This window comes from Camellia sinensis, chromosome 13 (genome assembly GCF_055761805.1).
Source record: "Camellia sinensis isolate YWXY chromosome 13, ASM5576180v1, whole genome shotgun sequence".
Lineage (NCBI taxonomy): Eukaryota > Viridiplantae > Streptophyta > Magnoliopsida > Ericales > Theaceae > Camellia > Camellia sinensis.
This window is the reverse complement of record NC_138973.1, coordinates 50,261,926-50,334,014: the sequence shown is the minus strand read 5'-3', so window position 1 is coordinate 50,334,014 and position 72,089 is coordinate 50,261,926. Positions and strand designations below refer to the sequence as shown.

At 35.4% G+C, this 72,089-nt stretch overlaps 3 protein-coding genes and 1 non-coding gene across 9 annotated transcripts; 1 reads left to right on the top strand and 3 right to left on the bottom strand.

Moving 5' to 3' along the window:
• Positions 1–7,626: 7,626 nt before the first annotated feature.
• Positions 7,627–9,515, bottom strand: LOC145805377 (uncharacterized). Its single transcript, XM_082900499.1, has 3 exons — positions 9,290–9,515; positions 8,240–8,456; positions 7,627–7,831 (listed from the first exon to the last, which is right to left on the bottom strand). Exons 1-3 carry the CDS (start codon positions 9,513–9,515, stop codon positions 7,627–7,629), a joined length of 648 nt encoding a protein of 215 aa, XP_082756625.1.
• Positions 9,516–36,954: 27,439 nt separating this feature from the next.
• On the top strand, positions 36,955–50,394 carry LOC114313871 (ubiquitin-conjugating enzyme E2 27). 6 transcript variants are annotated; one of them, XR_014348837.1, is made up of 6 exons: positions 36,956–37,317; positions 38,521–38,569; positions 41,191–41,502; positions 45,052–47,289; positions 47,393–48,329; positions 48,410–50,394. XR_014348837.1 is itself a non-coding variant. In XM_082902194.1 (5 exons), the coding sequence occupies exons 4-5, from the start codon at positions 46,747–46,749 to the stop codon at positions 47,618–47,620; spliced, it is 771 nt and encodes a 256-aa protein (XP_082758320.1). In that variant the 5' UTR covers positions 36,956–37,317; positions 38,521–38,569; positions 41,191–41,502; positions 45,052–46,746; the 3' UTR covers positions 47,621–50,394. The 6 variants fall into 6 exon arrangements, 2 of the variants coding, with proteins under 2 accessions (XP_082758320.1, XP_082758321.1); XR_014348836.1 differs by having other exon boundaries at positions 48,407–50,394; XR_014348838.1 differs by lacking the exon at positions 41,191–41,502 and having other exon boundaries at positions 36,955–37,317; positions 48,407–50,394.
• Positions 50,395–60,969: 10,575 nt separating this feature from the next.
• On the bottom strand, positions 60,970–63,358 carry LOC114313872 (uncharacterized). The gene has a single exon (XM_028260301.2). It carries the CDS (start codon positions 62,641–62,643, stop codon positions 61,288–61,290), a length of 1,356 nt encoding a protein of 451 aa, XP_028116102.2. The 5' UTR covers positions 62,644–63,358; the 3' UTR covers positions 60,970–61,287.
• A 7,462-nt stretch (positions 63,359–70,820) lies between these two features.
• On the bottom strand, positions 70,821–70,892 carry TRNAW-CCA (transfer RNA tryptophan (anticodon CCA)). The gene has a single exon. It is a non-coding gene; the product is annotated as a tRNA-Trp (tRNA).
• Between the last annotated feature and the right edge of the window lie 1,197 nt (positions 70,893–72,089).

The window sequence follows — 72,089 nt, the reverse complement described above, 5'->3', positions numbered from 1 at the left end:
AGTCTAACTGTGTGACTTGCGTCTGCTTCATGACCCCAGTACGTTCACAGAGTCGAAATTCATAACACAATGGACGGTTTAACCCCAACTGTTATACACGCGGCGATGGTGAAAATGTTCTTGAACAACCTCAACAGAGGATTACGTATGAGGACACTGTGATATGTTTGTTAGCCAATAGTACCCCCGCCCAAGAATTTGATAAAAAAAAAATTTTTGTAAACTATGTCCTCATTTTTGATGTGTTTGAACGTTATGCATGTATTGATTTGAGATAGTATTAGAACATAGCATGGCACGAACAATGTGTGTAATGCCAAATTTTTTGATGGTTTGATTAGGTGCATAGAGTTTTTGACATATCAAATATTTACGTTACGTTCCGACTAATAAAAATATTACTATTGGTATATGTTCGTGTACAAATCTGTGTGTTTCGAATAGGCAACGACTGATGATGTTGATGTTGATGTTGATGTTGATGTTGTTGTTGTATGTTAAATAAACATTGTCATTGTTATGAATGTACTTGATAGGTATTTAGTCCCAGGTAAGAGCTATGCAATTGGTAAATTACGTTGTGCGTCACAAGAACATTGACATTTTAAATCTGAGAATAAAACATTGTCAATCTCTCTGGTTAGTTATTTCATCATGTTAGAATTGGATTATGGGAATAGTAGGGGAATGTTGCCATGAATGGATTTAACCCAAAACGATGTAATAGACAATTCAATTCTAAGATTTTGTTTGATCACTCATTCAATTCAATTCTAACATTGAATGTTGCCATGAATGGATTTGACGAAAATGGTGTAATAAACAATTCAATTCCGGGATCAACTGGTATCTTAATCAATTCAATTCTCACATTGAATGTTGCCATGAAAAGATTTGACAAAAATGGTGTAATAAATAGTTCAATTCCTAGATCGACTGGTATCTCAATGTTCGCAACACATACTTGTAGTTGCTTTTTTTCTCTCCTCGAAGGGGTTTAGTCTCCTCGGATGCAATTCCCTATAGTTCGAACTCCTGTGGTTCTGAATCTAGTTTCACAAGTGCAATGTGAAATAAAAAAAACAAATGAGAGTCTAGATCTGACAAATCGTAGAAATCCATTAATCACAAAAGATGCAAAAAATGGACTGCATTGTCAAATTTCAGAATCGCCCCCTAATATTTTTGAAAAAATTAAGAAACCTGTGACTCGTGCCAAAGGCCACTTACCCATCATAACCAAAATGTCTTGGTTCGGGAATTTAGGTATAAAAGGGGAAGGCCATGAATTGAGCACCCCACTCACCCAATCAAAGATCGACCTCTACTAAATCATTATGTGAATTTTATGGATATTATATACTCATATTCTAATTATAAATATGCTAACATTACTGGACGTAGTAGTCAATCCATTTGAGTTTATCGCTTTACTTTCGTTCTTATAGTTTTCCATATGTATATTGGAACCTTGTGGTCATAGGATGGACATGAATTCTTCTAATAGAGTTTATCTAGCCCTCTTCTCTCCTCTATATAAGGATGGGTGACTCCCTTTTTATATCATAAGTATTTTTCCATCACTAAGTTCTATAGTCATCTTAATTAAGAGAGACGGAGAGAAAAAGGTGAGCCAAGAATCTAAGGTTCAACTATTAGGGGTATTTTCTCAACTTCTCTAATTCAATGGTTGACAAAGGTATGTTCGTTTTATTCTTGAGTTGTATTGAATTCAAGATCCTATAAAGTTCGATTCCGCATTATTATTATAGTTACATGTGCATTAATTACTTACATCTCTTTCTTGCAAACTATATATACCTTACATATACTTCCTAAACCAATATTTTAGCTCTCATTGCTGAGGTTCTTGAGTCTAAATTTTAGCTTTTGAGGGCGATTACTTGTGGGTTTGTAAATCAAAGAGGTACTCCTCTTCAAGAGGTATAACTTGTGCCATCATTACACTACTTCTTCCTACTCTTTTCTTGCTGATTTCATACTATTTTTATGGGTTGAAACTTGTGACTTAAAGCTATCAAAGGTAGAAGAGTTACCCACGCTTCCTTGAGCCTTGTTCTCCAAGTTTTTGTCCTTGTGTTTTCCATCTATTTTCCAACTTGTTACCACTGTTTTTCAGAGGCTAAATATGTGGTTTTGAGGTCCAAAAAGTGGAGGGGTTAGCCACCCCTCATTTGGTTTGTTTACTAGCTTTAATTCTCTCTAATTTTTCCTAACTTTTCTAGCCTTTTCAACTCAATTCTAGCACTGTTTTTGTGAGTTTTAGGATTGTTTTAGTGTATTTATTTCATTTATGCTTTGCATAGTATACGTGTAGTGTTGTAGTTTGTAGTCCTCATAGGTTTGGTGGTTTAGGCCTTAGACACCAACCTATTTGAGTTGATAGCTTTTATTTCATAGTTTTCATACATTTTCTCACACTTGCAATAATAATTTCTGCAACCTCCCTCATTTCTTGGTTTTCTTTATTTAAGAGTTGTTTCAAACAATAGTTGTTTAAGCATGAAAAAGAGACCTTCCATACTTAATGGTTTAATCTCTTCGGATGTTCATTACCATGGTATTACGGGTGTGTTTGGCTTGTGTTTATAGAGTAGCTTTTGAGATAAAAAGTATGAAAACTTGTTTGGTTTCCCTTTTTTAAGAAATGGTTTTGGAAAATTATTTTGGGGAGAGAGTTTTAAAAAAAGTGATTGATTTGATGTGTATGAGAGAGAGAGTGATTTTGGAAAGTAGGTAACCAAACAAAATTTTGAGATTTTTTTTGAAAAAACTTGTTTGGTTTGACTACTCTTGAAAATTTGTTTGTAGAGAATTTTTCCCAAAATTTTTTCTAAAAGACAAACCAAACAAGCCCTATATCTCTCTCATGTCAAAAACAATTTCTTATTTGACGCTTCTCTTTATTAGTGGACATATGTCACGACCCAAACCCACCCCTATAGGTTTAGCGTCATAACCGGCTAGTAACCCTTGGATTACCGAAGGCCTCTTAACAAAATAACATGAAATTAGGGGTTGCGGAAGCAATAAACAGAAATATACATAGTCCATTGAGTTGTGAAGACATACATGAGACATATATTCTTAATTTTAATAAAGATACGTGTGACGTCAAAAGATACAATTGATACACGTCACTCCAAGTACTGTACATATTAACAAAAATTTGTCCTTAATCAACATAAAGAACCAAAGTCTTAAATATTCACAAAACATGGCCATGAGATTTGACATGATCCGGAACCTCCTCGAGAGGCACAAAGGGTGGCTGACAAACACAAAACTCTTCAGGCGTCATCTTAAGCCTGGTCATGCGCTTGGTCAGCTACATATATAATATAAATAGTGAGTGGGAGCCCAGTGAATAATAACCAAGTAACGGGGTTTTAATAAATGATGTCCATCATAGAGTTAGAAATTAGAGTTTATATCAGAATCAGAGTTGTATGCATATTCAGATTTCAAATCAGAAACATATTCATATTCACATACTTGTTTATATTCATTTTCAAAATTCATACATTTCACATCATAGTACGTGGCATATCCATTAGCGTTAACAAATCCGATGACCCATAAAGGGACAGCCGTGAAGGCATTCTGATGACCCATAAAGGGACAGCCATAAGGCATTTCGATGACTCGGGTGCACAGAGACATTTCCGATGACCCATAAAGGGACGGTCGTAAAGGCATTCCGATGACCCATGAAGGGACCTGATGACCTATAAAGGGACACAAAATATCACATGATGCTATGGATGCCACGAGTACATTTCAAAAACTTGGACAATCATTCATTCACACAAAACATAACATTTCAGAAAACTAATCATGTCATATCATCAAAAAATAATCAAAGTCTAACATAACTTTACAAAGTTATTGCTCACAAATAACAGATAGCCTCAAACAGACGAATAGAGTAGGCAACTTAGATACCTTGCGGCGCGTGACCTATACAGGTACAAAATGAATACATACTCAATTGTACACTTTGAAACATTTCCTTTGTTCTTTCTTATCTTGGTGTGTCTCTACTTTAATCCTCATTATTGTGTCTTAATTATGACCTAAGAATGCCTAAGATGGAATGAGAATGCAAAAATGCTCTTGAAAACACTTAACAAAACTTATTGAAAACAAGGTCCTCGCTTAAGCGGACATGCAAAATGTGAGTGGTCGCTCGAGCGCAGGATCTGTCGCTCGACCGATTTGTAAATTTTTGCAAAAGTGTTGGTTACTTGATTTTTCCGCTCGATGCTCCCTCGACGCTCGCTCGAGCTTAAGACTTATGCCCTCGTTCGAGTGTAACTTTTGTCGATCAAGCGGTTTGTAAAACATGCAAACTTTTGGAAGAATGCATTTTACGCTCGAGCGGACTTTTGGTCACTCGAGCGGAAGTGCAGAAATAAAGGTGGTCGCTCAAGCATAGGACTTGTCACTCGAGCGTGGAAACAGAATTCTGGAATTTCCATAATTGCTTCCAAGCTTCAAACTTGATCCCAAAGTTGTAAATCATGCTTTCTTGGGCCAAAATCTTAAGGAAACTTATATAAACTTGGAACACATGGTGAATTAAAGATCATTTCACAAAATTAAGGCTCAAAAACTTGCCAATTGTACAAAACAACTCTTCATTTCATTGAAAACATAACATGTATAACATCCAAGCTTTATCTTGCCTTCAAAGCTTCCAAACCATGATCATTTGACATAAAATGGTGTCAAACAAGTTGAATTTTCCAAAATAATGGTAGATAAACACATGCATGAGGGAATCTCTTGAAATCAAACTCAAATTGTGCTCAAATGGGCATGCATGAATGATATGATCCAAATTCTCTTAATTCTAGCTCAATTCTCACATCAACCCATCTCTACCACTTGAATTCTTACATGAACTAACTCAATTACACAACTAAGAGTTTGGTTCCTTACCTCAAGTGTTCAGCTATACTCTATAGAGGAAATTGTTTGAAGTTCCAAGCCAATCTCTAAGTTCTCTAGCAATTCCCTTGCTTGAATTCAACTCTCTCTTAGTCTCTCTCTCTCTCTTTACACGTTTTGGAGCTTGAAGATGAGGAAATGTGGGTGCAACAATGAACTAGTGGTCTCAAATTAGCCTTATATAGGCTTAATTAAGAGTTGGTTAATTAATTGACATTAATTATTCTAATTTAATTGTTCCAAATCAAATTTTAATTAAACCTGCCACAAAATTCTATAAATCTCAAATAACACATAAATCAAGTCAATTGCTGAATCGGATGCCGATAAGGCTTTCAATTCGCAAACCGAAATGAAAAAATGAATAAATCTTCCTATGAGAGACAGATGAAAGTACAAATAATACATTACACGTGCAATTAATTCAGGATTTGATCTCAATAACTTATTAGACATATTAAATCATGGATTAACATTAATCATGGGTCGGGGTTGTCACAATCTTCCCCTATTAAAGAGTTTGGTCCTCTAAACTCGAATTACCTTTATTTTGGAAGAATACCGGGTCCAAAGGAAACAGTTCAGGGTATCTTCTCATCATATCTTCTTCTGTCTCCCAAGTTGCATAGGTTCCCTCGTGATTCTGCCAATCAACCTTCACTAACGGGATTTCCTTGTGTCTCAATCTTTTGATTCAGCGATTAAAAATTTGCATTGGCCTTTCTTCGTATATGTAATCATCTTTCAGAAGCACATGAGTCAGTTCAATCACATGTAGTGGATCTCGTAAGTAATCTTGAAGTATTGAAACATGAAAAATGTTGTGTATGTTTTCTATCACCGGGGGTAGGTATGTTACTGAATTGATCTTCTCAAGAATTTCATATGGCCTGATGTATCTTGGTGCCAACTTGCCTTTTACCCCAAATCGCAATGGCCCTTTCATAGGAGTTACTTTTATGAACACATGATCCCCAACTACATATTCTCTATCTCTCCTACGGGCATCTGTATAACTCTTTTGGCGACTTTGTGCGGTTCTTAATCTTTGTCGAATCAATTTCACGTTTTCAGTGGTATCCTGCACAAGTTCTGGGCCTAACAATGGTCTGTCACCTACTTTGGCCCAACAGATAGGAGAACGACATTTCCTTCCATACAGAGCTTTATAAGGAGCCATCCTAATACTTGAATGATAGTTGTTATTGTACACAAACTCGGCTAGAGGAAGATAAATCTCCCAACTCCCTTGGAAGTCTAACATACACATCCGCAACATATCTTCTAAAGTCTGATTTGTTCTTTAGGATTGACCGTTTATTAGTGGATGATAGGCATTACTCAATCGTAATTCGGTTCCCAAGGCCTATTGTAAACTCTGCCAGAATCTTGATGTAAATTTTGAATTTCTGTTAGATATAATAGATATTAGTACACCATATAATCTCACAATTTCTTTCACATGCATGTTATCTAACTTGTCTGTATTATAAATAGTTTTAACAGGCAGAAAATGGGTAGATTTAGTCAAACGATCAACTATAACCCAGATAGAATCCATACCTCGAGAAGAGCGAGGCAAACCGATAATAAAGTCCATCGTGATATGCTTTCATTTCCATTCCGGTATTGAGAGCGGCTGAAGTAATCCGGCGGGTGTTTGATGTTCAGTTTTAACTTGTTGGTAATGCAAGCATCTAGCCACAAAGTCTGCAATACATTTCTTTATTTCCGGCCACTAGAAGTTTTGTTTCAAGTCATGATACATCTTTGTGTTTCCCGGATGCATAGCAAACTTAGAATTGTGAGCTGTAGTCATAACACGTTTTCTCAAATGACAACAATCCGGTACATAAAGACGATTCTGAAATTTCAAAACATTATTGGTAAGAACAAATCTCGGTCTCGATTTTGAGTCAATTTCTTCCACAATCTTTTTAAAAAATGTATCTTGCAGTTGCCTGTCTCTTATCTCTTCAATAATTGCGGGTTGAGTAGAAATAGTAGCTAAAATTCCACCATGTTCACGCAAAACTACTTCAATTTTATTCTTCTCCAAGTCACATAGTAATTCTTTTTGACCAGTGAGCAAACATGACAAATTTCCCATTGACTTTCACTCAAGGCATCTGCCACAGTATTAGCTTTTCCCGGATGATACATAATCTGCAAATCATAGTTTTTAATCAACTCTAACTATCTTGTCTATCTCATGTTCAGCTCTTTTTGGGTGAAAAAATATTTTAAGCTTTTATGATCTATGTATACTTCACAAGTCACTCCATACAAATAATGGCGCCAAATTTTTAAAGCAAAAATTACAGCGGCTAATTCAAGGTCATAGGTTGGATAGTTATTTTCATGAGGGCAGAGTTACCGAGAAGCATAAGCAATCACTTTCCTATTTTGCATCAACACACACTCCAAACCTTTGTAGAAAGCATCACTGTAAATTTGAAACCCATCAGTACCATTAGGCAAAGTCAAAATTGGTGCAGTTACGAACCTGGTCTTCAACTCCTAGAAAGTAGTCTCTCTTTGATCAGTCCAATCAAATGATGTAGTTTTCTGTGTCAATTGAGTGAGCGGTAAAGCAAGTTTGAAAAAATGTTTTACAAATCTACGATAATAGCCTGCAAGTCCTAGAAAACTTCAAACTTCTGTTACATTTGTCGATCTGGGCCAGTCCACAATAGCTTCAATTTTCTGTGGGTCAACGGAGATACCGTTCTTGTTGGTTACATGTCCCAAGAATGCCACATTGCCAAGCCAAAATTCACATTTGGAGAATTTTGCATATAATTTATTTTCGCTTAGGGTCTGTAAAGCAATTCTTAGATGATTCTCATGTTCTTCCCTGTTTTTAGAATAAATCAATATATCATCGATAAATACAATAATAAACTCATCAAGAAATTGTTTGAACACTCTGTTCATTAAGTTCATGAATGCTGCAGGTGCATTAGTTACCCCAAATGGCATGACTAGGAATTCATAATACCCATATCTAGTTCTGAATGTAGTTTTCTCTACATCTTCTGCCTTGACTTTTAATTGATGATACCCGGATCTAAGGTCAATTTTAGAAAACACTTGGGCTCCTTGAAGTTGATCAAACAGGTCATCTATTCGGGGTAATGGATACGTGTTCTTGACAGTTACTTTATTTAACTCGCGATAATCAATACATAACCTTAAAGACCCGTCTTTCTTTTTGACAAATAACACTAGAGCACCCCAAGGTGAAGTGCTTGGATGAATAAACTTCTTGTCCAACAGTTCTTGGAGTTGAGTTTTTAATTCTTTCAGTTCAGAAGTTGACATTTTATAAGGAGTCGTAGAGATACGTTGTGTTCCAGGTACTACATCAATAGTAAACTCAATTTCTCTACCAATCAAGTCCTCAGGTAGGTCGGTAGGAAATACATCAGGAAATTCACGGACTATGGGTATTGTTTCCACTTTAGTACCATCCGAAGACTCTGCCAACACACAACATAAGTAGCCCCGACAACCCTTTCTTAATAATTTTTTGGCTTTCATAAATGAAATCAAGTATGGTGGAGAAACTATCCCATTTCTAGTAAAAATAGATTCAGGCATACCAAGTGGTCTAAACACAACTGATTTACTTGCACAGTCAGTGGTGGCACAATATTTAGTCAACCAATCTATACCCAGAATACGATCAAAATGATCAATGCTCAGGGGCAACAAGTCAACATACAATGTCATTTCACCAATTACAATATCACATACTGGATAAACATAAGCACATATCACAGAACCCCTATTCGGTGTAGACACAGATAGTAAACAGTTCATAGGTTCTAATGGTCTAGTTAATTTCCAAGAAAAAAACATGCGATACAAATGAATGCGTGGAACCAGAATCAATCAGCATATAAGCATTCTGAGCACATATAAAAATTATACCTGACACCACAGATTTCGATGTTTTGCACATCACCAGGCACAAGAGCAAATACTTGACCCTACTTTAAGGTTTCCTTCCCAGTGTTAGCTTTTGTGTTCATTCTTGATGCCGAGGCAGATCCGACTAAACTTTTTGCGGGGTGATTGGTATTTTGGAGTCTGACAAGACAATCTCTCATTATATGGCCGGTTTTACCACACCTGAAACAGGCACATGATGCTCGATAACAAACCCCCTTGTGTTTCCTACCACATTCTGAGCAAGTCGGTACATATCCACTACTTTGGCTTGAGCTACTGTAAGATCTGTAATTTTGCTTCTTTGAGAATGACCGACCTCTTTTGATATTAGACCCCGATCGTTTGCCCCTCCATTCACTTGTTGGAACAAGAGTTTGTTTCTTTGCAGCCAAAATGGCTTCCGCCATCAATGCTCTATCCAATACTTGTACATACGTAGGTAGGTTGAGGACTCCTCCCCGATCTAGTCTATCTAAATCCAATCCACCCTCAAATTTGCGGGCTTTCTTATAGTCTGTGTCCACCATATGAGGAGCAAATCTGGCAAACTCAGTAAACTTAGCCTCATACTCAACTACGGACATTCTACCTTGTTTGAGTTCTTGAAATTTTGAAACCTTTCAGTCTCGAAAGCACTACAGAAAGTACTTGTCATAGAAGATTATATTGAATTAAGCCCATGTCATGTCTCATTACTATTCCAGACTAGCAACCACCATCTACAGGCTTCATCCTTTAGAGTATAGGTGGCCAAAAGAACCTTTTGAGTCTCAGAGTAGGGAAAGACCTCGAATAATTTTTTCATCTCAAGTAGCCATGTTTCTGCCTTTAACGGCTCAATGCCACCTAGGAAAGTGGGTGGCATCATTTTCATGAACTTCTAAGTCAAGTTGATAATGTCATTATTGTCCGGTTCAACTTGTATCGACGGAGGCGAAGGAGGTAAAGGTTGTTGCCTTTGTTGCTATATTATTGCCTCGGTCAGAGCTGCAAGCATTTGTTCTATTCGGTTCATTCGGGCTTCGGATGATTCAATTGTTCCATCACTTCTTGTATTTTCCATTTGCTATAGGTAAACAGAACATTATAAACATAGGCAGATAGTCCTTTTACAATATTCAGATCATTTGTTTCCATATCTTGTGGTTATAATCAGATTTAGTTTTCACTTTCAATAAACACACACTTACACATGCGGATGGAATGACCCTACTTCTTACTAGGACATCCTAAGCTCATATGGACTCATGTGTGCTGTAGTACACATGCTCTGATATCACTCTTTACACACATAGATTTAAGATATAAGGCCACCACCATTGGAAAGTAGACTTCTGGGGCTTCAATTTAGACTCAAGAACCACCTAAAATCGAGTCTAGATGAGGGAGATATCCCCGTTTGAAGTCAGGCTTGGAAGCTGATTTTTGTGTGCGACCAGCCACTAATTGTATACTGTCGGCCAGTTGTGAAAAATTAGGCCATTTTGAGTGGATTGGCCAGCCAAGTGTCCCCACAAGTGTACAATCGGCCAGAAAAAGTGTACGGCCGTCCATTAATAGTGTGCGGCTGGCCACTTGTGTCAAAAATAGATTTTTGTAGATATTTGTTACCAGCTGTTCCCATAGGTGCATGCATTGCACCAGCTGTCTATATATAGAAATTTCCAACCTGAGAGGCTGTGTTTCTATATATAGATAACCTTCCCTCTTAGTTTTAAGGTTAGAAAAAATTCCAAAAACTTCAATACTTGCATAGCACTCTCTCTCTCTCTCTCTCTATCGTGCAACCTACACACTCTCTCTCTACACTTCCTTCTCCCAAAAATGAACCTTCGCCTATCTCCATATGAGCCTAACTTGTGCATTGAAGGTACTGATGGAGAAAGGGTTATCTCAAACCGCTCAATCGTCGACCTTTCCCTAATCCTCTCCCACCTAAACATGACTTTACCCAATATTGCACATTTCATCAGCAATACGGTCACCATACTAATCATTGTTGTTGCTTTCACCTTCGCCATGAAATTCAAGACTTGATTAACAATAAGGTCATCGCCCCACCTGAAACTCCCAAAGCTGTCAATAACCCTCTCCCTGACCGCAATAAATTGCCACTACATAACATGAAACCCACCCACAGCTTGCCAACAACCAAACATTACCCTAGCTAACACATCATACCCGCCAATGAGCCTAAACCCATTGTGTTCGTTCTTGAATCTTCTAATTCTGACCTTGGCAAAAGGAACAAAACCTTTGAAAAGATGAAAAGTTTACTCGATCTTGGTGAGTTCAAGCTTGATGAAATAGTGGGCTCTCTACAGATGCCAGCATTGGTGGTTGGAATAATGAACCTCAGTCTCAGCTAGGGAAATTGTCGAAAGCACTTGGAAAGGACCTTCTAAACTAGGGGCATGGTGTGAAAAAACAATTGTTTCGATTAAGAAGATGTGTGGAGACAACGTGATTATGAGGTTTAATCTGTGAGACCCGATTTGAAAGTCGGAAATCGATCCTTCTAGGTGTAGATGTTAGTATTGCTGAATTGAAGACATGTCTAGACTTTCTCGTGGGCTACTTGAAGTTGTTTTTGAAATTCTACAGATGGACTTAGAGAAGGGAAAACCCCTTTTGTCTCAAAAATGCTTATTTTGTTTTGAGTTGTGTCCTGTAAATAGTTGTGTTGTGGGTTTTATTTTCTTTGTCTTTTCATGCGTTGTTGCTTCAGTTGAGTCTTTTCCTTTGAGTCGCTCTCGTGTATCCTCAGGCCGTCATCTTTATGAAATAGTGAAAGTCAAGTTTTTGATCATTTTGTTGTGCCTACAAGAATGCATGTGTAACATTTTACAAATGGAAAAACTTCGAAATTGATTTTTGAATGAGATTTTGTTAATAAGCTCCAATGTTGAGAAGGATCCCCAAATGGTTTGAGTGAATTCTAACTTATTGGCACAAACTCCTTCATGATCTCAAAAATTTAAGATGCTTCTTCAGCTGTTTCTTCCACAAAACTGGCGAAGATATGTTCAGAATTATGCATGGTATTCTACATTGTCCTCAGGATTCTCTTCACCGTTAGGCGATCATGTTGGCAAGCACAAGGCAACTTTTAGACTTGCAAGTATAAGGTGGCTTTCAAACCTCACAATCATAGAATTTCTCCTCCTGATGTTTTCATTACTTCAAAAAAGAAATAGATAAAAGAAACCGAAAAGAAATGAATCAAAAAAAGAAAAAAGAAAAAGGAAAAAAAGAAAAGGAAAAAGGGGGGAAAAAAAAAGAAAAAAAGTGATAAAAGATACCAAAAAGAGAAAGAAGAAAAAAAGAAAAAAGAAAAGGGAAAAGAAGTCAACCATCAAGCCATGGGCATCCATTGAGATGAAATCCAATCAACTATAAGGAAAGGAACTTTTGTCTAAATTCAGGAAAGCCAATGTGAGGAAGTACCACATTGTAAGAAGAACCAACTCTGAAAATGGCGCAAAAGAAAGGACAAAGACATGCATGAGAAAATAGAGAACCAAACTCAAATCAAGATGAAGCCAATTCCAGTATTAGGGCAAGAATGATTATTGATCAAATTCACCACAAGTGTTGTAACATTATACTTGAGAGGATCACTAGGCCAAAAACTCGAAATGGTGACCTAAGCAAAAGTTAGAGCATAAAAAATGAGAAATCAATAATTAGAGCTCGCAAGGTTGAAAACCCCGAAAGTGCGACTTTGGCAAAAGTTAGAGCGCAAAAGGAGAATGTCAATACTTGAGTGAACCTCAGTCATGAACTACGTTGACTTGATTCCCATTCTTGGGATACATAGGCAACTTCATCCTGAGGTTCGGTCTCAACCATATACATCTCATCCATCTCGACCCAATCATCTTGCCCAATTCACATCATTAGCTTCACATCAATCCATGAGCTACACTGACTGTTGTGCATATCATATACTTGCATTAGGTCAGAAGGAACTAGCTTCAATCAACAAGTTGAGCAATTTTCAACACTTGAACTTATCAGTAGAATCTCTAACTTGAGCAAAAAAGGAATCGAAATTAAGTTCTAAAAAGAGCATAAGTAATACTAGGGGCACTATGAATGATTAGTCACCTTGAGTATTTTTTCTGCTTTTGAGTCAGTTGTGAGTTCTGTCATATCATACCAATATTTGTTTCAGTCTACGCTCTTCATCGAGTCACCATAGTGTGTCTGTCGCTCAAAAGCGCTTTTCATTGAGTCACCCTAACGTGTCTATCGCTCATGTTCAACAGAGTGACATGGTCAAATTCCATACACGAATGTTTGCTCCAAACTCGAAAACAAGTACATCTGTGGAATTCATAAACAAATTGAGAGTGCCCATACAAGAGGCATCGCATTCATGATCATTGCAAAGTGTATGTGAGAAATCTGTCACTACTTTGGATGAGACTAAAGTAAGTTCTCAACATGTTGTAGCAAAAGAGAAGCATAAGTTTGATTGGTTGGCAACTATTCTAGGATGTGAAGATCCCTATCACACATGCCTGCATAATGTTAAAAAAGGTGACCAGTGACTGGACACTAGGGACAATTTTCAATACATCTGATCAGGCCATCCATCGAACAAGGGGCATGAACCCAACCGGTGGCCAGTGACTGGACACTAGGAGCAATTTTTAGTGCATCTGATCGAGTCATCAATTGAACAAGGGGCATGAACCCAACCTTTCTCTCCATCTGATCAGAGCCATTTGTTGAGCACTTTTCCCTAGATTAGGGTAGTTTACCTCCATGATGATTCTAATATGATTCAAATTTCGAAAGTTGTCTCCAACCATTTTTAAAACTTTCTTGGGATTGCCATTTTCCCTCTGCTTAATACCTGTGCTTTGGATTATGCATGCATGCTCATACACCCTGGTTGATTTGAATTGCCTAGTTGGTTACTTTTACCATTGACTTTGTTCTGTGCATGGAGTTACCTTTTGCAGTGTTTTTCAATTACATTTCAATAAATTATGGCAAGTTGCCCTACATTTCATAAGGTACATGATGCGCTACTTTACATACTGTTCATTACCCTTTGTATGGCACTGTTTTGTGCACCCTGCATCGCATTGTCCTGTGCACTTTGTCTCGCACTATCTTGTGTATTCTACCCTGTCTCGCACTATTTTGCGCACCTTGTGTCGCACTGTTTTGTGCACCTTACATCACACTATCTTGTGCATTTCACCTTGCATCGCACTGTCTTGTGCACCCATATAGCACTATTTTGTGCATTCACCTTGTATCGCACTGTCTTGTGCACCCATGTAGCACTGTTTTTTGTATTCATTCACCTCGCACTGTTTCGTGCAACTCACCTGCACTGTCTTGTTCACTCACTGGGTCTAGAAGACCTTAAATCCTCCAAAGGTGAAATTCCTCTGGTGTTTGTCGTGCCCGAACAACTTCTATCGGTCTGGTATAGCCACCTGACTGTGTTTGTAGTGAGTTCCTAGGAGATCAACTGAGGCGGTTGAAACTAGAGTTCGAATGGTCGAGGCCTAGAACGTAAAGGTTTAGAATTTTCGAGACTAAAGTCTGGTTTAAATACCCAGGGGTGTATCATCAGCTTGAAATCTGTATGACAATCTCATAAGTTGAGGTAGCTTGTAAGTGCCTCAATTCTGGATACTGAACCAACCTAGTTTGTCACCTTGTTGAAAAATAGAAAAAGTTGCAAATGTAGCCATGGAGAAAAGTAGTACCTATGGTTTAGAAGCGCAAGATGTAGGAAGAAGTCTTAAAACCAAGAAGAAGAGGAAAATCCCCAGCAGCATAAGGTGAGTCATCGCCGATTACCCCTGTAAGGTACTTTCTAAAAGTGCTACTTCCTATTACACTACATCTAGTACTTCTATCACATTGCATATAGAATTTATTATCCATCTATTGTATTATCCATTTTATTGCTTGCATCATTTCTATGTTAAGCTTAGTCTGGCATGGGCCCATACATTTTCCTCATTGAAACATAGTTCTGTCATGTGTATGTACCCATGCTGCGCTGAGGCTAGTATTGAGGGTGTCAACACCTTTTCTGTGTGAGACGTGATTTGTTTTGTGTCTATACCTTTTCTAGGTAAGATGTGGTTCAGCTTGCGTCTATTATTCACTTCATCCATTGTATCCATTGCATTGTACTTTGTCTTGTTGCATTCAGCATTTAGGATCATCATCTTTTCCCAGTAGATCATTCCTCACTTATATCATACCACCCAATTACTTGTATTCTTTCTGCAAAAAACATAGTTTTGTATGTGCCCGCACCCATTTCACGTTGAAACACGGTTCTGTTATGTGTAAACATCCATGTTGTGCTGAGGCCAGTATTGAGGATATAGGTGCATAGCCTATGTTAGGCGTGGTTTGGATTGTGCCCACTTATTTTCTATATAAAACGTAGTTTGATTTGCATCTCCATTCCATTATGGTATTTGTGTGGCAAGCACTGCTTGTGGTTTGATTATATTATTGCATTGCATTGTATATCATTTTAGATCCTGCCCTTGAACTATGCTAGTTTGATTCCTTGCAATGGGATACGTAGGCAACCCTCGGATTCAACCAACTGCATCTGCATCTTGTTTGTTTGCCCAAGTCTTACGGCCTTGTCAAAATAGGTCGTTTTCGGGCTTTGATATTCACTCACGTCATTTGATGACTCTGAGCTCTGTCAAAGAGGGGCAACTGTAGACACCCAATTTTTGATCGCTCTTAAGACTTGGGCGCCTTAGGATAATCACTCGATGATGAAACTTATGATGTACAAACGTTCAATTTCTTCAACAAGAAGAGCTTCTAAATCCCAACCTTACACCCCATTTTTTACCAAAAATATTTTAGACCTTAAAACCCTCTTTTTAAAAATATTTTTCCAAATTTTTTTACAATGTTCCGAGACTTGCATTTTGTTTAAAATATTGCACTTTTTGGTAAACCGAGTAAGCACAAAGTGGAAACAAATGGAAGGAAGGGAAACTCTTTGAAAAATCTTTAAAAACATATTATTTATAAGTTTGGAGTTCGAGGAAATAGGAGGAGAGGGAAGAAAACTAGTCGGGAAAGAGGTTGGGCATCAATCTGTTAAGAAAAAATGAATAGCCTATAGGCATATCTTTTCACACACTTAGAATTTAGATATGAGGCCACCACCATTGGAAAGTAGACTTCTGGGGCTTCAATTTAGACTCAAGAATCACCTAAAACCAAGTCTAGATAAGAGAGATATGCCTATTTGAAATCGGGTCTGGAAGTAGATTTTTGTGTACGGCTGGCCAGTTGTGAAAAATTAGGCCATTTTGAGTGGATTGGCCGGCCAAGTGTCCCCACAAGTGTACGGCCGACCAAAAGAAGTGTACGGCTGACCAAAAGAAGCGTACGACCGTCCACTAAAAGTGTACGATCAGCCACTTGTGTCAAAATAGATTTTTACAGATATTTGTTGCCAGCTGTTCCCACAGGTACATACATTGCACTAGCTGTCTATATACAGATATTTCCGACCTGAGAGGCTGTGTTTCTATATATAGATGGCCTTCCCTCTTGGTTTTAAGGTTAGAAAAAATTCCAAAAACCCTAATACTTGCATAACACTCTCTTTCTCTTTATCTTGCAACCTACATACTCTCTCTTTACACTTCTTAAACCAAAAATTTAGTTCTTCTTGCTGAGGTTTTTGATCTCAAATCTCAGCCCTTGAGAGTGTAAGCTTTGTGGTTTGTGAACAAAAGGGTTACCTTGCTTTAAGAGGTATAATTTTGAGCATCTCTACACTACTTCTCTTCTATCTTTTCTTGTTGTTTTTGGACTATTTTTATGGGCTAAAACTTGTGGCTTAAAGCTATCAAAGGTGAAGGGGTTAACCGCCCTTCCTTGTACCTTGTTCTCTAAATTTTTGCCCTTGTGTTTCCCATTTCTTTTTTAACTTTTTTCCAACTTTTCACCATTGTTTTCCAAAGTTTTTCAGAGGCTAAAAATGTGGTTTTGAAGTCCCAAAAGTGAAGAGGTTCGCCACCCCTCCTTATGCTTGTTTACTAGCTCAAATTCTCCATTATTTTAGCAAACTTTTTCAAGCTTTTCTCTTAGAATTCCAGCACTATTTTGAGCTATTTTAGAATTGTTTTAGGTTGTTTATTTCATTTTTGCTTTGTATAGCATGCTTGTAGTGTAGTTGTTCTCATAGGTTTGATGGTTTAGGCCTTAGCCACCAACTTATTTGAGTTGATAGCATATATTTTGTGTTTTTCATACTTGTGTTCACATTTAATCACCTCTGCAACCTTCCTCATTTCTTGGCTTTTTACTTCTTTGAAAGTTGTTTCAACCAAGTGTTGTTTAAGCTTGAGAAAGAGACCTTTCAATGCTAAATGATTTAATCTCTTTAGAGGTTTATTACTAGGGCATTACCTCTCTCTCATGCCCAAAACAATTTCTTGTTTGACACTCTTCTCCATTTAGTGAACTTAAATATCATTTTTGGACTAAAATGACTAAGGAATGGAAAGGAAATTAAAAGAGGTAATAAAATTGGAGTAAAAGTGGAACAAGATAATAAAATCAAGTTTGGGGTTCAATCGGACATTAATTGAACCCATTGAGTCTTGAAGCATTTCATACTCTTTATGATGCAAATGGCTCAAGATTTAAGGTCAACCACTTCCCTTGATCAATTCCATGATAGGAATGTGGTTTTGTTGGTCTTTCATTATCATTTATTGAAACCTTGTCCCTTGATTCATAGATCATCACGCAATCATTTTGCGCCGATTGATGGTTTGCGAGTCGAGCCTACTCCTTCTTTGATTTGTTTGATGATAAAGAGAGGCAAGGTAGACAAACATTTTCTGAAAATACTCTGTTTGTGCTCTGTTCCATGTCTGTTGCAGCAGGGCAGTACTAAACATTAGTGGTCGGCCGGCCACCTTTACTGTACGGCCATCCACTTCTTCTAGCTGGCCGGCCACCTTTTTTAGCCAGATAGTGTCCTTTTTCCGGCAGAACAGAGCAGAGACTAAGGTGAAAAAACAGTGCAATTTTCTGACTGTGCAGCAAAAACATTATGGCAATAGAACAGATAGCATTTTTAGGTAGAAATCCACGCGCATGCATAAGCCATCCCTCGTCTTTCGGGGCCCGTTAAAATTATGTTTAATAGTAGTATATAGTACGTAAAGTAATGAACTTGTAATTAATTACTTAGTTAATTAATTCCGCAATGTAACTAATTAGTTAGTTTAATTAGTTAATTTCTATTAATTAGTTAGAATAGCTAGTTGTTTTTTTGTGTTGTAATAGTTAATTAATTAGTTAGAATAATTAATTAATTTGTGGTATTGTAATAATTAGTTAGTGTAGTTAATTTATTTTGGGTATTGTAATAGCTAGTTAATTCATAGTAATTAGTTAGGACTTTTATTCAAACCCTCTTGTGCGAGGGCAAATATGTAATATGGCATATGTCTTTCAACCCCACATCTTTCTCCCTTTTATTTACCCCGCTTATGATGGATAGTTTAGAGCATCATGTTTTCTTAACATTTTTCATTGTTTGCATTTACATGTCTTGCACGCATCAAAGCTCGGTTCATCATTCTAACAAAGTATTGTTATTGCTTAACTCATTGAATATGTACTTGGACCGCATGCTATCAAATTGCTTCAAATACAATGTTAGTAGCCAGGCCCATTAGTCATAATTGTTTGTGTTGCATTAGTCATATTGCATTAGTTAAGATCATGTATTTTTTCTAACTTTTTTGTTTCCTTTGCCTTGGAGTACGAGGTGAGCACTTATTGCTTTAGCATATCGCATGCGTATGATTATAGCCATGCCAAGCATGATATCCTGAGGCTAAATGCTTAAATGATATACTTGTATGAATGCCTATGGATAAAGGCTAATTGCTTAAATTGAGACAATTTGAGTAATGTACATATGCGATCACTTTTTTAAGTAGTATATATTCGGAACAATTTTCAAACAAACATAAAATCAAAGTGTTCTAACTTTTGCAAATTAGTCTATACTTGTGTGCAACACATAGTAAGTTAGCCTAATAATCGGAAGAAGAGCATATAATGTAAATAAAAATCATATCATGATTAATAGAGGCCGATCTTTGATCGGGTGAGTGGGGTGCTCAATTCATGACCTTCCCCTCTCGTACCTAAGTTCCCGAGTTGAGACACTTTGGTGATGACGGATAAGTAGCCTTTGGCACGAGTCTCAGGTTTTCTAAATTTTTTAAAAATATTTACGTGGCGACTCTGTAATATGGCAAAGCAGTCTATTTTTGACATTTTTGATTCAAAATCGATTTTTCAAAAGATTTGTCAGATTTTGACTCTTTTGTGTTTATCTATTTTACATTGCACTTGTGAGATCAGATTCAAAACCACAGGAGTCCGAACTATAGGGCTATCGTATCCGAAAGGAGCACGGAAAGCAAGCTACAGTTTCTAACGACTCTGTTGGGGATTTAGAGAACTTGACTTGAAATTCATGATGTAAAATTTTATCTACACTTATATGTTCTTTGCATTTCATTTGCATCGGTGTTTTACGTCACTGTGTTTTTCATCTGCTATTCTTGGAGGGCTTGCTAGAGGCTTGCCTAAAAGTTTGCCAAAATGCTGGCCGGTCATAGGCTCTGCCATGTTGGAAACGCAACCCTCGGATCTGGATTACCACTATACCGCTTGATCCTTCTTTACTTCTCGGTGTTAGGTGTGAGAGGTATATTAGGTAATCATGCTGAGACACCCTTTTGGACCAATCGGCCTAGTATATGTAGTGAGCTCTAGCGACCAGTCAACATAGGACAAGATGCTCGCCCTATGCAGGATGATGTGATACCACTTGTTTAAATAGTGGAACTGTAGATCACTCCAAAGCTAGGACATGGAAACCTTAACCTTTTATAAGGGTGTTTTGAATGCTTTTGTGCAAAATGTAAAACCTTTGGCAATGTGTGATGTAATCCTTGGAGTGTCTTACTCTTCAGGAGGTTCCTTTCAAACCTTGAAGGTCATATCAGAATCAGGGGTTTATGTTTGATATGGTGGAAACATACCAGAACCAGAACCAGGGCCAAAAGTTGTATCTTACTTTATTTTAACTAGCATACCCGATACCTTGATCTGATGGGGCATTTGTTTTTAATGCTAGGTTTGTTTGAGCGAAAGAAGGAGCTGTACCCAACTCAGTAAAGGCCCAGTTCATCCAATCCCAGAAAAAAACTCAAACTCAGTAAAGGCCCAGTTAATCCAATCCTAGAAAAAAAAACCCACTAAGCAAAAGTCCAGTTCATCTGATTCCCAAAGGCCAACTCAGAAAAGACCAATACTAAAAAGCCCAATCCAGTCAAACCTGTCTAGACTAATCCAGTTCAAATACATCAAGTATAATCGGGTCGAAATCCTTGTTAGTCAGCTCTCAATTTACACCCATTCATTTCCCTAATTGCTAACTCAGTAGACCTGTGATGGCTCAGAGTCCAAAAAAGTTGCCATGATAACGGCCCTAAGCTAGGGAATTACCATGTAGGATGAGACTATTATTGAAATGCAACGCCCATCTGGGGCATCTACCACACATCCAATCCCGGGCACCCGGCCGAACTTTGACCCACATCCGCCAGCTGAAGATTTGCAAGGTCCAAATCCTCAAGAAAGGTTGGCTCAAGCTCGAGTTTTCAAACCCCTGGTGCAGCCTAATAAAAGGCTTTTCCCCCTTGATATTAATGAGCTCGACTCGATCTTGTTAAAAATTGATAACCTTGAGAAGCAATTTAAAAGGGCATAGGGCATTAACTCCATTCCCGACATTAAGGATGGGTACACTGAGGCTGCCGTAAGGCTCCCAAACAGATTCAAAATGCCACACATTGACCGTTTTGACGGGTTTGGAGATCCTATGGTATATATCCGGCTTTTCTTGGACGTCTTGAAACCGATGAGTCTAACTAAGCCTTAGAAACTCTCTCTGTATGAAAGAACCCTGTTGGGTGTAGCAGCCACTTGGTATGCCAAGTTGGAGGATAAAGTGAAGCAGAATTGGGAAGAGTTGGTAGAGGCGTTTGTCAATCAGTATTCTTACAATACCCAAATGGAAGTGACCACCCAAGAGCTTAAAGCAATCTGCCAGAGTCCTAAAGAACCTTTTGTGGAATTTGTTGCAAGATAAAGAGCAAAGGCAGCACAAATGACAGATCGACCTTCTGAGAGGGATCAAGTGCGGATAGTGGTGCAGAACCTTGAGCCTGATATGTTACAGAAGTTAATAGTCGCTCTACTATTCACTTTCAAAAATTTGCATGAATTTGGCGTTCAGATTGAGAACGCATTTAACAAAGGGATTATTCCCAGAACAAGCGAACCAGCATGGAGGGTGTTTTCCAGGAATACCGATGCTAGCAGTAGCACTATTCCCAAACCCATTGAACTCAATACCATTGCTACCAATCCCAAAACTGCCGACCTTTTTGCCAATACCAACCCACAAATAGCCAGCCCAACCCAAACTCAAGGCAAAACTTTCATCCCCCTCCTTATGAGCTTAACTAGCGCACTAAAAGTCCTGATAGAAAGAGTGTATCTCAAACCCCTTTATCCCTAACCTCTTCCTGACCTACTCCCTACTAGACATAGCCCCACCAAATACTGTGCGTACCATTAGCAACGCGGTCATAGCACCAATCATTGCTACCGCCTTCGTCATGAGGTTCAGAATCTCATCAACATCCAGACGATAACGTCAAGAATCCAATGTTACCACCAACCCATTTCCCATCTATGACCAAGTACCTTCTCCTCAGCCTAACCTCATCTACACGCTCCCATCTACCTTCAACCCCAGCATATACATCACTCCAATCCATCTGCCCAAGCCAAAGGTGTTCATTGTTGAAAGTACTAATTTGTACATGATGGATGCACCCAATCTGGTTCAGGTACACCAAAAGCACCAAATAGCCAAACCCACTACTACTGAGATATTAGGAATGATTGAAGACCTTCAAGAAATGGTGGCAGATTTAACATTTGGGGTTTCAATCCCGTCAAAAAGCTTCCTAATCTTAGGGCGAGCTGTAGTTGAAAAGGGCCAACCCGAAACTATCTCAAGTCTGGGTGATGACAAATCAACAACAAATGGGCCTCACTTCGATATAGCCACCCAATCTCTTGGCCAAGCAAAAACAAGTGACAGGAACAAGGTCGGGATAAGTATTGATCCCTATGCACATCTTCGGTGGGCTATTGAGACTTTGAAGATCAGAGGGTTGAATAAACAACAAGTGCTCGCAATTGTTGTGAAGACTGTGGATGACACTTTTATCGCTCAAGTTGAGAGCATTTTGAATCAGAGGGTAAGCCGTGAAAAGGGACACTTTACCAGAAACATCCATCCTGATTCCAGTCCCAAGCCCATGAATACCCAACCAACACCCGCCAACCCATTTGCCAATATTTCCAAAACTAGTGCTTCCTCCTCCCAAAAATGAACCTTCGCCCATCTCCATATGAGCCTAACCTGTGCATTGAAGGTACTGATAGAGAAAGGGTATCTCAAACCGCCTAATCCTCGACCACTCCTTAATCGTCTCCCACCTAAACACGACTCTACCTAATTTGCATATTCCATCAGCAATACGGTCACTATACTGGCCGTTGCTATTGCTTTTGTTAGACTTATTTATTTTGATGATTTATTTAATTATGCTTCAATTTATTTGAAAGAGAAAAATAGAATTCAAAATTTATTTTGATGATTTATTTGAAAGAGAAAAATAGAATCAAAATTTATTTTGTCCCATTATTTCTCACCTAAACCTTTGTCCTAAATGTTGTTAGAATGCATTTAATATTTGATTAAATCAGGAGTTCAAACAGCCCAAAATAAAGGTTTAAACAACCTAGCACAGCAGTAGGCCAAAAAGTTCAAAAGGTTCAAGTGGAAGATATTCAAATTAATAATGATGGAAGTACAACAGCTATAAACAGCTATAAGGTTCAAAAGTTCAAAAGGTTCAAGTGAAAGATATTCAAATTTGTAATGATGGAGTGAAAGATATTCAAATTGATAATGATGGAAGTACAACGGCTATAAACGGCTATAAATTCAAATGACTACAACAGCTATAAACGGCTATAACTTCAAATGAATACAACGGCTATAAACAACTATAATTTTCATTATATATTCCAAAGCATCTAATGTAAACAAGTTACAAAAAACTTGAAAATATTCTTCGATCTATAAGCACTCACATCTGTTCTCAGAAATTATACACTGAGCCTTATAGCTTTAAGCCCATCTTTCCTGTGTGAGATTTACAAAAAAAATCAAAACTTCATTTTATATATCTATCATTGAGAAATATTTCATCTTGTAAAAATGTTGTAAACACTGTGTTCTTGAAATCCTGAGAGTGATTGTGAATCACCTAAGATTTGCAAGGGTTTGGACTTGTGAAGTCTGTGTAAAATCCATGGAGGATTACTCCATTTGTAAAGAGGTTGCTAGCACTCCTGTGAAGCTAGAAGATAGTGGAAAATCTCAAGTGAAGTTTGAGGAGTGGACGTAGGCCGAGTTGAAGCTGAACCACTATAAATTTGTTTGCCTCTCTCTCCTTTATCTCTTTATTTTGTTTTAAATTGCCATAGTTATATTTCATATTTTTACTATGCTAAAATCATTAATTGACATAGTGGTTAAGACACTTGTTTTAATTATTTTTTATTTCATTAATTATATTTATCTATTGTGCTAGTCATAATTTTTATTAGGGTATTATTAATTTTAATTGTAAAAACCTAATTCACCCCCCCATCTTAGGTTGTCTTTTGGGTAACAGCTTTTACCTTCACATTCGCCTTCGCCTTCGCCTTCACCATGAAATTCAAGACTTGATTAACAATAAGGTCATCACCCCACCTGAAACTCCCAAAGCTGTCAATAAGCCTCTCCCTAACCGCAATAGATTGCCACTCCATAACATGAAATCCACCCATAGCTTGCCAACAATCAACCATTACCCTAGCCAACACATCATACCCGCCAATGAGCCCAAACCCATTGTGTTCGTTCCTGAATCTTCTGATTTCGATCTGAACAAAAGGAACAAAATCTTGGAAGAGATGGAAAGTTTACTCGATCTTGGTGAGTTCAAGCTTGATGAAGCAGTAGGCTCTCTACAGATGCCAACATTGGTGGTTGGAATGATGAGCCTCAGTCTCAGCTAGGGAAATTGTCGAAAGCACTTGGAAAGGACCTTCTGAACTAGAGACATGGTGTGAAAAAAAAAATCGGTTAAGAAGATATGTGGGGACAACGTGATTGTGAGGTTTAATCTGTGAGACCCAATTTGAAAGTCGGAAATTGATCCTTCTAGGTATGGATGTTAGTATTGCTGAATTGAAAACAGGTCTGGACCTTCCCGTGGGCTACTTGAAGTTGTTTTTGAAATTCTACAGATGGACTTGGAGAAGGGAAAACCCCTTTGTCTCAAAAATGCTTATTTGGTTTTGAGTTGTGTTCTGTAAATAGTTGTGTTATGAGTTTTATTTTCTTTGTCTTTTCTTGTGTTGTTGCGTCAGTTAAGTCTTTTTCTTTGAGTTGCTCTTGTGTATCCTCAAGTCGTCATCTTTATAAAAAAAGTGAGAGTCAAGTTTTTTTATTAATTTGTTGTGCCTACAGGAATGCATGTGTAATCTTTTACAAATGGGAAAACTTCGAAATTGTTTTTCGAATGAGATTTTGTTAATAAGCTCCAGTATTGAGAAGAATTCCCTGAATGGTTTAAGTGAATTCTAACTTATCGGCACAAAGTCCTTCATGATCTCAAAAGTTTAAGCTACTTCTTCAGCTGTTTCTTTTACAAAACTGGCAAAAATATGTTCAGAATTGTGCATGGTATTCTACATTGTCCTGGGGATTCTCTTCACCATTAGGCTTTCATGTTGGCAAGCACAAGGCGACTTTCAGACTAATTAATTATTCAAAATTGATTTTTCAAAAGATTTACCTGATTTTGACTCTTTTGTATTTATCTATTTCACATTGCACTTGTGAGATCAGATTCAGAACCACGGGAGTCCAAACTATAGAGCTATCGTATGCGAAAGGAGCACAAAAAGTGAGCTACAATACCATTTTTATGGCAGAACAGAGCAGATGCTAAGGTGAAACATATTATTTTTCTGACTGCAAACAAAACAGTTGTGGCGGCAAAGCAAAGGAGTTTTTGGACAAAAATTCTTGTTCATGCATGTGCAACTTTTCGATTCCCATGGCCTATTATATAATGTTTAAATAGTAGGGCAAATTACACTAACAGTCCCTATAGTTTGGGTCTTATGTCGCTTTGGTCCTTAACTTTTTAATTGTGACATATTTGACTTTGAATTTTGAATCTTGTTCCTAATAAGAACAACTGAAAATATCATTGCTTAATTTTAAGGGTAAAATCCTCAATTTGATAAAATATAAACTAATTTACAAAAATAAATATCAAAAAAATATGTTTAAATTTGTTAAAATTATTTCTACCCGCCAAAAATAAAATTATGTAAAATTGATAAATCTTTTAGACATTTTTTTCTTCAAATTAATTTTTATTATGTATTTGGTAATAATCATGTAATGAGTGGTTGTTAGGATTTTAATGTGTAATCGATATATTTAATATATGAAATATATTTAATTTTAAATTTTTTTGATTTAATATATTGGTTTAATAATGATATCAAATTTGTCATCATATTTGACTTTTGAAAAAATTGAAACTAATTTAATGAAAATAAAAATAACCATCCATTACATAATTATCATCCAGACACATAATAAAAATTAATTTGGTAAAAATAAACAAATAAATGTCTAAAGATTTATCAATTACAAAATTTTATCTTTAGTAGGTAGAAATAATTTTAAAAAATTTAAAAATATTTTTTTGATATTTATTTTTGTCAAATATAATTTATATTTATCAAATTGACAATTTTGCCCTTAAAATTAAGCAATGGTATCTTTAATTATCCTTATTTGGAACAAGATTCAAAATTTAGGGTCAAATGCATCACAATTGAAAAGTCAGAGACCAAAATGATACAAACCCCAAACTATAGTGACCGTTAGTGTAATTCACCCTTAATAGTAATATGTTGTATTAATTTGTAGCTTCTTTTGAATTTGTAGTTATAATCAATTAGTTAGTTCAATTCTAATTTGTAATAATTAGCTAGTGTAGATGTGTGAGTGATTTTCTGATCACACTGCCCCCTTAGTACTTAGCTGGAGAGGCACCGGCAGAATAGATGGCTTTTAGCTAACCTGCAACAGAAAGAGAAGTCTCCGGTGGTGGTTCGTCCACCCGGGGGCACTCCGATAATCAAGTCAGTATATCTCTCAAAGATAATAAATAGTGCTAAACTCACTATTCAAAGCATAAATTGCGTACCTTAGACCCACGAGGGTCCCTCTCTTTTATAGCCATCTCAATCCTAATCCCAACAGAAGCCTAGCTTCACTGGATTCCTGTTCAGTGCTTACTTTGGACTCTCCTAGAAGTCTCTACTTCATGGGATTCAAGCTCATCATGCTTATCTTGGATTCCTAGCTAGACTGGGATAAACTCTCTAAGAGTTTTATCTTTATCTAGACTAGAACCCCTAATCATTTAGGACTCTTGTCCCCTATCCATTTATCTCGGATTCCGATATCTTCGGAGGTAACCTCAGCCTATCCGAGATGACCTCGGCATAACAACCAGGACACGTGGCACCTCGGCTGACACGTCGGTGTCACCTTGCCACGTGTTGGTACTCAGAAAATATATCCTCACAACTGCCCCCTAGGTTCTATTACCTCGGCATTCTGAGGTGATGGAACCTATACTGTTCGTTCATCTGTGCCCCTCTGTGCGAGATCAAACTTGCTGACCTCAAAGTTCCCTAGACTTTACTGTCCACTTGTATCAAGTATCAAGATTCATGCTTTCCAGGCTACCTAAGATCGCACCTCCTAGCTGAAGTTTTATGATTCCATCAATTCGTAAACTCCAAAAAGCTTTGCAACTGTGCATGAGCTGTCATGCATATGCTCCTCAACTGTTTTGTCCATGCGTTCATCCCTTACTGGCTTGTATGCGCTATCAGGTTGTGTCGTTTCTGCGCACGCCGCCTGACAGGTATGTCACTCAGGGTATAATCCAATACTCTTTTGTCGCTTTTTCGAGTTTTCAACAAAACTTTCTCTCTTTCCCTTTGTCTTCTCATTTTGCATTCTTTCATGTGTTTTCTATGCTAAAACTTTTCTCTCTTTAGAAAAATATCCCCAATCCTTCATCGATCTCTTTTCAAGCTTTCTGCAACTGCTCCGTTCACACTCCCCGGTGGGTTTCTTGATTTCCAGTCATCTATTTGACTCCGGCGATCTTCATATCGGCGTTCATTTGGTAGGTTCATAAACTCACTTTTTATTAAGCTCAATCTTTCATAACTCTTCTGTTTTACTTTGAATCTGTTTATTTGCCATCTGTGGCCTTCTGTTCTCGTCTGTCTTCAAGTTTTTGACTTTTTATTGCTGAAATGCCTGGAACTGTTCTTGTCATATCCACTTTCTGTTGCTAGCATCATGTCTGGTTCATTATTTTCTTGTTCTTCACACACTCAGTGTTTTTGCACTTGGCTTTATTCTTGATTTTTGTTGTTTTCTTGATTCTGAATTTTCACTTCTTGTTTTTCTTGTTGTATTTTCAGATTCTTGACCTCGTTTCTGTTTTTTGCATAATCTTAGAACCACGTCCCTTCTTGAAACTGATGCCGAGATAATGGTAGAGAAGTTCCTCTAACTGACTGCCGAGGCTGAACCACCGTCAACCGTTGAAGTAATTCAGTCTAGTGTTCTTGCTTTAGTCCCTAGTTCTTAGGGTCTTCATGTTTTGTACTTTTGTCTTCTTTGCATATGTAACTTCTTTGCCTCTTGAACAATGTCTGTTGTTGGCCGACGCACCACTGCTTTGTACCTAAACAAGAAATCACTTTACTAGGTTGAAGTGCCTTTTTTAATGCATATTTGTCTCTTTCCTGAGTGTTGAATGCTTTCTTCTGCTTACTGCCTATATGCTTCCCTATACTTAGAATTTTTTCAACTTTTTTGAACATATTCTACAAATCACTTCGGGGTAGTACACCTTGGATAAGCATTACTTCGGAATTATCATCAGGTAGACATCTCGGATCAACATAACCACGGTACTTTATTTTTACAAGTGTGTTCTTTAACAGAGGCATTCAAGTGTTGCTTCCTCATTTGTACTTGCGTTCTTTTATACATGCTTCTCCTTTCCCAATCTTCTAAGCTTTTAACAAGCTAGTTGGTCATCTCGGATGATCGTATCTCAGAACTGTCTTTCGGTGTTATCTCGGCTATACCAAACTTGTAAGCTGCTCTGAAATTTCAACAAGTGGTAGTCTTCATAATCTTCGATTAACTCAACTTGTAAATTGTTTAAAAAATTTCAACAAGTGTTAACATTCCTTGCTCCTTGATTATTATTCCTTCTCCCTGCCCACTAATGTGAACATAAGTTGCACTTAGGATCACTTTAAGGAAGTTGGCTTCATGTTGTAGTCACAAGGCCTTTCTAGCCAATGTGTTTTTCTTTTTACTCTTGTATGAAAAGAAATAATTTGCATGTCTTCAAATTACACCTTAACTATACAATCTCCTCGGGGTGTAACACCTCGGTTGTTTCCATTAATCAATTTATCTCAGCCTCGGCTTAACACTTGAAAATATTTTTAACAATATTTTCACAAGTGTTTACAACTCAATACTTCACTCTTAGTAAGACTTCTGTCTTCAAATTTCTTCCAAGTCTTGGCAGTATGGTAATCTCGGCAAGTATGTAGATACTTCTTTCAACATAACCTTGGTTTAACTTGTAAAATTTTCTCAAAAATTTCAACAAGTATTCAAGCCATTCTTCGTTTCTCGGCTTAACTCCAACTTGTAAATTCTCTCAGAATTTCAACAAGTGTTAAGCCAATCTTGGCTCCTTGGCTTAACTTCTACTTGTAAATTGCTACAAATTTCAACAAGTGTTAAATATCATCTCGGTTTAACTTCAACTTGTAAATTGCTACAAATTTCAACAAGTGTTAAACATCATCTCGATTTAACTTCAACTTGTAAATTGCTACAAATTTCAACAAATGTTAAACATCATCTCGGTTTAACTTCAACTTGTAAATTGCAACAAATTTCAACAAGTGTTAAACAGCACATCGGTTTAACTTCAACTTGTAAATTGCTACAAATTTGAACAAGTGTTAAACATCATCTCGGTTTAACTTCAACTTGTAAATTGCTACAAATTTCAACATGTGTTAAACATCATATCGGTTTAACTTCAACTTGTAAATTGCTACAAATTTCAACAAGTGTTAAACATCATATCGGTTTAACTTCAACTTGTAAATTGCTACAAATTTCAACAAGTGTTAAACATCATCTCGGTTTAACTTCAACTTGTAAATTGCTACAAATTTTAGCAAGTGTTAAACATCATATCGGTTTAACTTCAACTTGTAAATTGCTATAAATTTCAACAAGTGTTAAACATATTCTTCTTCTCTCTGCCCCCTACATGGCTTCCACATACTTCTTTGCGGACCTTATAAAAGGTCTTCAACCTGGCCAACTACAGTCCGACCTTGTGTGTTTTCTTTTATATCTTCTGGGATCTGAGATTTGCTCACTGAGCTCTTCTCTTCTCGGACTTAAGTGCCGAGATCTTGTCGGCTGGAATCTTGGATCTGCTCACTTAGGTTGAGCTCTACTCTTCTCGGACCTACTCATCTAGGCCGAGATCATGTCTTCTGGGATTCGGCATCCACGATCTGGAATCCGGATCTGCTCATTTAGGATGAGCTTTTCTATACTTGAATGTTATCTCCTTGGGAGCACTCATGCCCCCTGTCTTTGCATCCCTTCTAGAAGGGTCTTCGTTCCTCCGCAGGTATCTATCCTTTCATACCTGGAGGTCTTCTTCGTTGTAGTATCCGCTTCGATCTGTTGTCTTTGGTGCGTCACCTTCCTGGCCGGCGTCTTTCACTCCGTGACTCTGGTCATGAGTTTTTGTGTTGCGGTCGTCCTCTTCAACGTCGAGCTCGATAGGTCTCTCACTCCTAGCAGAAGCGTTGTCTCCAATCTGATCCTTTTGTCCGTCATTGGCCATCTATTCTTCTTTCTTTCCCACAGATGCGCCAAATTGTGTGAGTGATTTTCTGATCACACTGCCCCCTTAGTACTTAGCTGGAGAGGCACCGGCAGAATAGATGGCTTTTAGCTAACCTGCAACAGAAAGAGAAGTCTTCGGCGGTGGTTCGTCCACCCGGGGGCACTCCGACGATCAAATCAGTATATCTCTCAAAGATAATCAATAGTGCTAAACTCACTATTCAAAGCATAAATTGTGTACCTTAGATCCACGGGGGTCCTTCTTTTTTATAGCCATCTCAATCCTAATCCCAACAGAAGCCTAGCTTCACTGGATTCCTGTTCAGTGCTTACTTTGGACTCTCCTAGAAGTCTCTACTTCATGGGATTCAAGCTCATCATGCTTATCTTGGATTCCTAGCTAGACTGGGATAAACTCTCTAAGAGTTTTATCTTTATCTAGACTAGAACCCCTAATTATTTAGGACTCTTGTCCTCTATCCATTTATCTCGAATTCCGATATCTTCGGAGGTAACCTCGGCCTATTCGAGATGACCTCGGCATAACAACCAGGACACGTGGCACCTCAGCTGACACGTTGGCATCACCTTACCACGTGTTGGTACTCAAAAAATATATCCCCACAGTAGGTAATTCATTTATTTGGTAATATAATAGTTAGTTAATTTGGTAATATAATAGTTTGAATCTTGGTAATAATTAGGTAATTCATTCATTCAGACCTTGCACGAGGACAAACTTATAATATTGTGTATGTCTTCCAACCCCCATTCTTTCTCCTTTTTATTTACCCGCTTATAATGGATTGCATGTCATATCATGTTTTCCTTAACATTTTCCATGACTTGCATCCACTGGTTTTGCATGCATAGGGTTCGACTCATCAAGGGGGATTACGTATTGTAAAATGAAGGGGTGTCTGAAGTATTCTACGAGTAACATGCTAGAAGATTCACAAATAAGGGCCTCCTATATTATTGTGTTATCTAAAAAATATACTAATGAAAATGTTGATATTTGGCATTGTCCTCCAACGAAGGCCATTCCGATTCTGACACGGACTAAGTCGGTGGGTTTACCGGAGAGGAGGGGCGCTAGTAATATTAATACAGTGCTCCCCCAGTCACACCACTCACACCATTCACACCGAGTTTTTTTAACTAATAAGGAGGCCTTGTACGGCTGGTGTGAGTTCACTGTTTACCACTATAAAATGCCTCGCCAAGCCTCTTTTCATTTCTATGCCAAGAATGCTTTTCTCACCTACCCACAGTACACATGCCCAAAAGAACATCTCTTGGAACTCCTCCAATCCCTTCTCTAACTAGCCTGTCAGCCATACTACGTACTTGTCGCAAGGGAGCTTCACAAAGATGGAAACCTTCACCTTCATGTCATGGTTCAATGCACAAAGAAGATCTCAACTACCAACCCGAGATTTTTCGATCTCACTGGAACCAACGGCAAAATCAATCATCCAAATATAGAAAAACTCCACTCTCCAACAGCAAGTCGACAGTATATACAGAAAGGGGGGGACATCATAGAATGGGGAGAATTTTCATCAAAGGGAAAAAGTCCTTCGAAGAACAGAGACGAACTCTGGAGGGGAATACTTGCAAAAGCAGAAACGAAGGAACAATTCTTTGCACTCTGCAAAGAAAATCAATGTCGATGTCAATTCCTACGTACTTGAATACATGCGCTATCACATGTCTCGAATTGACTCACAAGCCATATTAGTAGCCAAGCCTATTAATTACATGTTGTACGCGTTGAATTAGTCATGTTACATAGTTTAAGACCATGCATTTTTCTAATTGTTTTATTTTTCTTTGGCTTGCTTCGAAGTACTAGGTGAGTATTTCTTGTTTAGCATATTTCATGCGTGTGATTGTTGCCATGTCAAGCATAACTACCATGAGGCTAAGTGCTTAGTTTATATATCTCTTGAATGCCTGTGGATGAAGTCTTTTCGCTTAAATTGGGATGATTTGATTAATGTACATATGAGATCACTTTTTCAAGTAGAACATATTCAAAACACTTTTCAAAACAAACATGAAACCAAGCGCTCCAATCTATACTTGTATGCATCACATAGTAAAGATAGCATAATAATCGGAACAAAAGCATATAATGTACATAAAAGTCACATAATGATTAGTAAAGACTGATTTTTGATCGGGCAAGTGAGGTGCTCAATTCATAGCATTCCCCTCTCATACCTATGTTCTCGAGCCGAGACACTTTGGTGATGACAGACTAATGACCTTTGGCACGAGTCACAGGCTTCCTAAATTTTTCAAAAATATTTAGGTGGCGGCTTTGAAATCTAAAAATGTAGTTCATTTTTAACATTTTTTATTCAAAATCGATTTTCTAAAAGATTTGCCAAGTTTGAACTCATTTGTGTTTATTTATTTCACATTACACTTGTGAAATCAGATTTAGAAACACGGGAGTCCAAACTATAGGGCTATCGTATCTAAGGGGACTAAACCCCTCCAAGAAGCATGAAAAGCAAGCTACACTTATCAGTTTAGACAATATAGTACAAAAGTAAAAATATTTTTAAAAATGTACAATTTTACCTTTAAAAAAAAGTCTCATGTGATAGATACATTTACCGATTTCATTAGGCAATTTAATATTAAATTAATAGAAATATCACACTATAATTTCATTGATAGTGCAAAAAATCAATTGTTACAATAAAAAAAATTAAAAAAAAGGGATTAAAATAAAATTTAATGTAAAGTGTAAAAATACAAAGTGCATTTTTGTTTATATCATTTTATTTGTTTTATTCATTTATGATATTATAATGAAATTTAATGAATTTTAATCATATTAATAAAAATGAGTTATAACACATAATTAATAAAAAGTGTTAATGTATATATGGTATTCCTATATATATTAGGTATTAATTTCTTGGATATATTTGGGAATAGCCATAGTAGGTTTCTTGTAAGATACTTTTTCTCATAGTTAAGTTTCTAATAGAATATTCTTTCTTAGTCAATATATATAGACTTTCTATTGTATAGGAAAAATTCATTGAATACAATACATATTATTTCCTCTCTCTACTATTGTAACATGGTATCAGAGCTATATGTTAAGCTCTTGGTGTTCTTTGCCTTAGCGGCAAGCGGCAACCTTATCTTGGCTGCCCGTCGAACCTCAATCCATTTCGCTGCCATGTTTTTCTTTCAGTATCGCTTTGTGGTCTCTTTCTTTGTCCGCTGGTTTATTCCTATCCCAAATATCTCTATCATATTGCAATCCTTGTGTGTGTGTGTGTGTGTGTTTCTACTTCACTCTGTCTTTCCCTCTACTTCAACTTTAAATAGGTTTCTATCTTCAAATCTAGAAACCTATTTGAGTTTGAGAGGGGGTATTATACCTATATCATATATATCATAGTGAGCATAGTTATACACTATGCAAACCACCCAAGTCGTCTTTTTAGCGCACTTTCTAAGCAGCCTCTTTGGCGCACTCCCTATAAAGCCGCCTCCTTTGGCGCACTCTCTAAGCCACTCCATTGGCGCATTACCTAAGCCACCTCTTTGGCGCACTCTCTAAGTTGCCCCATTAGCACATTACCTAAGCCGCCCCTTGTGGCACACTCTCTAAGCTGCCTCATTGGTGCACCACCTAAGCCGTTCCCTATGGCGCATAACCTCTGTTGCCATCATCCATGTGGCGCATCATCTAAGCTGCTCCTTGGCGCACTTTCTCATAAGCCACCCCTTGGCGCACAAAGTCATCTATTGCCATCATTGTTCAGAACCACATCATAAGTTATATGTGTGCCACGTTTGCTGGTTCAACATCCAGCCTCTACAACGGTCCGGCATGACCTCGTAAACTGTTCTGACATTGATTCCAGTCAATTTCTACAACGGTCTGGTATGACCTTAAACTGTTCCAGCATTAGTTTCGGTCAGTTTCTACAACAGTCCGGCATGACCTTAAACTTTCTCGGCATTAGTTTCGGTCAGCTCCTACAACGGTCTAACACGACCATAAACTGTCTCCCGGTATTAGCTCCGGTGTTTGATATATCTCAAGCGCCTTAGTGCTCCCGTTTAGACCATGTTATCTATTTGCCTTTTATTTTATTTAGTTTTATTTCATATTTTAGTTTCTCTCTCCAAACTCAAGATGTTTATTGAGGGGGGATGTTAACGTATATATGGTATTTCTAGATATATTAAATTGATTTCCTAGATATATTTGGGAATAGCCATAGTTAGGTTTCTTATAGGATATTTTTTTCTTATAGTTAGATTTCTAATAAGATACTCTTTCTCAGCCTATATGTACAAGTCTTCTATTATTAGGAAAAATTTATTGAAGACAACATATTATTTCCTCTCTCTACTATTGTAACAAAAAGCAACTCTCAAAACCAGGAAAGAAAAAAAAAATCATACTAAAGAAACTGTAACAACCTATCTAAAAAAAAGAAAAAAAAAAGGGTAACAAATACACAAAAGTTCTAGCCAAATGGGTCGTATCATTTCAATCTGGCTCAATTAAAATTAATTGGATAAATTACACATTTTACCCTAAAATTTGCAATTTAAATTTAATTTGATCTCTTATCTTAATTATAACATTTCAAAATGTGTTTTAATGTTGTTCTTCCATTACTTATTGTTAAAAATCTGATATACTAATGTGAGAGCTACTTTAAACACAGTTTAGAAGTTCAAAAATTGTATGACAAGTTACACTTTTCACTATCTAATTATTATTTAAATTTTACTTTGATCTCTCATATTTTAACTTTTACTCAAATTTCAAACAACATAGTAAAGGAAATAACCATATGAAATACTAGGTTAAAATTTGAAACTACTTAATTATTACAATTTAAACATGAGCGCCAAAATAAAATTTTAGTAAAAGTTTGAAGGTGATATCCAACTAGGGTGGTGAAATGAACATAGATATTTGAACTTGACTCATATTTGACTCATTGAAAACCAGTTTAAGATATGTAAATAAATCAAGTATAAACACAATTTTAAACTTGTTAAAATTTTAAACTAATATTGAACAACATATTACTCTAGCTCGATAAGCTTATTTGTATTAAAAGTTAAGCTACTTTAGTTCAACTCGTTAAAAATTCTTTCGAGATCGACTCATTATATAAATAAATTAAAATTAAACATAATTTTAAACTCACTTAGTTATCAAAATAAATTTGAACAATCTACAATGTGACTTGGCCCAGCTGGTTTTCAGCTATATACTAGCTAGTTTTTAACAAAATTAAATTTTATAACTTAAAAAATAGAAATACTAATAAAAATTCTAAATAATATAATATATTATGAATAGTGATTTATCATTAATGAAAGTCAAAATATATAAAATAAAAAAAGGGGTTGAAATTGGATATGAAATCTAATATTTGATTCAAAAAAAAGTTAAATGATATATAGCAAATATAAATGGGGTGGAGGTGAGTTAGAATGGGACAGGAAAAACAAAACTTGTCCCCTCCGAACTTTCTCCTCAATGAGACGAAAAAAATCTGTACGAGATAAAATAGGAAATGTAGGATTGAAGCGGGACAAGAAAAAATGATAATGCCTACGTAAAAGTTACTTTAAAAAGTTTGTTCTCAAACGGGGTCTTCAGTAATTTTTTAATTTTTTGGTTAAAATATGATATAAAAAAATTAATATATTTATGATGACTTTTTAATTTTTTACAAAAAGATATGTAAAAAGTAGAGAGAAAAAGAAATCTTTGATTTTTTTGTATGAATTGTTAGCTTTTTAATTTTTTTAATAATTTTTTAACTTTTTGACTAAAAGAGGCACTTGCCAAATGAGGCTTCAACTTATTTAAAATCGAATGAAAAGTTAAACAAGTGTAATATAGAATTCTCAAATAAATCACCTCTTTTTTTAAATTTGTTTGTCTTTAATGACTTTTTTTTTAAAAATTTCTCATCCATCTTTGATAGACGAATCTCTTTTTTTTTTTTTTTAAAAAAAAAACCAAAATAAACAAAAAATATATTTTTTTCTTTTGACTTATTTTTGTCTTTTATGAACTTTTTTTTTTTAAAAAAAAAAATTCAATTCATTTTGTCTAATCGAATTTAGAATTCTAAAATTTTTTGAAAAGTTGTCAAAAAAAATTCCATAAACACGAAAATAAATTAGAAAAAAAAAAATCCCAAACACCCATTTAGAGATGATAACGAGCAAAAGAGTTAAGTATTCAAGCTTTGTTTGATAATTTTAATGATCTTTAAAATTTGTTTAAGTTTGATTTATTAAATTTTTGAGCAGATTTCAAATGAGATTTTATTAAGTCAAAATTTGAATAATTTAATTTTTTTAAATATAATTCTAGACTTGTCGAATCTTATGAACCATCAATTAATTAATCAAATTTAATTTAAAATTATAACAAATTTCAAAATATACTTAACAAATATATTGAAAAATTATAACAAATTTCAAAATATACTTAACAAATATAATTGAAATGGTTTGATTCGTTCATCACCCTCTGCCCAACAAAACTCGTAAAATACGAATCAGCGCTGCTTGAGGGCCCTAAATTTCGGGGCTCGAATGCCCCGAAATTCCACTTTTGGTAAAAAAAAAAAAAAAAAAAAAAAAGAAAAAAGAAAGAAAAAAAGAAAACAATTTCCAAAAATGGAAATTAGGGGCATTAGGGGCAAATGTTTTAGGGCCACCAATCATTTTCCAATACGAATCTAGTCTGTGGACTCGGTGCCTATCTCATACAAAAAGAAAGGTAAAGCAGCATCAAAGAAAAGCAAAGATAGTGCGAGGGTGTGCGATGCGTATTTATACACACATTCCTTAGCTTCAATTCGCACTCTCTCTCTCTCTCTCTCTCTCTCTGTGTAAATTGCGTTTGAAGATGGTGGATTTCGCTCGCGTACAGAAGGAGCTTCAAGAATGCAACAAAGACAACGATGTCTCGGGCATAAGCATCAAGCCTAAAGGCGACAATCTCACGCATTTGGCCGGAACGATTCCTGGTCCTCTCGCTACTCCTTACGAGGGCGGCACTTTCAACATCGACATTATCTTGCCCGGTAATCTTTTCTTCTTCTTCTTCGTTTTCTTTCAATTTTTTTAGGGTTTTAGATCAATTTATTGTCGCTTTTAGCGCCGATGTTACATATGTGTATATAAATTTGCAAGATTTGAGTCTGGAATTTAGGCCTAGGGTTTTTAGTTCTGTTGTGTTCAACTAAAAATTGTGATTTTTTGCCCCCTGATTTCTGAATTGTTTCAATTTTAACCTTCTGTTAACATTTTGCTACTATAAGAGAATGGAAAAGTGACAAAATTGATCCTTTAAGATGTGGGTTCTAAACATATGTGTGAGAAGTATGTATAATTTTTCCATCTGATCACACAATTGGGTTGCGCATAGGAGAAAGTGAAGATATATACAGATCTTTCGCATATTTGTAAATAAACCAGTTTTTGAGTGATAATTTTGGTCATAAAATTGAATAGGCGGCTCACATATCATTTTTTTTATTCTCTTTCATGGCAGAATATTAATAGAAGGTTGCGATTGAAACAAATAAAGTGATAACGGTCCATAGTGGAGGGTGGTCATCCAATGCATTTAATGCACTACTTGCAAATCTCTTTTTGATTACTTGCTAGATATGGCTGGAAATGTATTGGAAAAATAGGTTTTAGAAATAGGAATAAGGGGTTTAATTTGAGGTAATGGTTTAAAGTCTGCATTTTGGTTGAAGGTAGTGCTTTACAATTTTGAGGACAGGCTGGGGTTATAGTACTTTAGGAACTAGAAGTAGGATGGAAAACTGCAGAATTGCTTTCAGTAGAAGGTAGTGCTTTCTACAATATTTAGGGCACTTTTGGAAATGCTTTCGTTTTTTTTTTGTTTTCTGTTATTAAAAACAGAAAAACCGGAAATTGACGCAAAAAAATTGTTTGATAAACTGTTTTTGGGAAAATCTTCTGAATTTTGAAAATGTTTTTGCATAATCATAAAGCCGTGTTTTCAACCTTTTTGTTTCTAATGACAAAAAATGAAGACATCTAAAACGAAAATGGTACTAAACTTAGCCTGTTTTTGAAGAAAAGAAACTGATATTTTTTAAGTATAAATATTTGATGCAAAGGGGGCCGTAATGATTTTTGCAATGTCTGGGTATAAATATATTTCGTGTCTGTCATTTGTTGTTAGTTTGTAATGAATTAATATTACATCTAAATCCTTGTCTTTTACTTAAATTGTTCTGTTGTTTTGGCAGATGGGTACCCTTTTGAACCTCCACGAATGCAATTTGCTACAAAAGTTTGGTATGAACAAACTTTGTGATCTTTTTCTTATTAGCAGCTAGCATATTGTTACAGTATAAGCAATGACAATACAATTGTTAGTCTCCATCAGCTGCTTTGTTTCTAATTTTCTATTAAGGGAATACCCAACAGGTGTTTTACAAGGGTCAAACCCACCACAAAAACAAAGGGACTAGTCTAACCTTTAAAGAGGTGAAGGACCATATCTACTCTTGAAAATGTTTATGTTTGTTGTCTGATACCCATATTTCCCAATGGAAAATGCTTCCAACAGCTGCTAAAAATTTCATTGAACTTCATCTTTTGATTTGTTTGAATTTCTGCATAACTAGTTGAAATAAGATATTATATTGTAAGACATTTTATAGAAGGACGTTACCTGATTACAATCAAGCCTACTTCTACTCTTTGTGGGCCCAAAGAAGGTTGCACAATTAGTGCCATTATTCCAGCCTTGTCAACTAGTCAATCTTTAGTTTGGAGGTAGGCTGCTAGGCAGCTAATAGAATTTGGAATTAGTCAATGCCAATTCAATAATGGAATCCATTTATCCAATTATGGTGGCTTTGTTGCCTCTATTTTGTTCTATTGTGTAAGCAAAATAAAAGGAAACTAGCTGATTACATTGCAAGCGGTTTCCATATGAAATGGTTGGCATTCTTATTCTTTTTAGGGTTTGGAAAAAGCTATTTATGCCTTCTATCTTCCACATAAATATGAAAATTACTTAAAATACCACCTACTGGATGTTAATATCCTCTCTTTTGTTTGGTTTACCTTAGAGCTGTACAATTTCAATTTGCACACAAGCAATGTTTTGGTGTTATTCTTGATATGTAATGATTTCATTAGGAAACAGTGAGACTTCGAAGGGGTTGCTAGTTGCAACCTTGTACATTGCATCAATTTCAGTGTACACACCAGCAATGTTGGTTCTTTGTTTCCTTATTCTTGATATGTATTGATTTCATTAGGAACACAATTTGACCTCACAGGGGTTGCAACCTTTTACATACATGATGTATACAAAATGACATCTTTGTGCCCTTTTCTGTTATGTCTTCTTACTCTTATTGTATGACTAGCATGTTTGTGATGGGATCTACTGTTTCTTGGGATCACTATGCATTTGGTGTGGTTTTAATCTTTTGGTATTAATCTTTTAGTGTTCGGTTGCTGTGCTATACATGGTTTTGACCAGGTCATTACAAAAGAAAGTATCAAAATCTAAAGGTAGATCACAAAAATTGAAGAAATACAGAAAACACATATTAAACAACTGCATGGATAAGCCAACCATGGATTGCTTATCCCCACCCAAAAAAAAAAAAAAATGCAACAATTACATGGGTAAAGCAAGGATTTATTTTTATTTTACATTTCAGATGATGAAGTTTACTGTATTATATTAGCGTACAATAACATTGTCCAGTTATGACCTGAATTTTATTAAAAATAATGTTTGTATGCATGAAAGTGTTTAATAATGTGCAAGACCATGGTACATTGTTTGGACATTTAATATTTTTTCACATGTATTTTTATCTTTGAGTTGTAAATTGAATTATCTAGGACTTTGCCTAACAGTCACCGTGTTGCATAAAGTGTAGATCAATGTTAATTGAAAATTTTTGATCCCCTAGCAATTTGTGGTTTGGAATGCATATTTTGGAACATAGTACGGCTTCTCCAGAACTATATTCAGCGATTAAAAAAAAAACTTTTTCCACACCTTTTCTTGTGTACCTCATAACAAGAAACAAGCAAAAAAAGAAAAGAAAAAAGAAAGTCAGTCAGTCTTAAGAAAATAGAAATAGTTTTGTTCAAGTGTAGATTCAAGGCAGGATTCATGGCAACATTAATAGCTTTAAGTGAAAAAGTCAAAAAATAGTTTTTTACTAACTTCTTAAATGACTCTCTGAAAAAATCAAAAAGTTTGGTTAAAAATTGAAAGTCAACTTTTAACTATTTTTCCAAAACACTCTAAAAAAGTTAGAAATTTATCCCAAATAAAACTTTTTAAGTCAACTTAAAATAGTTAAAAAGTCAAGTTAAAAAAATTTATCCCAAATGAAATAATACAAAACAATGATATTTAATTATAAATTATTATTTTTTAATTATGACAAAAAAATCTAATTACGATATTATAGTAATTAACATTAAAAATTGTCATAAATTACATATTTGAGAATGTATCATGGAATGACCAAAAGAGAATATACACTTGTTTTGAGTGGTGTAGATGATTGAGGCTAATCGTTGGACATAATATTGGGCCTTCTTATGTTGTGTTTAGTTAGGAAATTTAAAAAGAAATTTAGAAAGAAAAAAGAAAAAATTATGTGAAATATAGGTATATTTTATTCACATTTCACTTATATTTTTCATTTTGTTTTCCAAATCCCTCAACCAAACACAACATTAATATTCTTTGTCATTAATTGAGTAGTCCCATGAAGGGTATCTAAATGCTGATTTATATCTCTCTCTTTAGAGAGATTTTTTTTAGGGTTAATTACACTTTTACCCTCTAAACTATGTGTGTTTTTTTTATTTGGTCCCTTAACTATTGTTTGTGTTTCTGTAGTCCCTAAACTTTAGTAATTCTTGTCTGTCAGGTCCAATTTGTGTCTGCCGTCCAAATCATTAACAAAATAGCGTTGCACGTGCATTCCACGTGATACGAAAGGCTGCTATGAAGGTCAAAATGGATATTTCATTCTCAACCGCATGTGCCATACATGTGAGGCGAATTGGGGTTAAAAAAATGAGGGGTTTGTGGTTTTCAGATCATCGATTCAGTCTTTAGAACTTCAATTGAGGTTAGGGTTTGTGGTTTTCTTGAAAAATGGAAGGGTTTTGCAACATTATTTGTGTTCATTGAGGCCGGATGGCCATGGCGAAGTATCAAGATAGTTATATACCAAAATGTAAGTATAATTTTTTTAGTTTTTGGTTAATATTTTTGCATGGTTATGATTTTTTAAGTATTTTCGGTCAGTTTTGTATATTTTTGGTTACTTTTTTATTTGTTGAATCTTTCTTGTTTACTGTGTTCTTTTGAAGAAAGTGAATTTTGAAGTATATGTATTGTTCCAAAAAGTGAAGTCTTTTTATATGTGTTTGTTTGATTATCCCCTGTCTTTTAGTGTGTGTTTTTTTTCGAGTGTGTTTTCATGCTTTTTTATGAATGATACTGTGGTCCCATGCATTTGCATATGTTCCTCAATTTTTTATTTTTTAATGTTATAATGGTCCAATGCCTATACAGACATCAATGCTGATCACTTCACCATTAAAGTGAATCATGGTGGTTAATTTAGGACAGAAAATGGACAGAGGTCTTATGTTTAAGGCCAAGTAGATTACATTGACTACAATGATAGGGAAAGGATGTCATTACTTATATTGGTTGAATTTGCCCAAATGGTAGGATATAGTGATTTTGTTGGATTTCATTACAGAGTCAGTGAGAATCAGAGCTTGGATGGAGGATTTAAATTTATTAGTTCTGATGAGGATGTGTATGAAATAATGAAATTTATAGTGGGAGGTGTATTGGAACTTTATATTGAGGAACATGTAGCTGTTCCATTGAGTTTTGATGAACATTTCTAGGATGTCAATGTAGAGGAATGGGACTAGGAATACAACACAACAAAATGGAGTATTTATGAACCCAGTGTTGATGGGGATAAACATAGTTCAAATTCTGCTTCAGAACCTGAATATGAAGTATTTGTTGACAGTGATTACAGCTTAAATGAGGAACCAATGGCAGGAGTGGACCAATATGCAAGTAAGCCACCAGAAAATAGTCATGTTCAAGATTTTTCTGAACCAGAAAGTGAGGAATGAGATTTCTCAGATGGGTTTGCTAGCCCTGAAGAATCAAAAGATGGAGATGATGGGTTGCCAAAGACCAAGTACAAAGAGTTCAAATATGTTTTTGGAAAAGAGAACCCTATTTTTGAGTTAGGAATGATTTTTAAAAGCAGGGCTCAATTTGCTGGAGCTGTCAGGCATCATGCCATCCTCAATGGTAAAGACATTAGGTTTTAAAAGATTGAGGGGTGTAGAGTTAGAGCAAATTGTAGAGAAAGATTCCTTTGGACTATTTTTGCATCTCTGAGAAGTGGCGTAAACACCCCATTTTTTACGGTCCTTAAAACTTAGGCACCACTGATTGATCACTCGACGATGAAAGTTACGTTGTCCAATCGCTTAATTTCTTCAGTAAGAAGAGCTTCTAAATCCCAACCTTACACTTCATTTTGGACCAAAACTATTTTAGACCTTAAAACCGTCTCTTTCAAAATATTTTTGAAAATGGTTCTACGATGTTCCAAGGCTCGCATTTCGTTAAATGTTGTACTTTTCGGTAAATCGAGCAAGGACAAAGTGGAAATAAATGAAAAAGAGGTGAACTCTTTGAAAAATCTTTATTACCTCTTATTTATAGGTTTGGAGTTGAAGAAAATATGAGGAGAGAGAGGAAAACTAGTTGGGGAAATGGTTAAGCTTCAAACCGTTAAGAGAAAACTGAGCAGCCTTCACTAAATCAGGCCTGTCTCTTTGCACACTTGGACTTTAGTTTTGAGGCCACCACCATTGGAAATTTGACTTCTGGGGCTTCATTTTAGACTCAATAATCTCCTAAAGCCGAGTCTGAATGAGGGAGATATGGCCATTTGAAGTTAGGCATCTATCTGATTAAGGTAAAACTGAGAAACCTTCACTAAAATAGGCATATCTTTTTGCACACTTAGAATTTAGATGTGAGGCTGTCACTATTAGAAAGTAAACTTCCGGTGCTTCAATATAGACTCAAGAATGACCTAAAATCGAGTTCGGATAAAGGAGATATGCCCATTTGAAGTCGGGTCTGAAAACATATTTTTGGTGGCTGGCAGGTGGCCGACCGAACACCATTGGTGGCCAAGAATTCACACTTCTGGCCGGCCGGCTAGTGTAAAACCCAGATATTTTTGCCAGTTGTTTCCACAAAGCTCCAGCTATTCTGTTTTTGATATTTTCGACCTAAGGCTTATGTTTTCTATATATAAAGGACCTCTCTTCTTGCTTTCATGGTTAGAAACATTTAGAAGTGAGGAAATAATTTTGGAAAAATCCCTCTCTACAATTCATTCTCTCTCTCTCTCTCTCTCTCTCTCTCTCTCTCTCTTGCAACTTGAATAGCCTTTGGCCAAACACTTTAAACCAAACCTAGAGAGCTTCTTGCTGAGGTGATTTGAGCTTGAATGTGAGCTCTTGAAGCACTTGAGAGTGTGAAATTAGTGGTTTATGACTTAAGGGTTCAATTCTCTTCAAGAGGTGTACCTTCTCTTGCCTTTATACCATCTTTACACCACTTGTTTTCCATCTTTTCTACTATGTTTTAGACTTTTTAAAACCTGTATTTTTTGGCTGAAACTTGTGATTTAAGGCCATTAAAGGTAGAGGGATTGATAGCCTTTCTTTATGCCTTACTTCTTAGGCCTTTGTCCTTGTGTTTCCCACCTCTTTATCAACTTTTTTTGAGTTTTTAAACACTGAATTTTAGAGTTATTTTAGTGGCTAAAATCATGTTTTGAAATCCAAAAATGGAGAGGGTAGCCTTCCCTCCTTATGTCTTGCTTACTAGCCTAGCTTGTATTATGTTTTAGCATATTAATCTAGCTATTTTTTTCTTAATTCCAGCATGTTTTAGGATTATTTTTAAACTGTTTTAGCATTGTTTTTGGTTGTTTGTTGCATTTGAGCTTTGTTTTGTATGCTTGTAGTGTAATTGTCCTCATGAGTTTAGTGTTTTAGGCCTTAGACACCATCTTATTTGAGTTGATAGTGTTTATTTATAGCTTTCTATACTTGTGATCACTTTTAATCACTTCTGCAACTTCCCTCTTTTCTTGGCTTTTGTTTTGCTTTGAAAGTGGTTCAAATCCTTTGTTTCTTTAAAGTTTGAGATTGAGGTCTTGTGCTTAATAGTTTAATCTCTTTAGGGTTTATTACCAATGGCATGAAGCTTCTCTCATGTGAGCCCTCTTTCCATTAGAGGACTTAATCTTCACCTTTGGAGTTAATGAATTAAAGGATGGTTGGCAATTAAAATGAAGTAATCAAAATATGACTAAAATGGTGCAAGATAATAACTTGGTATTGTGTTCAATTGGACATTAATTGAATATATGGAAGCTTGAGGTATTTCATACTCATGAGTGATGAAATGGTTCAAGTTTCCAAGGTCACCACTTCCTTTGATTAACTCATGAAAAGGAGGAGGTTAGAGTCTTATTTTGTTACATTTATTGAACTTGCACACTTTGGTTCATGAGCCATTATGCAATGAAATTGTTTGAATTGATGGTTTGTGGACCAAATTCACTACTCATTTGATTTGTTCATGAAAAGGAAGGGTGAGTTGTGCAGACAAACCCTTAAAAATACCTTGTGTATGCTATTTTTGCTCTCTGTTGCAGCAAGATGAACTGGGCAGCAGTGGTCGACAAGCCACTTTCTATGGCCGACAGGCCACCTTTGATGGCTGGCAGGCCCTCACTACTGGCTGGCCGACCACTGATGCAAAATTCAGCAGTGTGTTCTTTGAGCAGAGCAAAGCTATTCTGGAAGCGGACAAAGGTGTTAGTGTTCTATTGTGCAACAGAAGTCTTCTGGAAACAAAACAGTGGCTTTTCAAGTGGAAACTGAGCACGTGCATGAGCATTCTTCGCATACCGAGCCTATTTAAGTTTAAATACTTAGCTTAGCTATTTGTTGTAATTAATTAGTTGTAACTAATTAGTTGTAACTAGTTAATTTTGTAAAGTGTTGTAATTAATTAATTAGTTAACTAGTTATTCGATTTCGTTTTGTAATTATTTTAGTTAGCTAGAATAATTCATTCAAGTGTTGTAATAATTAGTTAAGTAGTTTAGGTAATTTCATTTGTTTTGTAATAATTAGTTTAGCTTAGCTTAGCTTTAAATAGTTAGTTAGTTAGCTAGTTTATTCATTCGGACTCTCCTTCGTGAAAGCGCAATGTAATAATTTGTATGTCTTCCAAACTCACGTCTTTCTCCCTTTTATTTACTAGCTTATGATGGTTAGTTTACGGACATCAGGTTTTGTTTAGCATGCTCTATGTTTGCATCCACTTGTATTGCATACACCGAGGCTCGGTTCATCATTCTAACTTGTATTGTTAGTTTAAAACTTCTTTGAATACGTGCTTAGATCACATGCTATTTCATTGTTTCATATGCCATATTAGTAGCCGAGCTTAGTAATTACATATCGCATGTGTTGCATTAGTCATATTTCATAGTTAAGAATCATGCATTTTTCTAACTCATTTCTCTTTTGGCTTGGAGTACTAGGTACGCCTTTACTCGTTTTAGCATATAGCATGTGTGTGATTGTTGCCATGTCTATCATGCTTGCCATGAGGCTAATTGCTTAAATGATAAACTGCTTGAATGCCTGTGGATGAAGGCTTGTAACTTGAATTGGAATAATTTTAGTAATGTTTATATGCGATCACTTTTTCAAATAGTATATATTTTGAAACAATTTTCAAAACAAACATGAATCAAGTGCTCCAATTCTTGCAAATTTAGTCTATACTTATGTGTGTGCGCATCACATAATAATGCTAGCCTAATAAATCTGAACAAGAGTATATAATGTAAAGAAGATTCATATCATGATTAGTAGAGGCCGATCTCTAATCGGGTGAGCGGGGGTGCTCAAATTCATTTATGACCTTCCCCTCTCGTACATAAGTTCCTGAGCTAAGACAATCTTGGTGATGACGGACACGTGGCCTTTGGCGCGAGTCATGGGTTTTCTAAATTTTTCCAAAACAAAATATTTAGGCAGCGACTCTGTATCTGGCAAAACAGTCTATTTTTGACAATTTGATTCAAAATCGATTTTTCAAAAGATTTTCCAGATTGGAACTCTTTGGTGTTTATCTATTTCACATTGCACTTGTGGAATCTGATTTAGAACCGCGGGAGTCCGATACTGCAGGGCTTATTTGTCTTCCAAAAGAGGCGTAAAAAAGTCGGGCTACAAGTGGACACAAGAAAACACTTCAAGTAAAGACCTACAACCCTAAGCACACTTGTGGTAGGGTTTGGGTAAATAGGCTAGTCAATTCTAATTGGTTGGCAATGGTGTATTTGAATGAATTTAGAATAAATCCAACATGCTCTGTTTCTGAACTCATGGAAAGGGTAAGGAAAGATTTTAACATTAAGGTTTCCCCTAGTCAGCTTTACAGAGCAAGGAGGAAGGCTCTAATAAAGCTAAGAGGAAATGTTACTGAACGATTTGTAATGTTGTGGGACTATTGCAAAGAGATTGATATGACCAACCCAGGAAGTAGTGTGTATTTGCACTTTAAACCTGATGAGGATGGAAACCCAACAAATGTATTTCAGAGGTTCTATGTTTGTTGGTATGCATTGAAGAGGGGGTTTATTGAGGGCTACAGGCCTATCATTGGTGTTGATGGTTGTCATTTAAAAGGTGCTATTGGTAGGCAGTTGCTCACTACAGTTGGGCTGGATGGAAATAACCAAACATATCATGTGGCTTATGCAATGGTGGAGATTGAAAACACCAGTAGTTGGACCTGGTTTCTACAATATTTGATGGCTGATCTTGGAATATCCAATGATCCAAAATGGACCATAATCTCTGATAAGCAAAAGGTAAGTAAAATCTATTATTTTAATCTATTATCATTTTACCACTAATCTATTTGTGGCTTATGTTGTTTTTGTTTGTTTGACATATATATATGGATGATTGCAGGGTTTGGAGAGAGCAATTGCTAATTTGCTTCCAACAGTTGAACATAGGCATTGTATAATACACAACAATTTCAAGAAAGATGGGTTTGGAGGTCAAAACTTGAAGGATAGGTTATGGAATTTAGCTAGAGCAACTTATGTGGGCAGGTTCAATGCTGAAATACAAGAATTGAAGAGGGAGAACAAATTGGCATATGAATGGTTGGCTGCCAAGGATCCAATCCATTAGACTAGGTCCCACTTTGGTATCAGTGCAAAATGTGACATTTTGTTAAACAACTTATGTGAGTCTTTCAATGCTTCCATTCTATTTGCTAGGAACAAGCCAATTTTGACTTGTTTAGAGAGAATTAGAATGTATTTGATGGAAAGGTTAGTTAAGAGAAGAGAGTATGCACAAAAGTGACAAGATAACATAGGCCGTAAGATACACAAGGTATTAGAGAAAAATAAGACAAATGCAGCTGCATACATTCCAGCATTGGCAGGAGATAAAAAAAAAATTTGAAGTAAGAGGAATGCATGGTGATCAGTTTATAGTGGACCTGAAGGAGGAGACATGTTCCTGCAGAAGATGAGAGTTGACAGGAATCCCTTGTGCACATATAATATTTGTCATTTGGACATCAATGGAACAACCTGAGGACTATGTCCATTATTGGTAAAAAAAAAATATACATTCTGAAGGCTTACACACACATGATGTGCCCAATAAATGGTGCTAAGATGTGGAAGCAATCAGGAAAGAACCAGTGCTTCCCCCAGAATACCTTAAGCAGCCTGGAAGGCCAAGGAAGACAAGAAGGAGGGAACTAGGTGAGAGACCTAAAGGTCAAAAGCCTACAAAGCTAAGGAGATTCAAAAAGAATTTGAGTTGCAGAAGATGTGGACAGAAGGGCCACAACACCAAGACTTGCAAATTAGAGCTTCAACCCTCTGTAAGTAAAGCCCACAACATTTGTTTGTTTTCATTTACTTGGTGATCATTAACTATGATACGTCTTGTGCTTTGTAGCAGGATAATACAACAGCAAGTGAAAGTGATGTCAGGCCTCCAATAGGCTCTTCCATTAGGCCTCCACCTGTTCCAATGGGCTCTGCAAGTCAAGAGCTATTACCAAGGAGGCCACCTCTTGCTACTGCAACTTTTGCAAGTCAATGACCAATGCTAAGGAGGCCACCACCTACTGTTGCAACTTTTGCAAGTCAAGCTCCAATGCATATAACACCAACACCACCTGATGTTGCAACTTTTGCAAGTCAAACTCCAATGCCTATAAGTAGAAATAGCAACGAGGCGGGGTGGGGGCAGGGGCTACATTCCCCGTCGCTGATCCCTAGAAGTGACAATTTCCCATCCCCGCCCTCGATCCCCGGTGGGGAGCCCATTGCCCCCCTTAACGCCCTCACCCCCAAACGGGGATCGGGTATCCCCGACCTCGGAAAATCCCCGAAGCATATCAGATTTATTTATTTTATTTTATTATTTATTTATTTATTTATTTTGATTCAAAAGAAAGATCAACAATGATCTGTAAATATCTTCAAATTCAAATTCAAAAATAACATATCTTCAAATTTACAGTGATATGTGAACAACATATCTTCAAATTAAAAAATAGCATATCTGTCAATATATCCTATTCAAGCTCCACACAAAAGATATTCAAATAACATATTCAAACTCCACTTAATACTGTCAACATATTTTCAAGATATTCAAATAGCATATATGTTAATAGGGATGACAATCTGTTAATAGCATATCTGTCAACATAATTTCAACATATTCAAATAGCATCTTCCATCCAGCAGCTCACACAAAGGAAAATTGAACAAGTTGCAAAGAGAATAATTATTTCCAAGCATAGCTCGTAAGGGATAGGCTACCTAAAAAATAAAATCAAATCAAATAAAAACAAATCCATTACAATATAAAAAACTAAATCCATTGTGAAAAAAAAAAAAACAACAACAACATTGTTTCTCCAATACTCTGATACAACCACACCACAACTTTCATCATCTCCTTCAACTTGAATTCCTGTTAAATAACAAAAGGAAAAAAACCAAATAATCAATACTAATAATAAGATGTAAAAAATGTTAACAATTAAAACAAAAAATATGACAACTAACACAAAAGTGGCACACGACACATCCGAGTAGATCTCATCATCATCATATATACTCGCATAGCCCACCGATTCCAATGTTGAATTTCCTAAAAAGTAGAGAATATAAATTCAATATTGAAATTATTTTCATGGTAATATAAAAGTGAAATAATAATATGTAGATTGGATGAAATAATAATATGAATACCTTTCATCTCTGTACTCCACAACCAACTTTGTGCACACATTAATGCTTCTAATGTGTTTGGATGAAGTCTACTACAATGTGGACTCACCAACCTTCCACTAGTACTAAATGCTGACTCAGAAGCAATAGTGGATACAGGAATAGCTAAAATATCCCTAGCTATTGCCTGCAAGGTCGGATACTTTGGTCTATTGGCTTTCTACCAATTCAAAACATCAAAACCTGAAGTTCTTAGCAAAACATCATCTTCTAGATAATGGTCCAACTCTAATTTTACACTTTTTATTTTTTTACTTCTCTTTCTCCTAATAAACAAATCATACTTTGAAAGGGTCTCTGTAACAATTTATGGATGAATAGAAGAGTCACCAACAATACCGGTCTCCATACCAACTCAATGCTGATACTCTTGCAACAAATCATAACAAATCAAACGAACCCTATCTTCTTTATCTTTAACATTGTCTCCATAAAGTTTTTCAAAATAAAGCTTCAATACACTCATCTTATACCTAAGATCAAGTACAACAGCAACTCCAATAACACCATGTATCACTAACCAATATTTATCAATTTTTTCCACCATTTTTGATGCCATTGTTCTAATCACTTCAATTTCACAAGAGAGCCATTGAGACAGTGTCATCCTAATCTCACATAAAGCTGGGAAACAAACATTGGTTGTGGGATACTTAGTACCAGAAAATGACTCTGTGATAGAAAAAAATATCTTAAACCTCCTACTAATCTCTCGAGCAAACTCACATTCTTCCTCACTTGGCACAGTTTTATATTGGGGCTCTCTATTTTTCAACCGAGAAAATACATCCTTATACAATAAGGCAATCTGAAGTATCAAGTAGGTTGAATTCCACTTAGTTGTAAAATCAAGTCCTAATTTCTCAGTATGTAGATTACGAAATTGATTGACTGTTTCTTCAAATTTTTTTTTTTTTTTTTTTTTTTTTGGTGTTGCTGTCCAATAAGCTACACTCTCCCGAATTTTCTCCACACCCACTCGTATGACATCCAGTTCATCTTTCCCAATCAAATTCAAAATATGCGCACAACAATGCATATGAAACAAAGTATCACCCAACAAAAGCGATGTATTACTCAACTTATCCATCAACATGGTAATCATGGCATCATTTGTGAAACAATTATCAACAATAACAGTAGAGATTTTTCTATCAATATTCCAGTCCATCATACACGCAAGCAAAGTATCACAAAGAACTTCTTTTGTGTGTGGATATGGAACATAAATAAACCTAAAATATAATATTCATGAACAAGTATTAATAACATGCAAATTGAACTAAATAAGATAGAACTTTTAAATGATTTGCAAATTTACAAACTCAATGCAAATTTATCTCAACATGCGACTTTGCAATCTCCATGAATCATCAATAAAGTGTGCGGTGACAGCCATGAATCTTTTCTTTTGATTGCTAGCAGTCCCCATATCAGTTATGATTGCCACCCTACTTTTATTATGCTCCACCAAACTCAATGTCTTCACCCTCTTATAATCATAAATCTTTAAAATATCATTTTTTATCGTATTTCGAGAAGGTACTTTAAACAATGGTTGAAGTGCTGCTGAATATCGTTTAAAACCAACATGATCTACGATAGAGAAGGGATATTCATGCAATATTATGGCATGTGACAACTCTTTCTTAGCAAAATCTTGATCAAAAATATAAGAATTCATTTTTGGACTCTCTCTATTAAAGTTGTTAGTTAAAACTTTTTGCCTCATGTCCAGCACTTTTTTCCTAGTACAACTCTTAAAGTGATCATACAAATGCCTAGTTCCATTTTTTGAATCACCTCCAAGATGCTTGTTACAATAATTACATATTGTCTTCCACACTCCGTTGACTTGTTGTTTCTTGAAGAGTTCCCACACAACACTAGTTTTCTTTTTAGTTCCTCCACAAGTATTAGACCCTTCTTCTAAGTCAATAACATTTTGATTAGAAAGAGGAGATGGTGAGTTGGTGCTGGCGATGATTGTTGTGAGCCCTCATTCTCAAATGGTACTTGAGAGTTAACTTCTGACATTTTTAACCTTTACAAAAATAATATGAAATAAATAAACAGAGGCAGCCCATTATAATGTAAACACTAATCACATCCAAATATCCTAATGGAATACCTCAGAAAGTAGAGCAACAACAATTAGAAAATTAGAAAATTATATTTTCAATCATTGTCCTCCAGTATATTATAATTGGAAAATTACAATAAATAAAAAAATTACCCAACACTGAATAAATCCAATAGAAGGACCAACCATTTAAAACTAAACTGCAAAACCATTAATGCACCAATCAATACAGAGCACATACAGATATATATACACACATACAAACATTAACCACCTCCCTTTGAACTCAAATTGAAATTAGACAACCAAAAGGTAGACAACATTGAACTCTCTCTCATTTCATTTCATCACTTGTGTCAAATTACCCCCTCAAACTATCATATTCAGCCTCAGGTCATAATTAAAATAAATATAAAAAAAAACAGATCATGCATTACATATCAATGACAAAACATATAATACATTAAAAAATAGATTATCAATGACATATATATTTAAAATAAACAGATATATTTAACACAAACAGATCAATAATTAAAAAACAGATCATACATTACATATCAATGACCCTACATTAAAAAACAGATCATATATTTATGTGCTCCCCAAACAAAGCCTATACACCCTAGATTTTCACAATTTTCTCACATCCAAACAGGAAAATGTATAAAGAAAACACAATCTCATTTCAAATGGGAACACTTCATTGCTACATCAGTTCATAATCCCATTGTAGAAAGAAACACAATCCCATTGTAGTATTTTTATTTTTATTTTTATTTTTTAATTTTTGATTCTTACATCAGTTCATTTAAAATGAAAGATTATGAGCTCTCACAGTAATTATTACATATTCTTAAATTGTGTTTAAATTGTGAATTTGAATAGGAATTTGATTAAAAAAAATATGATTGAAATATAAATTAAATTTTTGCTACATTTCTTTTTCTGTTTTCAAATTCATAATCAAACTCGCACTTTTTGACATATATATATATATAATCGAAACAGTAGTCCTAGATTGAAATATGTATACACTCATATATATATATATATATATATACATATGTATGTATGTAAACCCTAGATTGAAATCCCTAGAGAGAGAGAGAGAGGGAGAGAGACCCTTTCAAAATCAGCGGAGAGGGAGGAGCGACGGTGAGGGAGCAGAGAAAGCAGCAGCCCCGTCGTGTGTAAGAGAGATAGAAAGGGAGGCAAAACCCTAAATAGAAGGGGTGGTGAGAGAGGAGTGGCGGTGAGAGAAAGAGAAAGGGGGAGACAAAACCCTAAACATAGCAATGAGCAAGAGAGAGAGAAAGAGAGAGATGAGCAGCACCGTTGTTGTGTTTGTGTGAGTGAGAGTGTGTGTTAAACCCTAAACAAACACACACATATATATAACTAGGGACATAATAGTAATTTTACAACAGGGGGCTAAACGGAGCCGGACCGGGGGCGGGGTGGGGCCAGGTCCGGGGTTTGGACATGTGTCCCCGTCCCCAACCCGGATATCATCGGGGATTCATTTTTGAATACTATCCCCGACCCGTCGGGGCTATTTTTCAAGGAATAACCACTTAATTCGCGGTTGGGAGGTCGGGTTCAAATTGTCATCCCTACCTATACGACCAACACCACCTACTGCTGCAACCTCTATCACTCGAGCCTCAAGACTGAAAAGGGCAGTACCAACCAAGGGAGACACATCCAAGAAGAGAGGGTGAACACAGTAGTAATGTGGGATTGTTTTTGGTGTTTGCAATGAACTTCATGTCAGCTATTTAGTAATGCCATTATAGAAGATTTGGACACACAATTTTCCATACAAAACCTTCCATTCATTACATATCCAACAACTTACATAACAAATATATTACATAGGAAACCCAGAGTATCTTCTCCTTCATTTTCATCTCTGATATTTGCTCTTCCATCTTAGTAATCCTTCGTAGTAGTCCTGGTATAACTTGCTTTGACCAGCCACACATAGGTACATCAAACCACTGGAAAAATCCACATCCTCCCCTATTGAGCCCATATCTTTCGTAGCATAAGAATCGTCTTCCCAAGTTCAAGTTTGTCCAAGATGTCTTCATCACAGTAGCGCTGCCACATGAGCAATGCGTTGCATCCATCCGGTACATTGTTCTTCCTCTTTCTACTTTCTTTCCTCTTTCTCTTCTTTGGGTTCTGTATGCTCTGTTTTTTTTTTTTTTTTTTTCCATACACATGGTTGTTCTTGTATATATATGTGGGTATATATCAGAGGACTGGCAGGAACATTCCCTCCAGTTTTATTTGTGTGTAAAATGTCCCCTTTGCCCTCCACTAACGCTATTCCGTTAATGATTTGGATGGCAGACACAAATTGGACTTGATAGACACGAATTATTAAAGTTTAGGAACTATAGAAACGCATACAATAGTTAAGGAACCAAATAGAAAAAACGAGTATAGTTTAGAGGGTAAAAGTGTAATTAACCCTTTTTTGTAATTATTATTTTTAATCCACACACTAATGTTGAGTCGAGTCGAACCAAGTATTACATGTTAGAACATTTTCATAATATATTTATATATATAATATAGTTATATGAATGATTAGAGAGATGCAACTTTTGAATTTAAACCAAAGGGTGTAATCATTGAGTTTAAACAAAAAGGTGTGTCTTTTGGATTTAAATCATGGGTTCTAACCATTGGATTTAAACTAAAAGACATGAGTCTTGGATTTAAAGGGTATCACTTTTGAATCTAAATGACACAACCTTTGGTCTAAGGGACAAACTCATGTCTATATAAAGGCAGAATGGGTTGGCAATTAATATAGAAATCATTCATATAAAATCCATAGAATTTCTCTCTAATATTCATATTGTTATTTTCCTCTATACTTGGTGGATTAGAAAATCCAAAGGTATTCGGAATCTGATTTCGTTTGTGCATACCACAGTCAGACATTAGTCTTTAAACTAGGTTTCATTGTATCCCAGAGGCAGATTCACAGGTAACCTGGTGCACACCATATTCAACAGAATTGGTGGGGGCAAATATCGTCTTAAAGAAAGCGACGTTATAATGCATCTTGAAGCAATGCTAATTATTTTCTCTTTTATTATCTCCTTCCATCACATTTACCAAATTTGCACCAACATTATATTGTTTAAATTTGATTTAAAAATTTTAAAAATTTCAAAATATATTTAAGTTTGATATGTTTACCTAACTAGTTGATGTCGAATGAATTTTTAACGAGCTGATTATAAGTCAAACTTGAGTAATTTGATTTCATAGCACATATAAGTTTACTAAGGCAAGCAGTTAGATTGTTTAAGCTTAATTTTAAAAAAATTAAAAATGTGTTCAAATTTACATAGCGATTTAATCTCAAACAAATTTTTAACAAATCAAATATGGTCAAGTTGCAGTAGGTTGATTCTTTAGCAGCCCTATGAGTAAGTAATATCATGGGAAGGAAAATTTTATCATCTCTCTTCATTCCAAGTATATATAGTCTTAATTTGGAGAAGGGAAGAGTGAAAAGAGGAAAAGAAAATTCGTCATTCCTCTAATTATGTTGGAAAGAGTTACCATTGAATTGATTCATACTTATTAGTATTTTCTTAGGTAGTTTTTGGTTTACTAAAATGAAATAAAACTCTCATTTCATTAAAATGTTTATTTTTATATTCGGTTGATTAAAAAATTAATAAAAAATACATTTGCAATTGAAATTATTATGCACCAAATGAATGATAATTTTATAGATTAGTTTAAAGACTAATTATTCTATTTCATTTTTTTTTATCCCAGTAAACCAAGTAAAATATTAAGGGTGTGTTTGGTAACGTTTACGTTTTCAGTTTATATTTACAAAAATTTTATAAACTGGTTTTTGTTTATTTTTTATTTATATTTAGAAAAACATAAGCTACAAAGGCGTTTGGTAATTGACAAAATGTTTAAAAAAATTTAAAAATATAAAAAAGAATGAGAAATAGCAAGTGGCGGCGAAAGACGGTGGTGGAAAGTGGTGACGGTGCGTGGTGGGTAGCTGGTGGTGGTGGGTGGGTGGGTGACGGTGGCAGGTGGTGGGTGGTAGCGAGTGGGTGGTGGTGGTAGCGGTAGCGGTGGCGGTAGCGAGTGGTGGGTGGTGGTGGCAGATGGGTGGCGGATGGCGGGTGGTGGGTGGTGGTGGCGGATGGTAGTGGTAGGTGGGTGGGTGACGGTGGCGGGTGGTGGGTGGTAGTGAGTGGGTGATGGTGGTGGTGGTGGTGGCGGGTGGTGGTGGCAGATGGGTGGCAGATGGCGGATGGCGGGTGGTGGCGGGTAGATAGCGGGTAGTGGTGGTGGTGGGTGGGTGACTGTAGTAGGTGGTAACGAGTGGGTGGTGGTGGTGGTGGTGGTAGGTGGGTGAATGGGTGACAGTGGCGGGTAGTGGGTGACGGATGGCTGGTGGTGGGTGGTGGTGGCAGGTAGTGGCGAGTGGGTGGGTAGTGATGGTGGCAAGTGGGTGGCGGGTGATGGTGGTGGTGGTGGTGGGTGGGTAGGTGACAGTGGCGGATGGTGGGTGGTAGCGGAAGGGGGGTGGTGGTAGTGGCAGGAGAGTGGCGAGTGGGTGGTGGGTGATGGTAGTGGTGGGTGGCAGGTGGTGGTAGGTGGGTGGTGAGCGGTGGTGGCAAATAGGTGGCGGGTGGTGGGTGGCGGGTGGTGGCGGGTGGTAGGTGGTGGCGAGTAGATGGCAAGTGAGTGGTGGGTGGTGATGGTGGTGGTGAGGGGTGGGTGGTGGTAGCGAGTGGGTGGCAGGTGGATGGTGGGTGGTGGTGGGTGGTGAGTGGCTGGTAGGTGGTGGTGGCGGGTGGTGAGTAGTGGTGGTAGGTGGTGGTGGCAGAAGACGGTGGTGGAAAATGGTGGCGAGTGGTGGCTAGTGTTAGGTGGTAAAAAAAAACTAAAAACTCAAAATGGAAACACATTTTTTGTGTTTTCATTTTTTGGCCAAATTTATAAACTGAAACTACTGATTTATAAATCAAAAATTTTACCAAACAAGTTTTTATTTGAGTTTTTAAAATTTTTGTAAATATAAACAGAAAATTGAAAACGTAAGTGTTACCAAACGCCACCTAAGTGTTACCAAACGCCACCTAAATAATTAGAATCAATCTTTAAAAATAATTTTGATCATGTATATCGAATGGATGGTGGAGTCCGCAATAAATAAAAAATAAAAAAAAAAAATTCACTTACACGGCCTTTTTTATTTTTATTTTTTTCCTGTATTTATTTATTTATTTATTACGTCCCAAGTCCTATTGTATTTATAAATGTGATCCCGAGTTGTAAGAGGCCAGGTTTGGTTGTTTGATTAAATTAATTGAGATTATGTGTACAATAAAATTAAGGCCTCGTTTGGGAACAGGTTAATTTAGTAACTTTTTGATTATTTGGCTAAAATATGAGCTAAAAAAAACTAGTATGTTTGGGATGACTTTTTGACTTTTTATGAAAATGTGTGCAAAAAGTAGAGAGAAAAGAGAATCTTTGACTTTTTGGTATGTGTTGTTGGCTTTTTGGCTAATTTAGTAACTTTTTGACTTTTTGGCTAAAAATGAGAGTTTCCAAACAAGGCCTAAGTGATGAAATTACTAGTATGATAATATTAGGTTGAAAAAATAAGACAAATTCTATTTATTTGTACATTAATATTATGATATTAATTAACTGTAATTAAATTTATAAAATCACATAAATGTACTCATTATATAAAAAGTGATTTTATTGTTAAACCGAAGACAAGAAAAAATTTCACTTCCAATCTCTACCCTCAATGAAAATGCTAATGTCATTGTTAGTAAAAATTATATTAGGTTTTGATTAACAACAACCAAACAATAATTTAAACAAAACAATTTAAATATAGAATTAGACGACTGTATAAAGATTCTAATACCTTGAAAGTATAAGAACTTCTTTATAATAATTAACAATCGAAAGAAAAAGTAGCAAAATAAGCAAAGACAATTCCAGATGAAATTATCCAAGTTTACAAGAGTTACAAGTTACAAATTACTAAAGAAACTACTCAAGTTAAGAGAAAGAAACTACTCTAGATGCGAGCTTAGTTATTGTTGTGTTATTGATATGTCCATTCTCTCTATTAAATCCCTGATTTTATATATGTATATATATATATATATATATATATTTTTTTTTTTTTTCTGGCCCATGATGATATGATCTTTTTCAGTTTATAACTGCAACCTTTACAACTGACATTGTAACTCCCTCCTTGTTTTCCAAGCCTTACTCTGCCAAATCTTCAACATTTCTTGTCGAACTAACTCTCCATCATGCTGCCACGTGTCCCTCATCACTCTGAGGAACATATCGACAAAGAATTCACCTCACCTTGTAAGCATCATCCTTTGCAACTATCTCACTAAATCACAAAACTAGCCAAGAACTACCTCAAAGCTGCCTCTACCATTTTATGCACACGACCACTCTTCTCATGCCACATGTCCCTTTGGTTAATGAAATCACAAAACTAGCCAAGAACTACCTCAAAGTTGCCTCTACCATTTTATGCACTCGACCACTCTTCTCATGCCACATGTCCCTTTGGTGGATGAAAGACTATCACTTTGCCTCTACCATGTGTTATCTTCTAATTGGTCTACCTATCCACAAAAATACTACAAAAATCGGTGCAAACAGTCATCTTGGATTTTGACTAATGCGGCTTTAAACTTGATTTGAAGAACCAAATTACATTATCAGCTTTGAACTCAAAATCTTGGCCTTGCCCTTAGAGTAGTAGTTCTATTAAATCAGTTCTGCTTCCATGTTTTATTTATTTATTTATTTACTTTTCATATGATGCCGCTCACAAGAGTTTATTTTTTATTTGGGTTCTGGCAAAAGTGTTCAAATTTCCAAATGAATCATGTCTACAAGGGCCTGCTGAGTGGAAGTTGGGTAACATAAATATCAATTGAGTTTTAGGCAGAGGTTTGAAAAGAAAAAACAAAAAAGAAAAAAAAATAAAGACAATGTAAATAAAATATATGCTAAATTTTTTTTCAATTTTTTTTTTCTTTTTTAAATTTCTATCTAAATACATGATCCAAGCACAACCTAAAAAATTTTGTGGGTCATTGCAGTCGTGAAGAAAATCTGTTGGTTCGCTGCATTCATGAATTGTAGTACTTTCCAGAAAAGGAAATGAAACTCAACCCATTTCTTTCCATATCTCTTTTATCTTTTACTGCTAGTTCTTTGTGTTTGTAGGAGACTTTCCTTTATGTGGAATGGAAGAAAATAAAGAAACAGCCACCGATCGATCCATCCATCCATCCACAACCTCTTGGCTGGGAGGTTGATGTGATTATCATCAAATTGTGGAAGTTAGAATTAATTCAAGTTTATTTACTTCACATGAACTTCTGTCCATGTAAGTAGGAAAGGAACGTCCCTATTCAACTACAAAATTTATTAACTTGTCATCATGTGGAAGTTACAATTAATTCCCGTTTATTTACTTCTATCCATGTGAGGAGGAAAGAAACGTCTCTATTCAACCACATAATATATTGACTGCTCTATCTCTATTTTAATTTTCTTGATCACCCATCTCAATCTTCATTTCTCCATCTTCAACCCCCACGCTTGACAACAATCCATGCAACCAACTCTTTAACTCCTCCATTACAATGCCTCTTCCCAAACCTACTGCCACATGACAACAATACCCTCTCTTACTCTTGAAGACGAAGAAAACTCGCCAGAACTCTTTGCCCTATAACCTGGATGTACCAAATCTTGATAGATTGGGGGTTTTATGTGAAACCCACCACCAGCATCATCACTGTTAATGTCATTGTCAATAGGACAAAAATTTGATCTAAAGTTCTCATCATTCTTGCCTAATTCTTTTCTCCTAAAACTGTGAGGATACGAAATTCCATCAACTGGGTTGAGTTATTTAACACAAAAGCCAGAATGAAAAGTAAATGCGGAACACAATTACCTGAAGCCTTACTGCAGCTTTTTCTCGTCATCATAATTGTACTCTATCCAACCGACTTCTCATTATCCAACCTCCAAAATGATAAAACCGTTTGCTTGCATACTAAAAAATCTTCTAACTTGATCCTGCAAACATCCAAACTGAAAAAAACTTGACATTCCTAGTGAATCCAAATACTACAAATAAGTCACTGTATCATACCTGTACATATATAAAATATCAAAATTTATAGCCACATCCATAATTTTAGTTAGAAAACAGAAGCAGAATGCCTGTCCACCCAATATACTAATCTAATAATTTACTCAATGTTGTCAATCAAGTCCATAAACAGCTGATAAACCAAAGCTGAATGCCTGTCCACTCAATATGCTAATCTAATAATTACTCAATGTTATCAATCAAGTACATGAACAGCATGATAAACCACTCTCCATAAATGACCCCCCAAAAATCTTTATTTGACATCATAATGCAACAAGTTGACAGCGAAAAAGAGGTAAGAACTTCCGTTGACAGAAAATAATGCAACTATTTATTCAGATACTCTTTTTAATCCATTTTGCATTCCAAGTACCAACTAATTGCCATACTAAATCAAGTGAATAATTGCCATACTAAATCAAGTGAAAGGATTATTAAATTTATAGTGTTTGCGCGCTTACAAGTTTCAAAACCAACAACCAATCTGTGAAAAAGTCACAAACTTTCATATCAGTACGTGACCCTCTAGTATCAAACAGTTTCCTCAAGTGTTTGCAAATCTGAGACAAGCTGTTTCATCTTCTTCTTCTTGTGTTTGGATCAACTGAGAAGAGTTTACTCCACAGAATGAGAACTCCATATTTTCAATATGGATGGAAGTCAAGAAACAGCCTCAGTGAAAGATCAGTGTTCAGGTGGTGAAGAGCATAGTCTACCAACTCGAATCCAAGACCCATTATGATAATTTTCATACCAAAATTTAGCCACCATAACCCTCCAATACATTTGTTCCATTCAATCAGAAAATCAACATTTAATGCCGGAACCAACATTGATAATACTTTCATCAAAGTAATAGTAAACAACCATCAGGCATGAGCAGTTACAACTATAGTCAGAGAAAGAACCTCCACTTCAGTGCCTCAGATTCAATACTATAAGATAAACAACTGTACATCATGTTATTCAAAACAATGATACATTCTATTAACCAAATCAACGTCACACAACCTAGCCACATTTTGAACTGTGATCAGTGAGAACAAGAAAAGAAAGTAATCATAAACCGAAGTTACATGATCTAACAGCATATAAATCAAATCCCACTAGTCCATACCTATCTAAAGGACCAGGGAGATCTTATCCTTCCCAATCAAAGGTTGGAAAAGAAACTTGAAAAAGAAACCAAGTAAAAAAAACTTCACTGTCCCAACAACTATGTCTCAGGTGCCGCCACTGGTGGCGTGTTTTCGTTCTTCTTCTTATTCTCCACTAAAACAGTCACAAAAGCATCAACAATCTGTCGCTGCGACTCGAGTATCAACTCGCTACGCTTCATCTCCCTCTCCATTCTCATTTTCTCAATCTCCTTGGCCATTTCCATCTTCATTTTCTCCATTTTCAGGAACCCTTCTCCCAACAGCTTAATTGATGAAACTATCTCTGAAATTGAACCTCTTTCTCTCTTAACTCCTCTACCACCACCATCACTCTTCTTCCCTAAACCCGAGTCAAATCCATTCGAAACCCTAGAAACAAGATTAGGACATGAATTTCCACCATTCTTGCCATAACCCTTTGTCCTAAATCCCGCAGGCACCGAATATCTGTTGCCGGGCATTTTCACAGGAAACCCACCATCAGCAGAGCCAAAATTAGGGTTCAAGTTGCTATCGACCTTACTAAATTTCTTTGGTCTAAACCCTGGAGGTACCATTTCTTGATCAATTGGGGTTTTTACCCAAAACCCACCACCATCTTCGATTCCATTGCTGTAAAAATGATTGGAATCAAAATTAGGTCCAAAATTCCCATGAATCTTCCCCAATTTCTTTGTCCTAAACACTGGAGGTACCAATTTCCCATCAATTGGGGTTCTAACACGAAACCCACCTCCAAAATCCTCCTCCACCTCCTCCTCCTCCTCCTCATCATCAGATCCATCATCCACATATGATGGGTACCCATTCAAAACCCTAGAACTAGTATTAGGGCTAGAATTCCCCTCAATCTTATTTGCCCTAAAACCTAAAGGTGGCGAATTTCGATCACACAAGGCTTTGTCCTGATATAGAACAAGATCAGGGTTTGAATTCCCATCAACCTTTTTAGAATTCTTCGATCCGAACACCGATTCCACCGAATTCCGATCACCTACGTTTTTGATACGAAGAACACCACCAACACCAGAATCAACCTGATTACCAGCATCTGGCTTAGATCCAACGGCCAAGGATGAGCCACTTGCCATGGAATCCATGTTATCGAAGAAGAACCAGGAGGAGAAGAATCGGCCAGGGAAGGAGAGAGATCGCTGCTTCTCGGTGCGGTAGCGCTGGCGGAGCTTCTCCATTTTGTGGCGGCACTGGGCGGAGGTTTTGGGAGGGGAGACGGCGGGGCAGCGGCTGACGACGGCGTCAGCCACCGCGTCCCAGTCGGCGGTCCTGAGGTAGCCCCGGCGGAGAGCGTACCAACGGTCACGATAGGCATCGATCAAAGCTAGGGTTTCTTCTTGGGTCCAGCACGGTGTTGGGAACTTCCGAGGAGGCTTTTCGGGGGTGGGTGTGGACATGGTTGCGGTGGAGGATAAGAGTGGATGGTGAAGAGGTGCAAAATAGCAGAGTGGTGGTGGCGATTGGAGATATAAGAGATGTGGTGGAGGTGAAAGTGGTGATGGTGGTGGTGGTTATGATGATGAGGATGGGGGGGAGTGGGTGAGAGAGTGGGGGGAGCAATGAATGTAAGTAAAAGAGATTAGGTTGGCCACCAGGTGGGTGAGTGGGGTGGGGTGAGGTGGGGGGTGTGGTGGATGATGCTAGAATGCGCAGCATGGTGCAATGTACACCCACAACCACTCCACCTAGAGACTACTACCACCATAACATTTCCCCACCACCCACCCATCTCTCTGTCTCTCTCTCTCTCTTCTCCCCCAACTCTCTCTCTATCTATCTATCTCAAAACAAAGACTTTTCTTTGTTTGTTTGTTTGTTAGTTAGTTTCTCTCTCTACCTAGGGTGGGTGGGCAGTTGGTGGTGGGTGGGGTAAGTCTTGATTGCCTCCACACACTGCGGTGGTGATGGTGGTGAAAGTGAGAGTGATGGTATAGGTGAAAAGTGGTGGGTTTAGACCTCTATTTACAGGTTTAGCCATTGAAGTAGGTTTCACATGGACCCAGACAGAATTGAGCTGGAGTCTGTGTTTGATTTTTGTAAAAAGAAAGGTATTATAGGGTGTGGTTGGCTATATAATAAGAGAGTAAATGATAAAATGAAATTAATTTACAAATTTATTATAAAATTATTTTTTATCATAATTAATTTATAAGATATTTTTGAATTTTAATTTGTTTGGTTTGAATTTTTAAAATTTATTTTTTTTGTTTTTTTTATTTTTTCTTTTTATTAAATTTTTTTAACCTAATATAAATATATTTAAAAAATATATAATATTTGTGATTTTTTTTTTACAAAATTCACTAAATACCAAAAATATAAAAAAATTATGAGAATTCATTACATTTTTCGTATTCTTGCATATTTATTGATTTTTTAAAATACTTTTTTACAACTATTTTATTTTTAAAATATATTTAACTAAGGTGCATTTAAAAAAGTAAAAATATTGTTTAAAATTTTAAAAATATTCACTAAAAATAAAAAGGAAAACGAAAAAAATAACTCAATTTTCAAAAAATAAAATCCAGAAAATTGAAATTAAACCCACTGAATAAGTTTTATTATTTTAGATACTTGATCCACTAAATCATAATTCTCATATTTAAGGTAATATATGAATAAGTATACTCTTACAACTATTTTTTAAACCCTAACAATTTTGTGTGCATTATTTTGAATGTTTTATTATGTGAATATTTACACTGTCAATGTGAACATTAATGCATGTTTTACCTTACTATTATTAGTAATATTTTAATAATTATATCACCCATAAGATTTATTGAAATATAAAAAAATATTTTAAATTAAATAAAATATAAATTGCTAAAAAAATTATGAATATATGCACCAATTTACCGTACTAAATTAATGAAAACCTTGAAGTTTTTAGAGATTAAAAATAGAGAAATCATTAAAAAAAATGTACCTTAATTTGTACAAAAATTTTGTTAATAATCATTACTCAAATAATACAATAATAATAAAAAAAAGTGGGGTGGTGTTGGGAAGTTGGACAACCCACCAAATGGTCAGAGGGTTGAACCCCATCCACAAACAAAACTTCACTTGTAGTAAAAAGGATAAATTTGTTTAAAAAAAAATTATAAAAAAATAAATAAAATAGAAAAAAATGTAGTAAAATGGAAAGAAGAAAAAAAAATATTGAAATTCAATGGGAGAATCACAATAAGTTGCAACATATGTAGAATAAATACAAAAGAATGAAAAAGACAAAGTAAAAATTGTAAAATTACCATATTAGATTTTTCATTTTTTTTTCTTGGTTTTTCTCTCTTCCTTAGGATATCCACAATGAATGTGTTAAAAGTGTATTATATGACAAAAAGTGTTAAAAATGAGACTCAAAAATATATATTAAGAGTTCGTTAATTTAGTGAATGAATGGTGATACAATGAATGTGTTAAGGAATGTGTTAAAAATATATATGTGTATATAATAAATAAAATAAATAAATAATTTAGTTTAATCAAAAATTTCAAACCCAAAATTAAATTTCAAGTCCAAAAAAAAATCCCAACAAGTAAAAAAAGATAAAAAATATTTCCGTTGACCGGTCAACCGGCCGGACGTCCGGCCATCAACCGATAAGACCAAATTTTTTTTTCCCTTTTTCTTGAAGGATTCGGAGCCAGACGTTTAGGAGGACGTCCGGGGGACGTCCCCAAGCACATTCGCTAGTTAAAATGCTCGCTGCAGTTAACACACATATTAACATCTGACACATGTTAATAACTCCATTGTAACCCCCAAACAGTACCCTCAACTACCCAAAACTTAACACCTAACACTAACATACAGCTCAATATGTCCATTGTGAATGCTCTTAGAAGCGTAACTTATCGATAGCTCTTCCTTACCTCCTGCGCTGCAGGCAACACCGTTTTTTACCATTTTTCTTTTCTTTTTTTTTCCTGTCACACTAACAAGCCAACAACTCCTTCTCTACCTTTTGTTAGTGCCTTCACACTGCCTCTTGCCACTGTAAGTCGTTCACCAACACCTCTTTCATCCTTTCTTATCCATCCCAATATGTGCAAATCCATCTCAACTTCATAGATGGCGACACTGTTACCCAATCCGAGCTCCTTCTCCGCTTCATCCCATATCTCATCATATCTAGCCAATATCATTGCGACACACCACCATTACCGCAATCAGATTGTGACCATTGCGACACATTAGCAACTAGTTTCATTCTTTCTCTATTTAGGGTTTTGATTTGAGGTTTTGAGATACGAGATTTAATCCAAATATGAGGAGGTTAAGATATGACGGTGCTTGTTGTTGAATAAGAGATTACGAGTTTGTGAAAGGTTGAAGAGTGATTGAAGGAAGGGGTCAGGGAAATATGCACAGGATGGGAAAGGGTTTGGAAAGGTAGATAAGGGGTTGTTAGAGGACATGAAGGGTTGGGATAGTGGAGAAGATAGGTGAAGGATTAAGGATGGCACATGAATGAGTGGTCAGTAGAATTGTAAAGGGAAGAGAAGAGGAAGATAAGGGAGAAGGGATATTTTTATCTTTTTAATTATAGTTTTCATATTTTTGCAATTAATTTTAAACATTTCACCTCCTTTGTAATTTTGGAAGACAATTAATTTTTGTCATTTCTATTTTTTTTTTTTTTTGTAATTTTTCTAATAAAATAAGAGTTAAAATCATTTCACAATTTTTTTTTTCTCACAAATTTAATAGGGAATTGATTAGTAAATCCTATACCTTGACTTATGACCGACTTACAGTTCGTTTGGATTGAGAAATGAGAAATGAAAGGAAATGATTAGAGTTTTCACGTAAGTAAGAAAGGAAAAGAAAATATTAGGCTCCGTTTGGTGGAGTTTTCAAAATCTAGTTCCACACTCACTTTTGAGTATGGTGTTTGTTTAGAGTTTTTAAATCATAATTCTACACTCATTTCTCAAAACTCAATTCAAAACATAATCATTACTTTTCAAAACTCATAACCAAACACATAATTCAAAACTATTTTCAAAACTCCATTCAAATCAATATTTTAAAAATATTTTAATTTTGTTAAGATTTTAAATATTTTAATATTTAAATATGTTACAATTTTTTTTAATTTTTTAATTTTTTGAATATTTTTAAATATTTCAATTTTTAAATATTACGATTTTAATTTTTTAAATTTTAAAATATTTTATAAAAATAAATTCAAACTCTATTTTATAAAAATATTTTTAAATATTTTAATTTTTTTATTATGTATTTGGTTACGATTTTAATTGAGTTTTGTTTTATGTGTTTGGTTACGATTTGAGTGTAGAGTTGTTTTTAAATTTAAAATATTAAAATTTTAAATTATTTTAATTTTTTGAATATTTAAATTATTTAAATTTTTACGATTTAAAATTTTTGAATATTTATTTTAATTTTTTATTATTAAATTTTTTAGATTATTTAAATTATTTAAATATTTATGATTTAAATTTTTTGAATATTTATTTTGAAAAAAAATTATTTCCTTTGTAGTATTTTCAATTAAAAAATTGATTAATGTTATTTTTTGTTAATAATAAATTTTTTTAATTGAATTTTAAAAAGAGTTTGGTTATGAGTGTTGATCAAAATTTCAATAATGTGAAAGTAATGTGTTTTGTTATGAGTTATAGCAATTTGAATTAAGTTTTGAAAACTCTTTTCAAAACTCATAACCAAATAAATTTTCTTACTTCACATGTCAAATCAAACTTTCAAAACTCAATTCTACACTCAATTCGAAACTCAATTCCACACTCAATTCAACACTTTATTCAAAAACCATAACCAAACAAATTTTCTACACTCAAATCATAATTCTAAAACACACAAACTCAAAATACAACTCATATTCTCAAATCATAGTTACAAAACTCTACCAAACGGAGCCTTATAGTTTCTCACTAAATTTCGCAACTTTTAGTGAGAAATAAAACTTAAATTTGATGTGATTTGACTTTCTCATTATTTCTCACCATCACTCAACCCATTAATAATCCAAAATTCTCTCTATTTCGTTTCTTTTCTCACCAAACCTAAAAAGACCCAAAAATTTACTTACTCTTCAAATTTGGTATTAATATTGTTTAATCACAATTGAAAACATATAGAATTTAATTTGTAATTTTATATGTGCTAAGAGTCAAAATATAATTATTATGAAGTTTGGGATCAAATTGTAATTTGAAAAATGGAGTTGCCACTTAAATTTGTGTGAAGACATCTGCCCTCGCCAGATGTCTTGTTGCTTGCAAGCTTATCTAGATACTATAAAAGGGTTGAGGCTTGTATTTTTCTTTATTTTATTTTATTTTAACCTTCTCTTTTGTATTATTCACAATTCTGGCTATATATCTATTTAGTATATTTGTTTTTATCTCTATCTAATGTTTTAGGGTAAATTACAATTACATTTTTTAAATTTGTTTAAAATACGAATTAACCTCTATAATTTTATGCCATGTAAAATTAATAATTAGGTACTCTTAATTATTGCCAAGATCAGAGGAACTAAAATTTAATCACTCTAATATTATTTTTTTTGAATTTGTAAATATATTTAATGTTGCTGATGAATTTAAGTAAGTGCTCATGATATTACTGACAATTTTTTTTTTTTTTTGTGCCATTTATGTTTAGATTTTATTAATCCTCATTATGAAAGTGTTTGAACTATTTCCTCAAGTACAGAGATGAAAGACATGTACAACACAACATGGCTTGCATGTCATTCCAATAAAGCTCATAAAACAAGTTTTAATGATATTAATTACTACTATGGGCTAGTGGGGAGATAATGATATCATACTTTAATGACTTCATTAGAGGTTAGGAAGAGATTGGGTAGCCTAACTTATGCAAGTAGTTGAAGTTGAATTTGGGGGCTGTTGAGCACTCAGCACTGCAGGCACTGTTGTATAGGTTTATTTCGGGGTTCGTCTTGATAATCTGAATCGTTCATATTTTAGAGTATATTGAGTAGAATATACCTGTAAAAAATTTAGTTAATCGGATATCGTTAATCCTTTTATCCACTCACATTTGTATTTTCAAAAATAAATAATATTCTGATTTAAAGTATTAAAATAAATACAAGTGTGAGTGGATGAAAGGGTTGACGATATCCGATTAACTTAATTTTTTACAGGTATATTTTACTTGATGCATTTTAAAATGTGAGCGGTTCGAATTATCAAGACGGACTCTAAAATAAGCCCATAAGAATGCACAGGAGTGGCTGCTATAGGCACCTCAAATCCATTGAAGTTTTGGTTAGTCTAAATTTAGTAATACACAACAACACCCTACACTTTTTGAAAGTGATTTTTGTTTTCCTTCTAAATTTGAAGCTCCGACAACACAGCTAAAAAACATAAAAGATTAATTACATGAAAACTCCTTCAACTATTATTAAGTATTATTTTATTTTTTTCAACTTTAAAATCATATATTTAGACTATTCAATTATGAAAAATAAAATAAACAAATGCCCCTTTATGAAGAGATAAAGGAAATATAATTTTATAATTAAAAGTCTTCGAATAATTAAACCAAAACTATATGTGCATATTATATATATATATATATATATATTGTTAGTTAGTGAGAAATAATTTACAAATATCATAAGACTTGACTTTCTAATTAAGTGTTAGAATTTTTGACCAACAGATACATGTAAAGAAAATTTCAGTTTCTTTAAAGTGTAGATGTTGCATGGCTACTAGTATTTCCATTGTGAAACAAAAAATTATTTATCTTTTTCATTAATTAGAAAATTGATATTGACAGTCAACAATGGAGATTTTTTTATTTTTTGGTTTAAAATAATACTAAAAGACAAAATATGTTAAAATAGTCAATAAGACAAAATGTTACATCAAACTTATAATCATTTTATTTTTTCCCTCATAAATATCGCATCAATCTGGAAAAAAAAAATTAATTCTCTTCCCAAACATAATAGGGTGTTTTGACTTTTTTAACTTATTTTATCTTTTTGTGGATAAATTATGTGAGAAATGATATAACTCAAAATTAATAAAAAATTAAAAACTAACTTTTTATTAACTTCCCAAACGAGCACAATAATTTTAATCAAATGAAAATAATCAACTTTTCAGCAACAAAAAGATTGCATTTCTCCTTCTGTTTGGTTCAAATATTCAATAGGTTAGGAGCCCTGCTGGAGACCCCAGCAGGGAAGGACCCCCAGCACCCCACCTCCACGTGGGGGTTGGCAATGGCTAAAAACTTTAAAAAAAAAAAAAAAAAAAAAAAATTATTTTTTTTTGGACCAATCAGTGAGGACCCCAGTACCCCACTGGGGTCTCAAGCTTTATTCATAGGTTAGTTAATGAGGGAAAGTGGGGCACCCTTTGCAACTTTCTTCCCTAAGAAATTTTTAGCATCATTTTCACAGCCACTATACTATGTTGGGTATTGGGTCATTTTCTAGCTTTTAAAAGGGTTTGTTGTTGTCAATATGTGGATAAGGGACGTTAGAAATGAGAGCCCATGACGTCCCTCTGCATCTCACCTATTCATACCACTTCTCGAAAGAAAAATGTAGAAGAAAAATCTTAATTAAAGAGTAAATTAATCTTAGTTCCCAAAAAAAGATTAAATTAATCTTACAAAACCCAAAAAAAAAACATATTGTGGGATAAAATACGTAAGGGGCCACCATTTGCTTGGATTAGTGAGAGATTAGAGTAAAAAAAAATATAAATTTAATATATTTTTTATGATCTCTAATTTTTTTCTCATCTCTCATTTAATTGACCAAAGCACAATCAATATCTGATCAAATTATTAATTTTCAAAACTAATATCCCTTCTAAATTCCATTTGACTTTCATCCAACAACAAAATATAATACTATAAATCTTATCATATACTTTATCAATCTCACTCTAATCAAAACAAACATAGATATTAAAAAGCATCGTATATTCTCAGACTCTCTCCATAGATTTAGACAATTCCCTCCCATCTACAAAGACTTTAGACAATTCTCATGATGGCCTGCCTGGTCAAAAGAAAATGACTGTGGAGCCATAAATGAGGAATATAATTGCCTTGTTTGATTTGTGTTTTCTAAAAAATTTTAAGAAAAATTCTATACAAATAAGTTTTCAAAAATAATCAAACTAAACAAATTTTTTCAAAAAAATTTCCCAAAACTTGTTTGGTTTACAAGTTTTTCAAACAAATCTCTCTCTCATACACATCAAATCAATCACTTTTTTCAAAACTCTCTCTCAAAATAATTTTTCAAAACATCTTTTGAAAAAACCAAACCAAACAACTTTTCGTACTTTTTATCTCTAAAACTCATCTCCCAAACTCAAACCAAACATACCCAATAATAATAAGACCAAAGATGGAAGGACAACTTGAAGGTGGAGCCTGAAATGAACTCTCTTCCATGGAGAGAATTTAGCGTTGAGATGACAGTTGTTTATCAAAATGCAGAGAAGTGCTGCCTCAAAAAAAAAAAAAAGTGAGTAGAAAAAGATTAAATCCGTTGGGAGAACAGGGGATTGAACCCGACGTGAATCGAACACGCAACCTTCTGATCTGGAGTCAGACGCGCTACCATTGCGCCACGGATCCCATTGTGCTTCAGAGTGCACATTTATATTTTTTATAGATAGTTTACAACCAAAGAAAAATTACTCCTCCACTTCTAATATTTGGGACTCCAAATGTTTCACATGCTATAAGACTCACATCACACCCATATGAAATATTTGATAAAAATACTGATAAAACATTTACGCTGTGTTTGGTTAGGAGATTTAAAGAGGGATTGGGAAAGGGAAAGGGAAAAGTTAAGTGAAATATGAATAAAATATACATACATTTCACCTAGTTTCACACACTTTTTCCCTTTCTCTTTCCAAATCCCTTCCCAAATCCCCCAACCAAACACATCATTAGAATTAACATTTTTCATTTTCTTAAGCAAACGCACACAAAGAGAGAAAGCCAACCAAATATTAACAAAAAAAAAAAAAAAGGGATCAAGAGTTGTGAGCGTGAAAACAGGGAGCTCATTGCGTGAAGCGAGCTATCTCCTTTGCAAAGCTTTCTACCTTGTTTGAGCTTACAATATCATTTGCTCATATTAGTAGAGGATTAGCATCACCCATTATTTTTGTTCTCTTGTGCACAGTATCAGAAGTTTAAGGCGTTGCATAGCCTGTAATGGGTAGGCCTTGTAGGACTTATATTACCACAACAAACGAAATTAACCAACAGCCACATCACCCACGGAACCACCATTACAGAAAAACCGATTATGCATGTCATTTAATATATACTTCGAGCTACATATGGTTGCATCAATTAGAATCAGAAATTTTGAACAAAAAATCATAATGATACTGTTAGAATTTACCATCACCTACCACCAATTTACCATCACCTACCACCACCTACTCCTCACCTACTCCTCACCTACTACACTCACCCCCTCCTATATAATGAGCCACTCACCATTTGTAATATGTAGGAGAGGGTTCAAGAAAGGAGTTGGAAAATTCGAAAATCTTCGAAGATCCTTGAAGAACAATTTCGAATTCTCTAGAATATGATGAGAGGCTTAGATTCTTCAATAATCTCAACTTAGGAACACGACAACAAAGGAGATGATGGAGATAAGAGATTGGGTGAAGAAGAAGGCAAAATGGCTAGAGAATAGAATAATGGCAAGGCTCTCCCAGGGATCTCCCACTTTCGCTCTCAAGGTTGATAATGAAGAAGGGAAATTAGTTCTTTCCCAAGAGTTAAAAATCTCCAAAATTCATC

Excerpts from the sequence above, each read along its gene's own strand:
- LOC145805377 (XM_082900499.1), bottom strand. The coding sequence starts at position 9,515 with ATGTCCGTAGTTGAGTATGAGGCTAAGTTTACTGAGTTTGCCAGATTT. Across the intron at positions 8,457-9,289 it reads ACAAACTCTTGTTCCAACAA|AGTCTTCGGATGGTACTAAA; the intron begins GTGAATGGAGGG and ends GTGTGTTGGCAG. Across the intron at positions 7,832-8,239 it reads CAAGAACTGTTGGACAAGAA|GGAAGAACATGAGAATCATC; the intron begins GTTTATTCATCC and ends TTCTAAAAACAG.
- LOC114313871 (XM_082902194.1), top strand. The coding sequence starts at position 46,747 with ATGGTGTATTTGAATGAATTTAGAATAAATCCAACATGCTCTGTTTCT. Across the intron at positions 47,290-47,392 it reads TAATCTCTGATAAGCAAAAG|GGTTTGGAGAGAGCAATTGC; the intron begins GTAAGTAAAATC and ends GGATGATTGCAG.
- LOC114313872 (XM_028260301.2), bottom strand. The coding sequence starts at position 62,643 with ATGTCCACACCCACCCCCGAAAAGCCTCCTCGGAAGTTCCCAACACCG.